Here is a 72089-nt window from a genome sequence, read left to right as displayed (position 1 = left end):
TTCCTAACTGCTTACAGGCTGTCTATTTAATGGGCTGCTCTGGAATCTTTCCTATTATTTATGTTAGGCTGACTGGGTGGTAACTAATTGGATCCTCTTTCTTTCTTTCTTTCTTTCTTTCTTTCTTTCTTTCTTTTTGCAAATGGGGACAATATTTGCCCTCCTACAGGCTACTGGGTCTTCTTCTGTTTCCCAGGAATTCTCAAAGATTATTGACAGTATTCTGAAATTACTTTTGCCGGTTGGTTCCATACCCTTGGATGTAGCCCTGGAGATGTGAAGTCTCCAGGGCCTTCTCCTGTATCCCGATTCTGGCCCCAGGAACTCCTAGAGAGCTATCCCATCATCCTGTGCCTTCTCCTGCATCCCAATCCTGGCCCCAGCAACCCCCAGCAACCTATCTCATCATCCCCTCACTGCTTCACCCTGATGAAGGATGACAGCTAAGGAGGAGGCAGGGAAGGAGGACAGCATTCAGAGCCCCACTGAATATTTGCAAGGGTGCCGATTCGAATCGTTGAACCCTCCAGTGTGGTAATACAATGTGCACTCACTCCGCTTTGCTTGAATCCACATCACGTGACTTGCTTGGAATAGAACTGACTTCGCTTCCCCCTCAATTTGGAAGGGCAACAGAAAGGCAACCAGGTGTGGTAAAACATCACGTTTTAACCTTAATTTGCATTGCTAGACAGGAGTGACTCTGGATCTGGTGTGAAAAAACATCACGCTTTGCATTGAACAGGAGTGACTGCGGATCTGAGCTGCAACCCCCCCCCCCCCCCCACATGTGTTAAGGTCCCAAGTCTACTTTAGTTAAGATTTAGGCTTCTGAAATTATTTATATGCTTGGCATCTTGTGATATTTTTATTTGTCTAGGAAAAGGGTGGGTGGGTTTTTCACATGCAGCTCAAACACCCTAGCACTTCCTCATAAGACTGTTTGGGAAATTTACAATGTTTGTAACACGCCTAGATAACTGAACTGTTTATACTACATGATGTTTAGTATATTGACATGGGCTCTTAGATTATTAGGCTGTTGTTTGAATATGGATATGCTTTCATAGTGATTAGCGTTTTGTTTGTGTTTAGTTTCATGTGAAAACCTGAACATTTCAATTTAATGCCTCTTAAAGAATTTTAAAAGTGACTTTTATTTTTATATTTTACAGTAATGCTTTCTCAAAATCAGGGTTTGCATACTAAGTGAAGTGGAGAGACAAGGTGTTAAGAAGACCACAATTTTTCATTCTCAAGTGCAAGTGTTCAGCGATGGCTGCATAGTGTTTTATTTGTAGTAAAATAGTGAGCAACACTGCTGTACTCATTCTCTCTCTTCCATGCCCTCCCACTAGGGAAAAGTTCCCATAAAACCTGATGGAAACAGAAATAAATTGCTCTTGATCTTCTGACTCTCTGAGTTTGATAATGAGCCAAGTATTTTAAACAGCAGGCCTTTCATAACAGGGAATACTAGAGCTAGGAGGTTTGGGTATGCTGTCTAACCACAGCGTTCAGCACATGTCAACATAACTGATAACCAAACTGTACCTCTCAACCTCCCATGCAGCGTAAGTGCTGGCTTGCTGCCAGTTTCTGAATGCTAATTAACACCCTACCATGCTATGACTGGCAGGTGAAAGCCACAGCTTTATTTACTGCACAATTAACTGGTAAACATGACTTAATCATAACTTAAACATTCAGTGTTTACAAGAAACTCTCCAAGTCCCTTGAGATACCCATTCTGACCTTGATGCCATAGGGGGAAGGGCAGATGAAGGGAAATCCATTCAAGCCCATTAGCCTGTTTTGGTTTTGTTTCTTTTTGCATTTATGGTTGGGGGGGGGGATACACATTTATGTCTAGTCCTATGCACATATGAAAGCTTGATCCCCTCCCTCCTCCACTGATGACAATTGGTAGCTTTGTTCTAACCCTGGAGACATATTCAATGACTGATTTAAATAATAAGGTGGGACTTTTTGCCTTTGTTAGCATCTCTATATCCCCTTGTCTCTTTCCAGCTGCTTCATTCCATTTTCTTCCACCTGTGGTCAGTTTTTTTTTTTTTCATTTCTTCAGTGCCCCGGGCCATTTACATATTATGGGGCTCTGTTAGGAAGGATCTAATTAGGGGAATTTCTGAATTTAGCTCAATTGCTGAGAGGTAGGGTCCTAAGATGTCTATGAGAGGTCCACAAGAATCCCTTGAGAGATGACACTGAGACAGACTGCTCCAATTAAGTCCAAATATTTATTAAAATAGGAAAAACAAACACACAGCCAAAGGGGGCACACACACTCATGCACACATGCAATTCTCAATGAAAGTAAAGGAGGGAAATTGGGAGAGAGAGTTGAGAGAGGCAAATCTACGGGATATACTCACTTCTAAAGGCTTCTCAAGGAACCAGGTGTGGATATAGATGATGAGATGGCACAGCCGCTGAAATGTGGGGGGAAATGGCTGAGGGAGCTAAAATCAGAGTTTGGTCTGACATGAAGCCAGGCTGTATTCTGAATGTAGCACACTGGTGTATGCTTAGACTGAGGCTTATATAGACAGTTAGTAATCTCTGGCTATGAACATGATGGCTTAACTTCAGCCAAGACAAAGGGTATGAAGACCTGGGCTTTTGTTAAACCAAGGTGAAGAATAGACTGAGCCAATGCACTTGGATCTGAACACAATCAAGGAAGGCAAACAGATGAATAGATGGCCAGTGACTTAATCACTGTGATTAAGTGTGAGGCTGAAAACAAACAGCCTGTATTGTACTGGTTTTTGGAGGAGATAATTTTTCTTGTCTAGCAACCCTCAAACTTCCTGTGGAGATTTTCCAATCCTATCTCTAGGGCTCCTACTTTGCAAGCTGCCTACATGACATCTCTGCTTTGGAGAAATGGTTCATATGTGATAACAGCTCTCTGGTGAGTTCCACCAATATGTTTGTATAAAGTTTTCTTGCATATCTGCAAATCTTAGTATAATAGAATCTGCTTGCAGCTTTCTGTTGTGCATATGAAGAAAGTTAGTCTGAAGGTGGGTTTTAGCGTATGCTTGAATGTTTGTGAGCTTAGCCAGTGGTCTTTGCTTTGTATTTTGTAAGCCATCTTGAGTCCCAGTATTGGGGATAAGACAGGACATAAATTAGTATGATCACATTTATCATCATTATCGTCTTTCTTGTCCTTGACTCTAGTGATCTTCAGTAAAGGTCTCCTGCATGTTATCCAAACTTGGTGAAGATGAAATCACTAATCAAATCTAAAGTCATATTGTATTGAGGAGATTACCACATGAGGTGCTAGTGATGGAATTGAAATGGAATTATGATCTATGATTCTCTCCTTTTCACATTACATCATCACTCATTTATTGCTGATTCACTGCTGACCTGTCATTAAACCATTATTATTGCACAATTTTACATTAACAAGAGATGTCTGTCAATGCAAAACTACATGATAATAACAGTATAACCGATGAGCAACAGATGAGTGACAACATTGTGCAAAAAGGAGAGGAAGCATAGTTGTAATTCCACTTCAATTCCACCATTAGCACCTCATGCAGTAATCTCCTAAGGCAAGGACCAAGCATTTTGAGGAAGATGAAATCTTTCATGGGATCAGTGTGCTCTCCAAACAAGTGTATGAGTTCACACATTTTCTAAGAAAGAGTTCATGACTTTGCATGCATGCTCAAGTGCTGCATTAATCCCATGACAATGACACCAGTTGGTTGCACTGTTTCCAGGCTTTCTCCTCATCTCCACAGGCATAAAATCAGGACAGGAGCATACCCCCTTTAGGCTAAAACAGTGTCTCGGGGCTATTTAGCTCACAGAGGTTTAGGAGGAAGATCCCATCATAGGTTGTCTCATCTGGTCATGTTTAACTTGCTTGAGGATGGTTCAGATAAGACTCCTTCAGCAATCAGGATGTATGGACCTGTAAAGCAGTTGGAGTGAAATGTACAGCTGCAAAAGTTTTCACAGGCTTGGTCTGTGAGCACAGAACACATCCTTGAGGTGCAGAAGAAACATCAAAGAGAAGAAATGAGTTGGAGTGGTTTTATCTCTGAACATAAGACATCAAAAGGACTCCAGAGGGCATTTAACCATTTAATCATGACCACAAGAGGTCTCTACAGGTATGATTATCCTCCCCCCTTTTTTGGCTAAACTTTGTTTGGCGGGCTACATTTGGCTCATGGGCCAGACAATTTCATCTCTGGCATAGAGCTACCCAGAAGGGTCAGGGTGGTGGTGGGAAGTATCATCTACATCTTTCTTCATTTACCTAAGAGCTTGCATGCTGTACTTCTTATAGGACTTAAATCTGGAACACAATCAGGTAATCATCAACGAGGTTTTCAACATAGTTCACAGAATGGCCAGCTGATGGTTCCATATTGGGACCATGCTCAGTTAAAGCAAGAATGAGTCCATTTCTTTCAAATAAAAGCATGGAACATGCTGATGGGAATATTTGGATTTTGTGGAGCCTTGTGACTGTAGTCAGTCTTAAGAACCATCTTTATTCTTATCACATTGTTTATTGTAGAACAGTGATTTCTACTGCTAGAGGGGCATTCTTCTGCCTGGCCCCATGTTGAGTATATCGGGATTTCAGGGAAATATATATAGCTTGATCAAAACTTATTCAATATTATAATAGAATTTATTGTAAAGATGGGCGGGGTTGGGGGGATGACACACATTATACCTATTGCTTTCCTAGGATGCAGCTTCTTATGACATGCTATTTAATGCAATAGGGAGCCAGCATGGTGTAGTGGTTTGAGGCTTGGACTATGACTGGAGAGGTGGGTTCAAATTTCCACTCAGCCATAGATACCCACTAGGAGACCCTGGGAAATTCACATTCTGTCAGCCTCAGAGGAAAGCAAAGGCAAACTCCCTGTGAACAAAACTTGCCAAGAAAATCCCATTATAGGTTCACCTTATGGTTTCCAGAAGTCAGAAACGACTTACAAGCACACTGAGAACTATTTCCCTCAAACTTTGCAAACACTTGTTTTGTTTCTAATAATAGAAACATATTAAATTTCAGACAGAATTATTGGGTGAGGCATGCTTGAGATTTTTGATGATGAAAATGGGACATGAATTTTTAAAAGCTGAGAAACATTGCTATAGAACATGCAAGTGCGTAACTGACTCACAGAGCCTCCTGAGCAAATTTGGCTTGTATTATCTAAATCCTTCTCAATAGGAACCAAAAAGGAACCAAAAAAGAACCAAAAAGGGGAGGAAATTAGAGTAACATTTCTGACTGTTACTGGTATTCTGCAAATGAAAAGTTGGCACCCACCTTATTCTTTAGAATAACCATTTGGAAAATCTCTGCTTTCCTACCCATTCCACACATTGCTTATGGCTTCCTTAATTCTGAGAGATTGTCCTCCTCTAAAAATATCCTTAAAAACTGATGTCTCCAGTACAGCTTTGTCTGTGGTCAGAGTGCATGAGGGGTTTCCCTGGTATACATAAATGTCTTCTGGCTTCCTGTCTATTTTTAGGAGCTTTAAATCACTAAAGCCAAGGGGGGGGGGGGGGAGATTAATTCCAATACTGTAACTTTCCAGATGACACCAGTTGCTTATATGATTCCAAGCCATACCATGAAAGAGAAAGACTGAGCACACATTCTTGTGGTTTTTGAGCTGAAAATCCTGTTAGAACACTATTTCTGGTGTTTCTTTTGCTGAAGCCAGGCAACACAGAGAGAGCAGACAAGCTGACCAGATAGTCTGTCCTACGGAAGTATTCCAAAACCTTCCCACTGAACATCTCTTCAGCAGCATAACAAGACCCACAGTGAAGATGGAAAAGTATCAAAGGAGATAAAGTATCTCTTGGTGAGGTAAAGTATCTCCTTTGTATCAAAAATATCAAATGAGATACAGGTCAGACCTGTATTGTATCGTATTATTTTTTCTGGATCAAACATACTTCAGACATTTTAAACTGCTGTTTCTAGCATGCTGTCATTTTATGAAATCTTTTTTTATTATTATTATTTAATTTTTAATTGAAGGTTTTAAATTTGACAGCTGCTATTGACAGCTGCAATAAGGATGTGAATTACCCAACTGGAATTGGGCTTTCAATTGATCAGTAAATCAATCTGAGACCTTGGCCAAAGGGAGAATGTGGATGGGGAATGAAAGGCCACATTAATGCCTCCATCTGTATAGGTGTTTCAGACAAGGAACAGCAATGGGAAGTCTGTATGTAGTACAGGTTGGTGCACATGGAAAGGGCTTGGATGCTTTAATCTGATTTGCCAGTCACTGTTCCCATTCTGCTTCTTCCTATATATTTTTAGTTGGAAGAAACCACAAGGGCCATCCAGTTCAACCCCCTGCCATGCAGGAAATCCAGATCAAAGCATCCCTGACAGATGACTATCTAGCCTCTGTTTAAAGACCTCCAAAGGAGGAGACTCCACCATTCTCTGAGGCAGTGTGCTCCACTGTGGAACAGCTCTTACTGTCAGGAAGTTCCTCCTAATGTTCAGGTGGAATCTCTTTTCCTGTAGCTTGCATCCATTGTTCCGGGTCCTGTTCTCTGGAGCAGCAGAAAACAAGCTCGCTCCATCCTCAATATGACATCTCTTCAAATATTTAAACAAGGCTATCATATCACTTCTTAACCTTCTCTTCTCCAGGCTAAACATACCCAGCTCCCTAGGTCTCTCATCATAAGGCATGGTTTCTAGACCTTTCACCATTTTGATCGCCCTCCTATGGACATGCTCCAGCTTCTCAACATCTTTTTTGAATTGTGGTACCCAGAACTGGACACAGTATTCTAGGTGAGACCTGACAAATTTTGGGGGGCTACAACCCCCTTTCCACTTGGGCAACAACTCTAGCAACACCAACACCCCTCCCCCATTTATTTCTTGACATTAGGTCTATTGTTTGCTTCAGATTCAATACAACCAATTTCAGTTGCTGCTCCTTTTGCTCTTGGTCACATTGGCAGCAACAACTGAGCAGCTGGCTGAGCAGTGACCAAGAAGCTTGTTGCTAGCCTTGTGGCAAATCTGGGGTAAGCAAGAGGCTTCTCAGTTGTTGCTCAGCTGGCTGCATGACTGGTGCTCCATTTGCACTCAGTCACCCTGGCAGCAACTGGCTGAGCAGTGATCAAGAAGCCTCTCACCTTTGCTAGCCTTGTGGCAAAGGCCAGTGTGGGCAAGAGGCCTCTCGGTCACTGGTCAGTCAGCTGCTTAGTTGCTGCTCCTAAGGTGACCACATTTAAAGGGAGAAGCTTCTACCTGGTGAGGAAAGATTCCCCATCTTTCTTTGTTGGGGTGCAGAGGGGCATGGGGGCAGTGTAGGAGATTTAAAGAGGCCACATGTTCTGGACAGGAGACTGGCATGAACAGGGAGAGAGATTTTAACTACAGGAGCTGCTCCAAGGCAAATCCTAGATATTCCTCCCCCTGAGACACATCTTCCCCACTTAGCTTTAAACATTGTTTCTTTTTCTACCTCTTCTTTCAGAAAAAAAGCAGAAGCAACAGCACAGCTCAAACCTGCTAACCAAATCCCGGCAAAGCTCACAAAGCTTAAGCTGGGTCCCAAATGTCCTGCCCCACTTTGGGAATAACTGATTTAATGGTTTGAATCCAATTTAGTCCCAACTAAAGAATGGCCATGAAAGCAACTGTTGAATGGTGAATCAGTATATTGAATATGTCAACTCTAATTCTAACCAGATGATATCAGACCAGTAAATTGTTGGTAGAAGACCAAAGAACTAATGTTCTCTGTTAGGCTCTATTACACACTGAATCCAATGTATAAATATCCTTTCAATCAGACTACAAATCGGTTAAGTGACAGCTGACCATCTACAGTTGCCGCAGATTGACATAGCTATAATTTGCATGGCTTCCTTGTAAAAAATCCTACAATTTGTAATTTGTAATTTGGCAAGGTTATCAGAATGCCCTGCAGGGAGGTTTATCACAATGTCTCTGCAGAGGTCAATAGAGTTCTTCAATAGAGAATTCTAAGTCCTTTACTAAATCTCAAACTCAAGATTCCAAAGGATGGAGCTGTGACTGTTATAATTGTGTGGTGGAGTTACACTTTTTCATATATGAATTATGCCACTTTTACTGCACAGAAAAGCTATCCAATAATCCTAAATCAACAGAGTTATGTAAGTCTGCCTACAACATGAATTAGCTAGATTTGAAGCCAACTCACAGTGCCTAGTACTCAAAAGCAAATCTTAATGAGCTCAGTAAGCATTACTCTTAGATAAGTGAAGCTTTGCAGACATAGATTCCAAAACTAGACACATCCTTAGCTTACATGTTCACCATATGATGGCTTCCACCATGACTAGATAAAAGTGTACATTATGAATCACTAATTGTCCAATTAGTCCTAATTAATTGTCCAATTAATCCTAGATCAGGTCAAGCCAGAAATCTCCTTGGAAGCTGAGATGACAAAACTGGGGCTATTGTACTTGAGACACATCATTGGACAAAACAATAATGCTAGGAAAGGTGGAGGGAAGTAGAAAGAGAGGAAGGCCATATTCTAGATGGACAGACTCTATTAGGGAGGTCATGGGTATGGGTTTTCAGGAATTAAGCAGGGCAGTGGAGGACAGGGGGACTTGCAGATGTCTCATCCACAGGGTTGCCACAGGTCGTGACAGGTTGCTGCAGTTAACAACAACAAGAGCAACAAAAATTGTCCAATTGGTAAAACAGCCCACATATGACTTAAAATTGGACTGTTCCATAAATGTTTATACTAGTGGAAAGTTTCACTTGTGAGAAGCCATGATTTATTATTATTATTATTATTATTTGTTTTTAATAAATACTGAGAGGATAAATCTGTCTTTTAGCATTTAGTGTGTTTTAATGATATATGACTGATTAGCTAATTGGAGAGCTAAAAGGATTCAGCCTGTACTGGATGGAGATACACTCTTTCTGAAGATGCAGATTTGCAGCTTAGGTGTGCTCCTGGATTCATCTCTATGCCTGGAAGCTCAGTTTCAATAGTGGCTGGGAGTCCATTTGCTCTGTTAAAGCTTTTGTGCCAGCCACACTCATTCCTTGAGATGTCACATCTGGCCAGGATGACACATGCCTAAATTACATCCCTCTGGATTACTGTAATGGAGGTGCCTTTGAAGAATGTTCAGAAACATCAGGTGGTCCTAAGAATCACAGCCAGATTGCTAACTGGGGCTGGCTACAGAGATCACACAGACTCCCTTGTTGCAATAGCTCCACTGGCAACCAGTCCATTTCTGGGCACCTTTAAAGCCCGACATGGTCCAGCCCCAGATTATTTTAAGAACTGTATCCTTCCTTACAAATTAGCCCATGCTTCGAGATCTTCTGGTGAGGCTCTTCTCTCTGTTCCACCACCCTGACAGGTACAGCTGGTGGGAACACAGAAGAAAGCCTTTTCAGTGGATGCTCCAAGGCTCTGGAGCTCTCTTCCAGGGTAGTTAGACTGGCACTCTCCCTACTTTCTTTTTTGGACTTTTCCATTGCAACAGGCAATTGATGGATGACTGTATAAGGCCCATCTTACACAATGTGCTGGGTATTGCGAATTGTGCTAGTGTGGATGTGTTTCAATGATACATGATTTAATCTGGTTGTAATTTTTTTGTTTAATCTTGTTTTAAGTTTTGTATCTTGTGTAATTTTGAACATTAATTGTTGTAAGCTGTTTTTGAGTCCTGATCTGACAAAAGGGAGGAATAGAAGTAATAGTAATAATAACAATTATGATTATGATGATGATGATGATGTTAGAAGAAAGCTATAGAAAGTAGAATCACTTCTATAAAGTGTCTTCCAAAAATCATTTCAGAAAATGATAGGCTGCCTATGCTGGGCAGGAACATTCCTCCTTAAAATGTATGTTTACATAGTAAATCTAGAAACCACTCTGAGGTTAGGTTACAGCTATTGGGATTAGCGGGTGTCTCGTGGCCAGCTATAGGTTTACAGAGTCGAGCTGCTCTGATGTCTGAATTATAAATTAGCTTCCTTCTGATTCCAATGGGGTAAACCTCAGAGCAGTTTATACACTTAGTGCTAAGTGTTCCTAAAGTACAGGTTACTTATTTAAAGTATGCATATAAAGTGTAATAGACCCAAAGAAAAAGTTGTCTGCCTAGCACTCAAACAGTAAGCAATATTAAATGGGAGATGCAGAGGTGAGAGGTGTGATGACAATGGTATCTATTAGGGTATTGACATGAAATCCTATGGAATCCATGTTGTCATCATAGGTTGAAAGGCAACTTGCAGGCACAACACATACTCATTGAAGAAATAAATGTCACAGAGTATCTCACAATCTTCCCTATCCAGAATGTGGGTGATTGGTGGTAGGAACTGATTAAGCCAATCAGAAATGAAGCTGTGATGCAATTGCCCAAAGCAGTGAGCAGATATCTCAAATTCATTTATTGTTCTGTAAATTCACATTTTGTTATTTCTGCTTTCCAAGTTGGCATGGAAAAATTTCTAAACACATTCGGGATGATAATGATGACCATAATGATGATCATGGTCCCATCCCACCTCCTCCAGAACTGTGAGATGAAGTGGTGCACAGTTTAAAAGAATATTAAAATACCCCAGAGGACAGGATGAAATTTAAAAATGACCTGAATAGATTAGAAAGCTAGGTCAAAGCTAGCAAAATGAATTTCAAGGTGGAGAAATGTAAGGTACTGCACTTTTAGAATAGAATAGAATCATAGAGTTGGAAGAGATCGCAAGGACCATCCAGTCCAACCCCTTGCCATGCAGGAAATCTCAGTCAAAGCATACCCAACAGATGACCATCCAGCCTCTGTTTAAAGACCTCTAAGGAAGGAGACTCAACTACACTCCAAGGGAGTGTGTTCCACTGTCGAACAGCCATTACTGTCAGGAAGTTCCTCCTAATGTTGAGGTGTAATCTCTTTTCCTGGAGCTTGTATCCATTGTTCCGGGTCCTAGTCTCTGGAGCAGCAGAAAACAAGATAGCTCCCTCCTCAATATGCCATCCCTTCAAGTATTTAAACAGGGCTATCATGTCACCTCTTAACCAAGCTAAACATCCCCAGCTCTATGAGTCGTTCCTCATAGGGCATGGTTTCCAGACCCTTCACCATTTTAGTCACCCTCCTTTGGACACGCTCCAGTTTCTGTGGGACTCCACTGGTCACTTCTCTCCAGGATGAAAAGGAGCCATTGTTGAGCACCCTTTGGGTTTGGCTAGTCAACCAATTCCAAATCCATGTAACAGTTACGTTGTCTATCCCACTTTTTACAAGCTTGTTTGCAAGAATGTCACGGGGAACCTTGTCAAAGGCCTTACTGAAATCAAGATATGCTATATCCACAGCATTCCCTTCATCTACCAAGCTGGTAATTTTATCAAAGAAAGAGATCAGATTTGTCTGGCATGACTTATTTCTCTGAAACCCATGTTGACTTTTTGTGATTATGGAATTGCCATCTAGATGTTCACAGACTCTGTGTTTAATGATCTGCTCTAGAATCTTTCCTGGTATAGATGTCAGACTAACTGGACGATAATTGTTGGGATCCTCTTTTTTCCCCTTTTTGAAGATGGGGACAGCGTTTGCCCTCCTCCAGACTGCTGGGACTTCTCCTGTTCTCCAGGAGTTCTCAAAGATTATTGCCAATGGCTCTGATATTACATTTGCCAGTTCTTTTAGTACCCTTGGATGTAGTTCATCTGGTCCTGGAGACTTAAATTCATTTAGATTAACAAGGTGTTCCTGTACTATCTCTTAATTTATTCTGTGCTGAAATTCCCCTATTCTGTCCTCTGCTCCATTATCCTCAGGTTGAGCACCCTTTTCCTTTTCTGAGAACACTGAGGCAAAGAAGGTGTTGAGTAATTCTGCCTTTTCTTTGTCCCCTGTTAACATTTTGCCATCATCTTGCAGCAGTGGCCCTACCATTTCCTTCTTCTTACTTTTGCTGCAGACATATCCAAAAAAAGCCCTGCTAACCCAAAGGTTCTGGAGAATGTACCAGTCCATCCACTGAATCTTTCACTGCTCCTTTGTAATGCCAGGTCAGTGAAGAACACAATCCACATTCTATACGATCTACTCACTGATGAAGCCACTGACCTGGCTTGTATCACGGAAATCTGGCTGGGGGACAATAGCAGTGTGACGTGGGCTCAAGCTCTCCCAGCTGAGAAAGTGGACATCCCTGGTGTGTTCTTTTAGTAATTGTACATTTGTTTGTTTTTTGTCCATTCACGATTATCTGGGTCTCTTGGAATTTATAAAAATTTTGTATTCCATTAAGAAATCTTCCTTTAATCTGCATTCTTCTAAAAGGATCAGCAGCATTTCCCAATTTATGTTGTCGAACGCTTTCTCTAAGTCTAGGAACTCTGCTCCCAGTTTGTATTCTTTGTCCACTTTCCCCACTACTTTTTATTATGGCCATGGAAATTCTCAACAACAACAAAAAAGAAAATCTGCAAAAGAGATTGAAGTCCCCAAAACACAAAACTTTCAATATCATCTGCGCGCATACACAGATGATGTGGTATTATTTCTTGATAACCCGACAAGAAGTATACAAAAACTAGAAGAAATCTTAGAAGAATTTGGTGAAATAGTTGGAATTAAATTAAATAAAAATAAAAGTGGAATTATAACAAAAAATTTAACATCAAAAGAAATTGAAACACTAAAGTGGAAAACTGAATTTCAAATAGTTAAAAAATTTAGATATCTAGGGATCACAATTACCAATCAAAATGCAGACTTATATTAAAATAATTATGAAGTCACCTGGAAAAAAAGATTAAAGAAGACTTAAATAATTGGAACAATAAGCATTTATCACTTCTGGGGAGAGTAGCAATAATTCAAATGAGCATGCTACCCAAAATATTATTTTTGTTTCAAACTCTGCCGATACTAATAAATAAATCATCATTTATAAGTTGGAATAAAGATATAATTAAATACATATGGAAGGGGAAAAAACCCAGAATAAAAATTAAAGTTATGCAAGATAAAAAAAGAAAATGGTGGATTAGGCCTTCCCAGTCTTGAACTTTATTACAATGCTTGTACACTCTTATGGGTTAGAGACTGGATCCTGTTAGAAAACCCAAAACTACTAGAACTAGAAGGGACAAATATGAAATTAGGATGGCACATATACCTCTGCCATGAACAAATAGATAATGACATTAATGCACATAGCATTAAAAAAGCATTATTTAGATTATGGAAAATATATAAAAAAAATTTACACAAAAATTCCAAGATGGACCTCTCCGCAAGAGGCCTTTCATAAGAATGAATTCCAGGGAAAACACAAGTGGATTAAATATGAAGATTGTTTGATAAATATAAAGGGCGAGATAAAAATAAAAACTAAAGAGGAACTAGAACAAGCAGGGATAAGAATCAACTCGTTACACTATAGTCAATTAAAACAAGAGTTTAATAAGGATTTGATAAACCAAGGAGTAGAAATGGAAAGAAAAGAATTTGATAAAATTATAATGGGAGGAGAAAAAGGTTTCATTAAAAAAGTATATAAGGTACTCCTGGACATTAAGTTGAAAGAAGAAACCATCAAAGAAAACATCATAAAATGGATGGAAAATATAGGAAGAACAATACCCTTAGCAATGTGAAAACAATCATGGAAAAACAACCAGAAATTCACAAAATGCAATACAATAAAAGAAAATTATCTCAAAACTTTACATAGATAGTACTTAACTCCATCAAGACTATCCAAAATGAAAAAAAAAAAAATCTGATGGTACCTGTTGGAAGTGCAAAGGAAAAATTGGTACTATGTATTATGTATGGTGGCAATGTGAAGAAATCCAAAAATATTGGAAAAAATCCACAAAGCCATACAAGAGGTAAAAATAAATATCCCCTTATCTCCCCAATTATTTTTTATTAAATATCACAGATGTGATTCAACACAAGTTGGCCAACAATCAGATTAGTTTAATTTTGTATTTGATCTCTGCAGCCCGAATGGTTTCTGCCAGATATTGGAAAACAAGGACAATACCCGACATAGTAGAATGGAAATTAAAAGTTCATGAGTTGAAAATAATGGATATATTGACAATGTATGCTGCAGGAAAAACAGAGCAAGAGGATGAGAAAAAATGGGGAATGGTGGTGAAAATGTGATATTAATTGAGAAATAAGAGTAACAGATATTTAGCAATATGAGATAATTATTGTAAGGGAAATAAGTCCAGATTCCCAAAAATCTGGAATGATCTGCTGGATGAGATCCACAATCTAACTTCCTTGGAGGCCTTTAAGAAGGCAATAAAAACGGATCTCTTCCAGCGGGCCTTCCCAAACTGACCCCCTAATATCACTCTCCACTTGCTTAAACTTGTTGCTTTCGAACTGATCTGTCTTTCCGATTGATTTTATCACCCATTGTTCGGGAACGGCTTTTAATGTTAATTTCAGGGGAGGGAGGTAGTGGGAATTGGGAGCTCATTGTATTTTTATCTCTTGTTCTATGTCAGTGATGGCAAACCTTTTTGGTTTGCTGTGCCGGGGGTGGAATTTCCACCCTCCGGGGGTGGGGCCATATGCCAGAGGTGGAACTTCCACCCTCCAGGGGCAGGGCTTCCACCTTCTGGGGATGGGGCTTTGACCTTCTGTAGGTGGGGCCTCTGGGGGCGGGCCCTTCCCCCACGCCCTTTCCCGGCCTCCAGCTGTCTCTGACAGACAGCAAGAAGTCGGGGGAAATGGGGGAGGGGTGACAGGCACACACCTGCTCCTCCTGCCCTTCCCGTGGCCTCCAGCTGTCTCTCAGAGACAGTTGGGGACCAGTAATGGCCCGTGGGGGGAGGAGGAGGAGGCCTGAAGCCCCTGCTCCTCTCTGAGGGGCTTCGTCAAACCTGAGGTGTCCTCTGAAGGACACCTCAGGTCTAGCGAACCCCTGCGGGATAGAGGAGGCCTGCAGCCCCTGCTCCTCCCTGAGGGGCTTCGTCAGACCTGAGGTGTCCTCCGAAAGACACCTCAGGTCTAGCGAAGCCCCGCGGGGGGGGGGGGAGGAGGCCTGCAGCCCCTGCTCCTCCCTGAGGGGCTTCGTCAGACCTGAGGTGTCCTCTGAAAGACACCTCAGGTCTAGCGAAGGCCCGCAGCCCCTGCTCCTCCCTGAGGGGCTTCGTCAAACCTGAGGTGTCCTCTGAAGGACACCTCAGGTCTAGCGAACCCCTGCGGGATAGAGGAGGCCTGCAGCCCCTGTTCCTCCCTGAGGGTCTTCGTCATACCTGAGGTGTCCTTCGAAGGACACCTCAGGTCTGGGGATGCCCCGCGGGCAGGAGGAGGAGGCCTGTTTCAGCGAAGAAAGGGAGAGCTGAAGGGAAGGGGCCTGGGCACGTGTCCCAGTCCTCTTCCCTTCAGTCCTTTCTTTCTCCTGAACAGGCTCCAAGGGGCCTGTTTGAGCAAAGGAAAGGGCAGCCGAAGGGAAGGGACCTGGGCACGTGTCCCAGTCCTCTTTCCTTCGGTCCTTTCCTTCCCCCGAATGGGCTCCAAGGGGCCCATTCGGGCGAAGGAAGGGAGAACTGAAGGGAAGGGGCCTGGGCACGTGTCCCAGTCCACTTCCCTTTGGTCCTTTCCTTTTCTCGAACAGGCTCCAAGGGGCCCATAAGTGAACGAAAGGGCAGCTGACGGGAAGGGGGCTGGGCACGCGTCCCAGTTCCCTTCCCTTCAGTCCTTTCCTCCTCCGAATGGTCTCCAAGGGGCCCGTTCGAGTGAAGGAAGGAAGAACCGAAGGGAAGGGGCCTGGGCACGCGTCCCAGTCCTTTTCCCTTCGGTCCTTTCCTCCACCGATCGGGCTCCAAGGGGCTCGTTCGAGCGAAGGAATGGAGAGTCGAAGGGAAGGGGCCTGAGCATGCATCCCAGTCCCCTTCCCCTCAGTCCTTTCTTCAGCCGAACGGGCTCCAAGGGGCCCGTTTATGCCGAGGAAAGGGAAGCCGGGAGGGAAGAAGGCTGGGAGGTGGAGCCAGACATGCGCGCCTCTGGCTCCTTCTTCCAAGTGCCATTTTCTGGCCCGAAAATGGCAGGGAGGAGGCGGAATGGGCATGCACGTGCCTCTTCTCCCTCGCTGTCCGTGCCTGGCGAAATGTCACGTGCTACCCATTCTCTGTTCTTGATTTTATTGTTCTTTCTTATGTATACTGTTACCCCCCCCCCTTGATCCAATTCAGGGCGTGGTGGGATAATAATAATAATAATAATAATAATAATAATAATAATTCATCTACCAACCTTGTGACCCTACCAAAAATGAGACAAGATTAGTTTGACATTATTTATTTTTGGGAAACCCATGCTGACATTTAGTGATCATGTCTAAGGCCCCATTCCCACTGGCTTATAATGCAGATCAGGACGCGAATTATGGGTGCATTGTTTCCATTTGAGCGCGAATCCGATCCGCATTGCTCCGATATTGTTTCCATTGAAATTCGAATCTGATTCGATTTGTCTTGAAAAATCTGAATTATAGGTCGATAAAGCGGTTTAAAAAATAGCAACTTTTTAGCAAGTCTGATTTGGGGCAAATAAATGGGAACGAAAGGGTGTCTGATTCGGGATCTTGAGGATGGGAGGAGCAGCACTCAAGGGGCTGGCCTGGGGGTGTCGCCCGCTTGTTCTCTTCCCTGCATTACCTGCGCCATTTTCTTCCGTTCGCATAGCATTTCACCCGGTGGATTGGGAAGCAGGGTACGGCGATCACACTACATTGAGCTCCAAATGCAATAATCACATTCCTCCCCCTGCAACCTCCTCTCTGCTCCACATTCATAGACCAACATGTGAGGAGACCCACTGAACACCATTTTAAACTATTATTTTTTTTCTTTTTTCGTCAGATGGGCTTTGCAGTACATGCCTGCTTGATCGCCCCCCCCCCCCAGACAGCCCAGGGAGCGCTGGGGGAGGCAAAGGGATTTGGGGGGATTAGAGGCTCCTTCTCTCTTCCAGAGGAATTATGGGAAGACACAGAATAGCCTTGCATGCAAAGGGGTTTAGGACGAATAGTGGCTTTTTCTCTCTTCCAGAGAGAGTCTGGGGAGACACAGAATAGCCTTGGATGCAGAGGGCTTTAGGAGGAATAGTGGCTCCTTCTCTCTTCCAGAGAGAATCTGGGGAGACACAGAATAGCCTTGGATGCAGAGGGCTTTAGGAGGAATAGTGGTTACTTCTCTCTTCCAGAGAATAGATTTGAGGGGAATAGAGGCTGCTTCTTCCTTTCCCAGAGGGGAAAAGCGCCTAAGCAGCTGATTGGCTGTGAAGTCAAGCGCTTAAGTGCTTGATTGACAGCTGCTTTAAAAAAAAAGAGGTTCCGGAAGGGCAATGGGAACGGGGAGCAAAATAACCCGCTTCAAATTACCACAGGGAAAATACCAATGGGAACAAAAACAGGGGTAAAAAAACCCGGGTCTGTTTGCACCTGTTTTTAATGGGAACGATGGGTCAGATTCGAGTCAGAATCCAAGTCAGAATCCAAGTCAGAATTGCAGCGAAATAAGCCGCTTTTTTGCCCAGTGGGAATGGGGCCTAAGTGCTTATGGACTGTCTGTTTAACTGTCTGCTCTATAATCTTTCCTGGTATTGATGTTACGCTGACTGGGTGCTAATTATTTGCATCCTCCTTTATCCCCTTCCTTCTGTGTCCCTGCTTCCTAGTGCTCTTCTTGTGGGCCTTCAAGTCATTTCTGACTTCCATTTCCTAATGCTATTCCTCCTTCCTAATCTTCTCTGTGTTAAATGTGATTGATTGTTTGCTTGTATGTTTCAGGCCTTTAGCAGTAGTGGCATGAGTGAACGTGTCCGACACAATGTGCACAATATTCATTTCCTGGGTTCTCTCAGCATAATTCTGTTGCAGCTTCAGAGGTCAGGCATGGCATAGTCCACATATTATCATTGTGGTGAAGTGTACCCCTTATAGAAGGTACTCTTGCCCTCTTGTGTACCAACTCATGTTTTGTAGCTACATATAGCTTTACTTTTAATAATGTTACATCCTAGCTGGCATATATTTTCTAAATTATAATTTAAATAATTTAGCTCAGTGATTCCCAAACTTTGGTTTTCCAGGTGTTTTGGACTTCTGCTCCCTAAAGCCCCAGCTAGCTTGGCCAAGAGTCAGGGATTCTGGGAGTTGAAGTTAAAGACACATGGAATACCAAACTAAAGTATAGTTTAGGTAACTGGTAGCAAGGAAGCTTTGGGTTTTAGTGCTCCCACCCTTGTCTCATCCTCCTTCATGCATGAGAAATAAAGTTAACTTTTCAGTTTAGAACACCCCATAGTTCTACTTTACATCTACACTGAACGAAGTATCTGCATTGAATACAATTAGAATTTTTGCTTGTGCTTGTGAAGGGTCCTCAGCTTTGGGAAAGTCCCTAAGTGTATTCAGCCAAACACACAGTCTTCCTTTCAGACTTTTCATCCCCTTGCATGTGATCTTCTGGCATGTGAGGGAATGATTTATGATTAAGAGGAATCAGGAATTCAGCTGCAAAATAGGGTAAGATGTCACTAGGGGAAAGCTATTCTGAATACAAAACATTGCTGTGCAGGTGGTAGGAAATGGCTTAGTTCCCAATGAATGCTGCTGTTCTATAGGTCAAATAAAACTAGGGCCAGGTATTTAATATACAATATTAATCTTCAAGTGGCATCTAATTAACCTTTGGAATTCAGTGCTTCAGGGAAGGAGACAGCTAAGTAGGATGAGTTCCTGGAGTTGGGATAGCATCTCTACTTAGGCCTTGGAAGTGTTTTCATCAAGATTTTGCCTTCAAGGCATAAAGTGATTACCAGCTAAGCTTGGTAAAGCACACAGTTCTCCCCCTTTAGCTTCACGTAATGAGACAGGAATGTGGTAAGGAGGGAGCGGCAATTTCTCTTTTTTCTGCTAATACAATCTCCATTTGTTCTAGAGTCAAGACAAGGATTTGGATTGCTTTTGAGTGTGTTAGGCTTATGGATGTAAATGACACTATAGGTGAATAAGTAACTTTGATTTAATCCCCATGACAGTCTAGAGTTGTCATTCTATGTCATTGTCATTCATACTATGATTTGAACATAGCATTATTTCCTTGCAATTTTATTTTAGTAGCTTTATGGTTTGTTTTTGTCAAATAGCAGAGGACTTTCCATTGTACAGAACTTGAGTTGCAAATCTATAGGTTACTGTCACTATGCTAGATATAAAAATAAGTATTAAAACACCACTGCAAACTTACCTTGACCTCATGTTGTCTGTACATGAAAAGAACCTACAAAGAAACACTGGGAGTCAAAATTCCAAAAATCAAAGCAGAAAATAATATTTATGTCCTCTTAGTGTGCAAATATGGTTTATGGTTGTTATTGGAATGAATGCCACACTTAAAATAGGTATACCACTGAATGCTCTAAAGATTGTGAAGCGTCTTACATTTAAGCAGTTCCCCAAAATTGTGATAGCTGAAACACACTTAACAAACAAAAATCTAACCAGGGACTGTATAGTAGAGTATAGTTATAATTCACATACACAGCATTCATGGCTACAACACACCTATACACATTCTTCCTATATGTCCACAGTCTTTGTTGATCAGCCATAATCCATAACATTTACAAGCCTACAAACGTTAAAGAAAATTCCCAGGGGAATTTTATGGCAGAAGAGTATTGTGTTAAACATCCATACAAGTGGCACCTTGAGCTTCAACAACACTTGATTCTGAATTCAAGTTAGTCTTTAACAATATTTTAAAACCTATCTAGAAACCAGAGTGAACACATACAAGTGCATAAACATGCACAGTATTGCCAAGCCTGAAACCTTTTCCTTGAGATTTCAGGGCCAAAATCTGATATAAAACATTGATGTCCTTGTGGAAGGGCTCTTCCGTAACAGTTGCAAAATGTATGTATAAGAGAAAGAAAATGAGAGTGAATCAATGTAGATCTCCTGCAGTATTGTCCTGACACCAAACCAAAAGCTGAAATAGCAAAAGAGTCTTTCTGGGAATGCTTCATCTAAAATACATATAGAGTAAGTATATTAAGTATATTATGGACAAACACAAGTAAATTCATATAGTAATTTTAAAAAAATCACGGTCATAATCAGTCTATGGGTTTAAACTAATTTCAGAAGCATTCAGAGCAGGATGCAGGGGGCCAAGGGGGGCATCATCGGAGTGGTTTTCCACACCAGACCAATTCGAAGTGAAATCGAAGTGAGCTTGAATGTGAATTCTGTGAATTCTCTTTTTTTTTTCTGAATTCATCTATAGAATTCCCAACATCCATAGTAAAATAATAATAATAATAATAATAATAATAATAATAATAATAATAAGTTTTATTTATGTTTTCCCGCCTCTCCTGGTGGATTGAAGCGGGATGCAATATTTCCAAAAAGTTTTGGAGGAAACTGAGTTATAAAACAAAATTGCTAGAAGTGAGTATGTTTACACAGAGAGATAGACTTTTTTTTTAATGTTTTGTGATATCAAGCTTGGTATTAGTTAGTTTGATGTATTAGATCAAGGTCTATTATACCAGCATGACATGATCATTGATCTGTCCCCTATATTTTGTCTCCTCAATTTGTTATTGAAGGATTGTCAGGAGCTGGGGATCTATAGAGTTGTCTACAGCTGCCTCCATGTGGTTAGCCTTAGATTGCAAGTTGAAACAGCAGCTTTAGCAGTTTTAAAGTATCCCAAGGCTTTAGAATGGTTTCCCAAGAGGACTACTGAATTATCTTTGGGAGGAAGAACTATAAAAGGGATTTTCTGTGTGGGTTAAAACTTGCCAAACAACAAGGCCTTTCTGAGCTCTACTGCATGTACTCTTGTTTCTCCTTCTGTCCTGCTGAGTTTGGTCTTTGTTTTTGACTCCTACTGGTCTTGGGGCTATGATTTTTGGTTCATTCCATGATTGTTTCTGCTTGACTTCATGATTTTTCCTTCTAGATTCACTTCCTGGCTGTTTGTTGCCCATCGCCTAGCCCCAATAAAGACATCCTGACTCATATGGAGGTTTTATTTTGTTGTTGTATCTAATAGCAGCTTACATTTGCCATACATTTAACCATCACACTGTTTCAAAATCCTAGTAAGTGTTACAGTAATGTGTGAAGGCTGTACACACTTCACTGTAACATACTTTAAGCAAACCCATGTGACTGGAGCACAAAACTTCTAATGTATTGTGTTTCCCCTCCTCAGTGTTAACTAGGTATCCATGAACAGAATGAAACAAACACTTGTTGTTCTGCACACACTCAAATCTCAGTTTTGAGGGTCTGCTCAGGCAGCATAGCATGAATGAGTGGGAGATGATGAGCTACAGAGTGATGAAAGTTTATATGGTAATGGGAAATTGGTTGGATCCCTTACTGAAATGCAAGTTTCCAAAGGTCCTGGGCCAGGTTTACTCCTCCGACTTGGCCCCAACTAGCTACTGGCTTTGTTCCCTTGGCAGAGAGGAGCTGTCAGTCTTCTTAGTATGAAACGCTTGGCTCCTCAGGCACGAAGCAGGCAGGAAACATAGTAGAAGATTGTGGCTGAAACACAGCTATGTTTTGGCACTGGATAGGTGCTTTATGGGGGTTCTTTGCCAGTTGGCACTGATGGTTTGGACTATGCCTGGAGCAGTATAAAGGAAAGAGATAAGGAGCATGAATCTCCTTCATCCATAGCAGAAGTGCTATGTGTTTATTGTTAGTCTGAACTATAGAGAATTGAAGTGTAGGTCTCAGTTTATGTCTTTTGCCTCAGTCTGTATACTGGATTTTTCCAACCAAACTGAAGATGGGTATGCATGTTCATAGGGTGATTACTGGCACTAGATCATACAAATCCATTTCATTTGCTTTCTTTGTTTAAACAGAAAATTTCAAAGTGTGTAGCCTAATGGTTCTGTGAGCTACATTTCACTGCAAATATTCTTTTCAGTCATGAACCTACACATTGGGGGAGGGCATACAGCTCAGCAGCAGATCTCTCAACCTCAGACTCTTCCTACCATCTACACTAGGTGTATAATAATATTGCTACTGGTCTCTCTGTCAGGGCTGCCATAGGATGTAACAATATGAGAAGGGTTTTTAACTATGCATTATATAAAAGTTCTCAGCCCAACTCACTTCCCAAACTCTGAGTGTAATTTTGTCACTGTAGTTTGAAAGAGTGTTATTATGCATTGCAAATCAATTTGCAGGACTGTAGCTGTGATTTTTGGATTTTTTCATATCATTGATAGAACAAAGTCAACAAAAAATGTGGAATTTTTAAGTGCTGAGATACAAGTTGTCATGAAGTTCCAGTTCTCCCAGAAAAATAAGGAAATCTGTGAGCATATGATGCAGACATTGCATGACAAGTGCCCATCTTATTCAACTGTGAAGACATGGTGTGCTAACTTTCAGCTTGGAGATTTTGAGACCGAAGATGCAGCAAAGTCTGGGAGGACTTTGATAGTGTCAAGTTCTGAAACTGTTGAGCATGTTCATGACCTGGTTTTGATAGCTTGACAAATCTCAGTTAGAACAATTGCTTGACACTCTACAAATATCCTGGGAATCATAGAATCATAGAGTTGGAAGAGACCGCACGGGCCATCCAGTCCAACCCCCTGCCATGCATACCCTGAGCTTATAATTCATGCAGAAGCTATCAGCCAAGTAGGTGCCAAAATGTTTGGATGCTGACCAGAAATGAAATTGAGTGGATACTTCCAGTGTGTAACTAGGTTGTGTGTGGGTGTGTGTGGACTGCACTGGGTGACACCTGAGAAGAGAAGTGAAACCCATCAGGCCTTCCTCCTGCTGTGGGATGTGCTGCTGATGCATTTCTACTACTCCACTCTTTCTTCTCCACTGCCCTGTATCTCTCTCTGTGAGGAGGAAGCTAAAGCAGCAGAAGAGGATCAGGGGAATGTGCTCTCCTTCCATCCCTTCCCACTACCTCACTTGCCTGAGTCATCAGGCGGCACTCTAGTGAGTGAGTAAGACAGCAAGAGAGGACGGGGGGGGGGGGGGGGGACAGAGTAGGTCTCCACTCCCCAGCAGTCCTTTCTGGGTCTGGCTGGGAGGTGGGTGGGTAGGTGGGACAAATAAGAAAAGAAGCAGGAGGAGGAGAGGTGACTATGCCACTCTTGGCTTCACCATAGCCAGGTTATCTCCTCAGAGAGTATGGAGCCATAGTGGCAGAAAAAGAGAAGTACGTCCCTCCTGGCTTTTCCACTACTAGGTTTTCTCCTTAGGATACCTCAAAGTTGATTTTACAGAATTTTGAGCAATCTAGTGATAATTTTTTTGGAACAACTTGTCACTATTCATGAAACATGGTCACATCACTATGATCCAGAAACCTAACAACAATCCCTGCAGTGGTGGTACTCAGGTTCTCCACAGACAAAAAAAATTCAAGACAGGTGTCACTCATCCTATATTTGTTCGTTTCATTTTCCTGCCTAGATGGAAGTACCTTACATATATTCATGTTGAAATTCATTTTATTAATTTTGGTTCAGCTCGCCAATCAATCAAAGTCATTCTGAATTCTGATTGTGTCCTCTGGGATATCTGCTCCCTCCCACACACATTTGGTGTTATCTGAAAATTTTATATATAATGTAAATTAAAAAAATTAAAAAATTAAATTAAAAAATCAAATTAAAAAAATTTTAAAAATGAAATTTTAAAGCATGCTTTTTACTCTATCGTCTAAGCCATGTATAAAGATAGAACACTACGCCCAGGGGACACTTGTCACTAGTTTCTTCTTTCTAGGATGAAGATCAATCATCAACGAGTTCTCTGGCGGTTTGGTCTGTCAACCAATTACAGATATTTCTTTTAAAGCTCAGCTCATTTGACAGTTCTTTCTGCACCCACCCTGGTTCCTTTAGATACTTTGCAGTTTTCTTCCTCATTTTTTTGCAACTGTGGCTTCAATATTTCATCTTTAAGCAATTCCCATGCACTATTAACTCCCCTCACCTCAAGCATTTCTGACCATGGGATGTCACTCAATATTTCCCTATGCTTTTTGAAATCAGCTTCCTTGAAAGTTTGGAATCCTCTTTCCTCTCTATAACAAATCCCAAGATGACAGTGTCACCCCACACATGGATCCCACTATTTCCATCCTATTGACCAGTTGATTTCTGTTGATTAAGATCAAATCCAAAATAGCTTATTCCTTTGTTGCCTCCTTCACCTTTTGTACAATAAAGATTTCTGTAAGGATAGTGAGAAATGTATTGGGCCTTACATTCTTGGCAGAGTGTGACTTCCAACAAATATTAGAAGGGCTGAAGTTTCCCATGCCTACTGTCTCTCCACTTTCTGAATATTTGGTCATTCAGTTTTGGAAGGCATCATTCAAATCTTCACTCTGGCTGGGGGATTATAGTAGACATCAATAATGAGGTTGTTGTTTCTCTTCCTTTGAATTTTTACCTTCAAATGATCTTAACCAATTTTCCATCTTCTAAGTCATTCTCTAAGTCTCCTGAAAACTGTACACATTGATGAAATATAATGCTGCTCCTGTTCCTTTCCTGTTTGGTCTATTCTTTTGGAATAGTTTATACTCTTCTATTACTACATTCCAGTCATGAGACTTATCCCACCAGGTTTCAGTGACACACATTAAATCTATTGCCTTTCTGTGTACAGTTCAAGTTCATCTTGTTTATTCTTATCCTCTTTGCATCTGAGTCCATAAGTCATTCTCTCCAGCTGATTCCTTGCTGGTTTTTTTCTGCCCACTGTTGAGCTCCTGTACTATTTATCCAATTTCTTCCATGCCAGTGAGGCTATTGTCCTCAGCACTTTATGTTTCTCTGCCATTTGGCATACTGGATCCCTTCTGAACCCTCCTAAACTCAGTTTAATGCCCCCCCCCCCCCCGATAAGATTTGAGATACTCCTAGCAAATACATTCTTTCCAACTGCTGTGAGGTACAGACCATCTCCTACGTGGCTCAATGCTAGGGAATCCTGGAAATTGTAGTTTATTGTGACACCATAGTTCTCTAACAGAGAAGGTTAAATGTTTCACAAAACTATAGTTCCCAGAATTCCCTAGCATTGAGCTAGGATCTCAAACTGGATTATTTCTGCAGTGTGTTTTGGACATTAGGTAACAGTTCAGAATATCTATTACTTCACCATGGACCTTATCACACGTGGGGGGGGGGGTTTGCAGCTCAGATCCTCAGTCACTCCTGTTCTAGCAATGCAAAGCGTGATGTTTTTCCACACCAGATCCAGAGTCACTCCTGTCTAGCAATGCAAATTAAGGTTAAAACGTGATGTTTTACCACACCTGGTTGTCTTGCTGTTGCCCTTCCGAAGTGAGGGGGAAGAGAAGTCAGTTCAATTCCAAGCAAGTCACGTGATGCGGATTCAAGCAAAGGGGAATGAGTACACATTGTATTACCACACCAGAGCATACTTTGAGGGGTCAACGATTCGAATCGGCACCTTTGCATATGCTCAGTGGGGCTCTGGACGCTGTCCTCCTTCCCTGTCATCCTTCATCAGGATGAGGAACCAGTCAGGGGAAGGTGGGATAGGTCACTGGGGCCAGGATTGGGAGGCAGTGGCAGTCAGAGGATGATGGGATAGGTCACTGGGGCCAGGATTGGAAGGCAGGGGATGATGGAATAGGTCGCTGGGGTCAGGATCGAAAGGCAGGGGCAGTCAGAGGATGATGGGATAGGTCGCTGGAGCCAGGATCGAGAGGCAGGGGCAGTCAGAGGATGATGGGATATGTCGCTGGGGCCAGGATCAGGAGGCAGGGGCAGTCAGAGGATGATGGGGTAGGTCGCTGGGGCCAGGATTGGGAGGCAGGGGCAGTCAGAGGATGATGGGATAGGTCACTGGGGCCAGGATTGGAAGGCAGGGGAAGGCAGGGAATGATGGAATAGGTCGCTGGGGTCAGGATTGGGAGGCAAGGGCAGTCAGTGAATGATGGGATAGGTCGCTGGGGCCATGATCGAGAGGCAGGGGCAGTCAGAGGATGATGGGATAGGTCGCTGGAGCCAGGATTGAGAGGCAGGGGCAGTCAGAGGATGATGGGATACGTCGCTGGGGCCAGGATCAGGAGGCAGGGGCAGTCAGAGGATGATGGGATAGGTCGCTGGGGCCAGGATTGGGAGGCAGGGGCAGTAAGAGGATGATGGGATGGGTCCCTGGGGCCAGGATTGGGAGGCAGGGGGAGGCAGGGGATGATGGGAATGATGGGATGGGTTGCAGGGTGGCAGAGGGGGAGAGATGGCATGAAGGAGGAGGAGGGGAATGATGGAGAAGAACGCAGGGCCAAAGGGGGTGGCATTGGAGTGCTTTTCCACACCAGACCAATTCGCAGAGCAATTGAAGTGAGCTTCAATGCGAGTTTTGTGAAGTCCCTTTTTTCCGGTTTTACCAAAATGAGGGTTACTTCGGAAACACTGCTGAAGCGCCTCACAAGGCGCTCCCATAGAAATCAATGGCGTCTGATAACACTTTCACTTTATGACATGAAACCGCATCGTTGGAAGTGCAGTCACGTCAGAAATGAGCCAGAACTGGGCCAGAAAACCACCCAAAGGCTCCGTGTGATATACTCCCAAGATTTGACGTGAAAGAAAAATGGTTGTAGATTTCATTGATATTTCGATGGCACTCAACAACAAATTGTTTTAAAAAGTTCCCTCACAGAGATTTCATGGAGAAATTGTAAGTGGAGGAGAAAGTTGAAACATCCCATGGTAAAAATGCCACTGCTTTTTAGAATGCATCAGTCAGGCCAGAAAGGAAATAAAATGATTTCCTTTCAGTCAAAAAGTATCCCCTGGTAGATGGCATCAAAAACTGTCGAGAGATCCAAGGGGATCATGTATATCTATTTCATTTGCCTAATGGAGGTCACAGAGTTGTTAAAAAGCCAGAGCTATTACTGAGAGTGCCAATGTGGTGTAGTGGTTTGAATGTTGGACTACAATTCTGGAGATCAGTGTTTGAATCTCCGCTTGGCCATGGAAACCCACTGGGTATCCTTGGGCAAGTCACACTCTCTCAGCCTCAGAGGAAGGCAAAGATAAGCCTCCTATGAACAAATCTTGTTCCCGCCCCCCACAAACAAAAACATGATAATGTCACCTAAGGCTTACCATACATCAGACATGACTTGAAGGTAAAAAACAATTAGTGAGTACATTTGGCATCTCACCCAGTTGGCTTGCTTTGTTTGAAATTGCTCTTGATTGTACTTGAAAGTTGACATTTGGTTGGTTTATTATGGTGGCAGGTATAGGATTCCAACATCTCAGGGCCTGTTCACTCTTTTTTGTTGCTCTGGACAAGAGGGAAGAATCTCAGAGCAAGATGTGTTTGTTAGATGTGGCATATTATGCGCAACAAACAAGAATGATGCCCCTCCAACATCATACTTGGAACATCACCAGGGACTCAAATCTCAGGGCAAATCTCAGGGCATGAAATGATCCTGACCTGGCAATGCAGGCAGGACCCATGGAGAATCCATTCCTTTCACAATTTATCTTTGGTCTTCACTTCTTGCTTTTAAAAACATCTTGAAAACCACTTCATTCCCTAAGTTTGCAGTCCTCTGTATAGTTATCTAGAACTAAGCACCACTGAACTCAGTAGGACTTGCTTCTGAATAAACACACATAAGATGGTACTATGAAAACTGCTGGCAGAAACTAAAATGTGTTGGTTTATTTTATTTACTGTGGCTTGGTTAATTTCAAACATTCTGAATGATGAACATTCTATTCAGAGCTGGCCTGAGGTGAAGAATAAGAGGCCCTCCTCACTGCTTGTGCACAAACTAATAAGAGTGCCAGTGGAACTTTTCTTCTGTGTGTACTAGAGAAAGTATAATGTCTTCCATGGTTCAGTACAAATGAGGACAACAAGCTAACTCAGGGAACACATGATGGGCTGCATGGTAGACACAGATCTGCTCTCCAGTAGAGGGAAATGGCTGGATGGCTGAGGAGGAATGGGTTTACTTCTGCCAGAGCAATCCTTTCTGGTGAGCAAGTTGGGCATCCATCCTGAGCAGTAAGGTATAGGAATTCCAGCTGAGCTTGAGGCCTTGGTGTTGGCATAGTTTCATTATTTGCATTGAAATAGGGGGCTGTGTGTGTGTGTGTGTGTGTGTGTGTGTGTGTGTGTGTGTGAGAGAGAGAGAGAGAGAGAGAGACTAAATGTCTTTCCCCCACTCCATAGATTCTATTGGATATTAGCTACAAACTAACTTTTATCAATTAGCTTCACAATATATTTCTTTTTTCCATTTCCAGTTTGATGTCATTCATGCTAGAGAACAATCCGTAGAACATGGCTTTATTTTAAGTGATATTACAAAGAACCATTACTACTATAAATGTAAATATACACTGTATGTTGTATGTGTGTACGCGTATCTGTGTGTTTGATCTATGAGCATGCTTGGCTTGTGTGCTGACAGCACTCTCTGCCCAGGACAATATTTATTCCCAGCCACCCACTCTCTGCAGCTGCCTCTCTCTGTCTAATGACAGGCCCAGTCCTGGTTGTCTTACCTCTCTCTCTTTTAATTGTTAATTGACTAGATTTTTATCACATTTTACTTTACAATGCACTAACTGTTGGAGCTTCTATAGAAAGAATATTAGCTGTGAGCTTGTGCACTGCACAGCAGAGTATCTAGGAGGTATGATCAGTGAACTGTCTCTTGTGTGTGTAAGGGTGGGAGGGAAGCAAGGAGAAAGAGAGCTCATAGACAGGTAGTAGTATGTACTGGTGTATTTTTATTTATCTTGGAATTAAACACATTCTGCAGGGAGTCATTTGAATTGCTTTTAAACTCTCACTCTCTGGTGGATCAGTTTCTATTTTTTGGAACCCCCTTCCCCCTGAGACCTGAGGTTTGGCTCTTCTCATTGGGGACTGTGAGTTCAGTTATGAGGATGGGATTGGAGGCAATTTCTCTGAAAACAAACCAAAAAAGGAGTCAAAGTCAGAAAAGAATTTTGCACCTTTTTCAAATGCCACTCTGCTGCAGGTAAAGAATTTAACAGCTTGTGCAAAGTATATCTAGAGCCAATAATAATTTGACTGACATGGTTTGGCACCAAATTATCTTTTTAAGTTTGCTTACAAGATGGACCTCTAAAAAAACTTTCTAGGCAGTGTCTGGTATTTTTGTATGTTTGCTCTTGCAAAGATTAATATGCATTTAGACAGAACTTGCCTAAACAGGTATGTCTACCAGAACTCGACTCTTTAGGAATTATCAGCAATAGTGTTAGGAAAAAACTAACTATAGTTGAAACTGATCAGGATTGTTTCTTTAACTGTTGCGTTCACACCCTCAGAATATTTGTTCCTTATTTCCCTCCCCCACTCTCCAAGGGTGTCCTGAATTACAGGGATGTGATTACAATCCTCATATTAAGGAAGAGTCAGGTGAGCCCCCTTTTGTCATAATATCATCAGCACCCCTTCCAGACTGGGAGCAAGAACAGGGTAGGTCTTTTGATTATAACTCAGCTCACAATTCAGCAGATCAGAGTGAAATTTGACAGTGTAGGGGAAATCAGGCTGAGAATGTTCATGGTGATTCATCAGTGGCAAGGACAAGAAACAGCTTATTTCACAAAGGGCTGTCATTCTATGGATGCTACTGGGATGCTAAATGAAATTGTTGTTTCAGATGCATCATAGCTTCAGTTCCATGGGCTAGTTCCAGTACACTGGAAAATCTGGTATTCATGTCTAACACATTGTAACACATTGTAAGCCCTCAGGCTTACAATATAAAAGACATGACACAAAAGGAGAAGGGAATGGTGGTGGGAAAGGGGATGTGGTCCAGTGGTTATTCTCTCCCTCTGAGGCCTGGACCAAGGCAGATGGACTGGAGGGAGGGCTTTCTATCTTGAGCTGGGCCTGCCTGTTCACTCCCTTGCAGGCCGAAGGATGACAGTTATCATGGAGGGAGTTATTATGCATGGCAGGGGGTGTCAGAATCCACCTTCAGTCAGGCATTCAGGGTGTATTCTGCCATGAGGTTTAGAAAGATAGATAGATAGATAGATAGATAGATAGATAGATAGGGAGATAGATAGATAGATAGATAGGGGGATAGATAGATAAATAGCAGAGTGGGGGTCAGGGAATAGGTTCTCACCCACAAATAGGGAAGATATAGATACGCATATAGAGATAGGAAGTAGAGATATAGATAGACAGTCACTTTGAGAATAGGGGGGATGCCACCATGAGGACTGGGCCAGATGGTCACGTAGTGCATGGCAGTTAGGCAGTTTTATGAGGGGTTGTTGGGAATCTGAAACCAAAGATGCATACAGCCTTAGATCTCTACTTGGTAGAAGAGCTAGGAACCAAATGGCCAAACCCCCCCACCTCCTTTCCCCCTTCAGAACAAAGGGAGAAATTCTACATCAAAGGCTGAAACGTAGGGAACCAACTCAAAGGGAGGGGTATGGGGAATTGTAAGGTTTTGTCCCTATTTGGAGTTCCTCAGATTCAACAAAGACGTGGCCAGAAATGCTTCTTACTAAGTCCTTACAATAAACTTTCAGATCTAACTGAAGTTTGCTGTGGATTTTTTGGTCAGAGCAATTCCGAGACTCACAGGGGGTTGGACTGGATGTCCTTGTGGTCTCTTCCAACTGTACGATTCTATGATTCTATGAACAACAAACAAACAAACAAACAATGTTTCAGGGACAGGTGTGTAGACCTTAAAATAAAATAAAAAACCCAAATCCAACTTGTGGTGACATCTAGTAGGCCAGCCGAAAGGCACATAATACAATATGCCAGACTGCAAAAATGAAGAGATTTCTTCACCAGGAAGCAATGGTAAAATAACAGGTAGGGGAAGAAAAGTGATGGTGTTGTGGTTACAGTGTCTACGTTTTTGCTTTGTGATGGGATAAGGTATAGGAAGTGCGTGTGACAGAAAATAATTCCCATAGCCTTGAAAGGGCAGTAAAACAAGAGACAGTATATTTTGGTGTCTCCATTTTAATTTACAAAGTGACCCCCTCTTGAGGGGGTCATTTTGTTTGACCCTCTTCAGTATGATGCCTCAGGCCAGAGGTTTAGAAGAGTGCAGTTAGTCTGTCAGGGAAATCGCTGTAATGGCAGTTTTGGAGACAAATTTTGGTCTTTATCACACCACAGGCACAGGTTATACTGTTCAAAAATGCTTCAAATGTACTTGTGACACTAGCTGATTGCTGATGCTGTGTATCACACCATTGCCACATTGTACTGATTTGCACTTTTTCCATCTGCACTAATATTATCATTACCTGATTTCCCCTGCCTTGTTCTTCTTCATTGGTTTGCTCAAAAAAATAAAAATAAAAAATTGTAAAAAAATATAGCTGTAAAAATGCTGTTACAGCACAACATCATTATGGCACACCCATTACTGCCCAAATCTCTCATTGTGATTGCTAGCACAGGAAGAGAAACAGACCACACCATCTCTTGCCATTTTTATATCTTTCTACTGTGAAAAACAAACCTGCTTATCACATTAGTCAGTTGTTTTAGGTTGTCCTGTTCAAAACTACTTCACCCATACTCATTAAGCCATTAGGACATGATTACAGCATGACCTAATTGCAATGTACCTATTGTTGCCCAAATATCTCATTGTGATGGCTAGCACAGGAAGAGAAACAGCCCACACCATCCTGACCATTTTTGATATTTTTTTCCTGTGAAACCAGAAGTCCTCATCATGGCAATCAGTTGTTTCAGGTTGCCTTATTCAAAACCAGTTTTTATTAGAATTGTATATACAGAGTAAAAACATAGTAGAAAAAAATCAAGCTAAATACAGCAAATGAAGGGAAAAAAAGAATCAGGAAAGCAAGAAAATAAAATAAAAAAAATAGAAGAGAATAAAAGGAGATGATAGAAGTGACTTCTAGACTTTTCTTCAGCTGCGATATCCTAATCTTAATTAAACCTCCACCCTCTAAAAAAATAATAATCAAGAATACATTTCTTTCCATAATCCATCAATCTTTCACTAATACAAGCATAAAGTAAGAATCGAATCGAATAATTTATTACGGCACATGGCCAGCACAAAATAATAAAATCTTTTGCAGAAATTACATTGTATTGCATGTATCGGAAACATCGTATTCTAGTGTTTCGTATGAATACATATATACATATAAATGTCTAGAATAAAATCCAGAGACATGCATCTAAATGGATTTAACAGTATACTAAAAATAAGGGTATAAGAGATAATTGACTATCCAGCTATCAAAATATCTCCGGAAGAAGTTATATAGTAATTTCCTGCATCTGTTTTAAAAAGTTTTTAATGGCAAATAATAGCAGCTGCAAAGAATTTAGCAACTCTGATAGTTACATATTCACTGCTGTCTGCAAGAAGATAGTCCACATAAAATTTCTCCCACCTGCCGGGAAACTGTTGAATAAACGGGGTTATAAGCAAGGCACGCTGTTCAGAATAAAGGGAGCAACAAAGGAGAATATGACTAATAGCTTTAATTTCTTCAGAGCCACAAGGGCAGAGCCGGCATTGGTATGGTATCCTTTTAAATCTGCCTTCCAATACGGCAGACGGAAGGGTATTTAATCTTGCAAGCATAAAGGACCTTCTTAACTTGGGAATGTTCAAGTAATCAAGGTATCTAGCATGCTTGTAGGTTATTCCAGTTTCCCTGAAAATAGGATATAAAACAGATTGACCTTTATGATACTGTAAATCAATTAATTCGCTGGATGATGGCAATTTTTGCCTTGTTATAACCCAGTGAGATTACATATGGCAATGACAACCCCTATAAGAAAGTGTCATAAATAAAGATTTCTTCCAAGCTGAAGTAAAAGAGGCTGTTAACGTTAATGGAGCCAAACCAACTGGTACAAATAGCATTTTTAGCCAAAGGTTCAATTTGCGAATCCAGATGCGAGCCTCAATTGATAATAGGCCAGCTTCTAAATGAAGAATAACATTTGGCACACAGCTTGAAACTCCGAAAATCATTCTTAAAAATTTAGTTTGAACAACCTCAAAGGAAGCAGTATTATTAGAGGGATAGATCTCCAAGCCATACAAGAATTGTGCTAGGATCTTAATAACAAAAACTTGAAGGGCTGCAGGTATATATTGGCCACCCTTGTTATAAAAAAATGAGCAAAGAGCCCTGATGCTTCTTTGGACATTTGTTATCGCATTCTTTTGATGGAGATTTGCAGAACCCCTTTCATGGAAAACTATGCCCAGATATTTATAGGATGACACTTGTTCAATATTATTGTTATCTATTGACCATTTCTAATGTAATTACCGTTTTGAGAAAACCATTATTTTAGTTTTGCTATAGTTAATTTTTAATAAATCTTCCTTACAATGGTTTGCAAGGGCTCTTAGAAGTCTATTTAGTCCTATTTTAGTGAGTGACATAAGCACAACATCATCAGCATACACAAGAATTGATATGGGTCTGTTTGACAGAGTTGGGTGATGCAATGGTATAGCTGATGTACTTGTAATCACAGAATTTATATAAAAATTAAAGAGAGTTGGTGCTAATACACATCCTTGCCTTACACCATTAAAAGTAGGGATGGATCTTGTGATATTTACCTGGTTGTTGCATCTTACTACTAGGTGGGAATCTTACTCAGCTTCCCTCCTCCCTGAACCCTATTTTGGAACCATCCAAGGCCTGCTGTGACCAATTTAACAACTTCTTCGCGGATAAAACCTCTCGGATAAGAGCTGATCTCGACACCATTCCTGGGTCAGAAACCAGAGTAGAGGTCTCCAGAGCTTCTGTGGACTCAATTGTACTGGATCATTTTGAGCCTGTAAATACTGAGGATGTGGACAAGATCCTTAGAAGTGTTAGGAAGACAACTTGCTCTCTCGATCCCTGTCCCTCATGGCTAGCAGCTCAGGGGGGAGCGGCTGTAACAACCATGTTACACCGAATAATTAATACATCACTCAGGGATGGGCAATTTCCATCCAGCTTAAAATTGGCCATTGTAAAACCGCTGATCAAAAAGCCTTCCCTTGACCCCCTGATGCATAATAATTACCAGCCTGTCTCGCTATTGCCTTTTCTGGGGAAGGTGATCGAGAGGGCAGTTGCAATCTAGCTTCAATTGATCTTGGATGATACTGATTATCTGGACCCATTTCAAACCGGGTTCCGGGCAGGCTATGGTCGCCTTGGTCGATGATCTTTGTCTGGGCATCGACAGGGGTAGTGTGTCCATGTTGGTGCTCTTGGACATCTCAGCGGCTTTGGATACTATTGACCATGGTATCCTTCTGGAATGCCTGAGGGAGTTAGGAATCGGGGGCACTGCACTCCAGTGGTTCCGTTCCTACCTCTCGGGTAGATTCCAGATGGTGCAGCTGGGAGACGTGCGCTCCGATAAGAGGGCCCTTACATCTGGTGTCCCTCAAGGAGCCATTCTGTCTCCCATGCTATTCAACATTTACATGAAACCGCTGGGAGAGATCATCCGGAGACACGGGGCGTGGTGTTATCAGTACGCTGATGACACTCAAATATGTTTCTCTGTGTCTCTGACTGATGCAGTGACCAGGGATGGCATCTCTCCTCTAGATGCCTGTCTGGACTCGGTAATGGGCTGGATGAGGGAAAACAGACTCAGTTTGAATCCAGAGAAAAAGGAAGTGCTTGTGATAGGCTCCCCCGGCCCGGGATTGGATGCTTGTCCACCTGTCCTGAATGGGGTCACGCTCCCCTTGAAGGACACTGTTCGCAGTTTGGGGGTGCTTCTGGACTCGTCACTCCACCTTACATCTCAGGTGGATGCGACGGTCAGGAGCACCTGTTATCAACTTCGGTTGATACGCCAGCTGCGACCCTTCCTGGGCCGGGGGGACCTTGAAACAGTGGTACATGCTCTGGTAACCTCTCGTTTGGATTTCTGTAATGCGCTCTACATGGAGCCACCCTTGTACCAAACTCGGAAGCTGCAACTGGTCCAGAATATGGCAGCTAGACTGGTCACTGGAGCTTCCAGGGCTAGCCATATAACACCGGTACTTAAAGATCTACACTGGCTGCCTATTCGCTTCCGGGCGCAATACAAGGTGTTGGTTATTACCTATAAAGCCCTAAATGGCTTGGGCCCAGGGTACTTGGAGGACCGTCTCTCTCCATATAATCCGCCCTGCGCTCTCAAATCAGCCGGGAAGCAACTCTTGAGAGTTCTAGACTCAAAATATGCCATGACAACGCAGAGGGCCTTCTCTATCTCGGCCCCAAAGCTCTGGAACTCGCTTCCCGGTGAGCTCTGCTCGGCCACCTCTCTTGACCAGTTCCAGAAGGAGTTAAAAACTTACCTGTTTCAACAGGCTTTTCCCTAGCTCTCCCCGATGTAGCCCTCCCCTCTCTTACTGTTTTTGTTGTAGTATTTTGAGTTAGCTAGATTTTGTAATTTGTAATTGCTACTGCAATTTTTAATGTAAAGTTTTTGCTGTTTTTATTGTGTCTTATATTGTATTGGTATGCTGTACTGGCATGTGTATGTAATCCGCCTTGATCATTGGAAAGGCGGGCTAGAAATAAATATTTTATTTATTATTATTTATCTTCGTGCAGTTTTCGAATCAAGGTTAACAGGAGTCTATTTATGTTGGTAGCTTCTAGCTTTTCCCATAGCTTGTTTCTTGGGATGAGGTCAAATGCTGATTTGAAGTCAAACAAAAGCAGTGAACAGATTGCCTCTAGCTGTAGATGTATATTTCTCGGTAAGATGTTGAAGAATCAGGGCATGGTCGATTGTGGAACGATTGTTTCTGAATTCAGCTTGTTCATCTTTAATAATATCCTCTTCTTCCAACCAATTTTGAAGCTTATCCAATAGGTGTAATGCATAAAGTTTGCTTATAATGTTCAGTAGACTAATGGGCTTATAGTTTCCAAGGTCTGTTTTTTCTCCTTTCTTATAAATGCGCACAACAATAGCAAGCCTCCAGTCATCTGGAATGCAGGTTGTTCGATCTGTGGTGGTAAATAAAGTAGCAATTACCAGGATCCACCAATCTGTGCTGTTTTTAAACACTTCACCAGGAATGTTGTCATTTCCAGGACCTTTGCTGGTTTTAAGTTTGGAGATCAGATTTTTAACTTCCAGAATTGAAACTGGTGGCCATTCCGGGAGCTTTTGATGTAAGAGGGCCCGAAATAACCCTGAACTTGGTAATATAGTTCGGTGAAATACTGTTCCCAGTTGTTTGCAGGAATATAATAATTTATGCAGCTTGCAGAATTTGGCCATGCACTAGATACCATTTTCCAAAATAGAATTGAATCATTGGCTTTAACTGCTTTAATTAAGTTTGCCCATGAATCTTTTGGGGCCTGAATTTTTAAGAATGACTATACTAAATATTTGTCTTATAAAAGGTTAATATAGGATTAAATTTCCATTATCTATTTATTAGCAATTCGTAATGCTAATAATTAATTCAATTTAAACAAAATGCTTCTCCACTCTCTAGAGTTAAAATATGTTTTTATCAATCAATAGCTATCCACTTCCCTAACATGTAATATTTGTTAAAATTAAACATTAGGCAAATCTATTATCCACATTGTATAGCTTCAATTTTCCCCATAATATAACTTCAACTTAAAATTTACTGTACTGTACTGTACTGTACTGTACTATAGCACAAAATTCTTTTCTCTTTTTGAATCAAACAGTAGTATCTATTTCTTAATCACTTAAGATTATTGCAACATAAGTCAATCCATTATCAGCACCTATTAAGCCATTTAAACCTGATTTTGCACATCATACCTTAATTTTAACCAAAAACTGTCAAAATACAAATTGAAGCAGTAAAGGAAAAGGTAATGGTTTCCCCTTTGATAAGGTTGTCAAGTCATGTCTGATTGTAGGGGAAGTGCTTAGGTCGACAGAGATGATCTGTGGTCACGTGGCCAACATGACTAAACACTGAGGTGCACAGAATGCTGTTACCTTCCCACCAAAGTGGTACCTACTTATCTGCTTGAACTTTTACATACTTTTGAGCTGTTAGGCTGGCAGAAGTTGGCACTAGTGATGGGAGCCCAATCTGTCACAGGGTACTTGGGTTCCAAACTGCCAACCTTGAGACCGTCAGAGTCAGCATCTTAACCGCTGAACCATCGCTTCCTTACACCCTCACAATTAAGAATTCATACCTTTGGTACAGTTTTCCACAATCCTCAGCCACATTATCTCACCTACCTCATGTAATCAATTGCCAGTCTTTTATCCCAGTCCCTTACTGGTTTTTTTGTCATCACAGTTCCAACAGTGTCCTCCATAATTTTCATATTCCCAAAATTTTCTATTATTGTGGCCTGCTCTTTACCAACCTGATTACAGGAATGTTTTGCCCATCTGATTCCCCCTCTGATACCAGCCTCACAAAATCTACTTCCTTTCACATTCCATAGTCTGGCAAGAAATCTTGTCCTTCATCATCTGAATCCTGGCATAATTGGGTCACCTCTTCCAAATTAGGTTCCTCAAATTGTTCAGATTCTTCACAGCTTTTGTCCTCAAGAACATTTGTTCAGGCTTGTACTATTTTTCTCATTTCTTTGGTTTCCCTGATTTTGTTGTGGGTGAATTCAAAGGCAGTCCAGTGTAATTTCCAAGGTAGTTTCCAAATGTCATTTGAAGGCACTCCGATGCACAGTATTGCAGTAATTGACATGTGAAGTAACTAAGACATGTGTCTACCTGGCCAAATCTGAATTATCCCAGAATGGAGATACCTTCACCTAAGTAAAGACTTTTCTGGCCACTGCTGATATATGAGCATGAGCATCAAGGCTGGTTCTAGAAGAATCCACAGATTGCCAGCCTATGTTTTCAAGGGGACTGCTGGACCATTCAATACAGATTGAAACCTAATTTCCAGCTCAGTTCCACTGACCAAGGACATGTCTGTTCTGCCTAGATTCAATTTCACTTTTTAGCCAACATCCAGTCAATTAACATCTTCAGGTAATGGTACATGTGTTTCCCTGAAATGAAATGGAAAGGGGAGAATGAGTGGAGTGTCATACTGGGGACATCTCCCCCTCAAATCCTGAATGATCTCCAGAAATGGTTTCATGCAGATGTTAAACTTTATGGATGCTAAAACAGAACCCTGAGGAACACAATAGGCCAACAGATGTCACCCCGCATCACTTTCTAGGACTGGTCTTCCAGAATGGACTGAAACCACCAACCATCCCTGTGTGCTGCAGCAGAAGAATGTCATGGCTGATGGTACTGGGAGTCACTGAGAGGTCCAGAAGAATTAAAAGTAATCCATTCCCCCATTGAATTCTTGGCATAGGCTATCCTCCAACTTTTCCATTAACCATGTAGCTAATCTATAAGGAATGGCTGGGTAAAGCACTGCAGATCACAGAAATTGGCATGTTGACAAATTGTAGGAAAATAATTTATTTCAATCACAGTATGTGAAAAATGAATACACTTTGTTCATTGGCTTTCTCACTGTCATCAAGGAAAGTTGAAAAATTACATTGGAATTTTTATATTTTTTTATAAAATTTATAAATTGGAATTTTAAAAAATAAATCCTGAAGTTACAACTCTGCACAAATTGACCTGGCAGTAAGCCCCACTGGACTTAGGTGGACACAGTAGGCATGTTCCAAAGTAGACACTGATTGCAACATAATTTATCCATTTTCTTTTGCTGATTTATACCATGCCTTAGAAACCCTAGCACATCTTTTTACTGTCTCTTCAGAGAAAAACTTCTTTGGTGAGGAGGTAAAAAAAAACAACAACACTGAACCTTCTGATTTCCACACCAAAAGGCCTTTGTCCCAAACCACACATGTAGATTTTTAAACAGAAAATAATATTAAAGCACAGTGCTTCCTTTATAGCAGACCGTATGTGCCTTATGCAGCTTTTTGAGTTCCTGTGTCCCTGGATTTATGATGTGCTCCACACTTTCCACATTCTCAGTGCTCTTTTCCCCATTTGAAGGAGGGAATGATCAAGAGGTTTGTGCTGAAGTAAAATTTATTCTGTCTTAGCTGTGTAGAGGTTCCAAATTCACCGCAGCATGGAAAATGTAAATTCTGTAAAACATCTTGGGCCCTTCCCAGACACTAGAGACACCATGGCTTGTGTGGAGAAGCTGAATGTTACATTCTCTCAGCTGCTGCTGTAGTTAGGGCCACTTCATCTTTTTCTTTTCAAATTATCAGGTAATTGCAGGGTGATGAGAATTTATGGCCCCAGCCACAAATTCATGATGCCACACATCCTCCATCCTCCATAAAATGTGTGGAAAGCAATACTAGGAAGTAAATCCTCAGACTTTAGTTTCTTATAAAAGAACAGTGTATTCAGTTTGACAAGTAGCTTGTGAACAGTGGTGGACATGTAGACTGGCTGCTTAACTGAGCAGTCAAAGCAATAACAGGGCCACCCCAGTCAATGAACTCTTCTCTTGAGGTTTACAGCTGCCACTGTATAGTGACTCACCTGCCCCACTGAATTCAAGATTTTTCATGCTTCACAGCTTTTCTTTAGGGTGAATTTAAGGAGACCCAAGAAAAGCTATCTTCTTTGTCCATTGATCTATATTCTGTGAGTACTTTCTTTAAAGCTTACAGCTTCCTTGTCTGTGTTCCTTTTTAAAATATGTTTGCTTACAGAAAACCTAATTCTGTGTTTAAATCAGTTTATGAACGAGAGACCAGCTACTTTCCTATTACTGAGATCTCCTGCAGGATGCTATCTGTCTGGTCTTTTCTATGGGCTGAGATTACACACTCCAGCCTTCCCCAGCCAGAACCATAAAATAAACGAGTTGTATATATGCTCTGAATCAGGTTCTCAATTCTCTACCCACTCCTTTTTGCCACTTTATTATAAGTATGTGGACTGGCATCTTATCTTTCAAATGACATTTTTTCTGCTTTTTATTCAACTTATAAATTTAAAGATATTGGTACCTAACATCAATATGACAAATAACATCCATAAAACACAATAAAAACAAGAAGAAAATAAGGGGGAGGGGGGAGGCAAAGAATGTAGATCTGTTTGGCAATTATTTTACAAGGCTGGACAAGCAGTTTTCTTCAGCAGTTAATGGATTAATCATACTGAGTTGTAAAGTGACTTTTCAGAAGTTAACGTGTGAATCCAGATGTCGGAGATGATGCAAATGTTCATGGTTATAGTCAATAAAGATTAATCAATCTTCCTGAAATGCATCAGTTTTCATTTGTCCATTGCAGAATTTCATCACGTAAGAAAGTTTCTCCATTAACCACATATTCCAAATTCTTTCCGAACAATTATCAATTGCGAGATTCCAACATTTGTCCATGTACAGTTTGGCATGTGATGCATGAGAAATGGTGTACAAGTACATCCCAGAATTCTTTTAGTTTGGTGTATTCAGTCCATGTGTGCAGATATGAGCCTCTATTTTTCCATCCCCTCCAGCATCATTTTAGATCATTTTAGACCATTAACCATTTTAGACAATAAAAAAGGTATAAGATACAATCTGTGAATAATTTTTAGAAAATTTTCCCTTGTAGATGCTGATTGGGAATTATATTGGGGTGAAGACCAAATGCATGTACATTCAGAATGTTAACTTCAGTTCTGATCGCCCAAATGTGTGAACATGTTGACCCTTCCCTTATATGCGATCAAGTGGGTACTTATATACATGCTGCAATCCCCTTAGTGTGAAATGTATTTTTCATACACTTTTATAGAAGATTTCTCTGAAGATGCCAGCCACAGATGCTGGCGAAACATCAGGAATAAACTCTTTTAGAGCATAGCCTGAAAAGTGTCTATAGATTTGGCTATCTTATTAGAGAATAGGTAATTAGAGAAATAGAGACTAAAGTAAATTCCACAATGTTACCACTGTTTGATTTGTGGAAATTGGTTTGCCATTGGGAAGTGGGGTTCTGGGAGAAAAGGTTTAAGAGGAGAGACGTCAGGGTCCAGAGTATGTCTCAATTTGTTCCAAATGGTTAAAGAATAAAATAAAAAGGGGTTAGTTATTGCTTTAAGTTTATGTCCTGTAGTTTTGATTATGAAGGCAAGATCAAGTGACATTTTTAAATCCTTTTGTTAAGGTCCCCAGGCTTGTCCTTTTGGTTTTGCATAATACATCAGATGAAGGCAAAGAAATTGAACCTTAATCCAGACAAGACAGAGGTGCTCCTGGTCAATTGAAAAGCAGATAAGGGAATAAGGATTTTATACTGCCCTTGAAATCTCAGGCGAGCAGCTTTGGTGTTCTTCTGGATTTAACTCTGAGCCTTGATGCTCAGGGTTCAGCACTGGCCAAGAGTGCAATTTGCACAGTTAAAACTAATGTGCCAGCTGTGATGTTCTTGCAACATCAGATCTGGCTATGGTACACATGCCATCATTACATCTCATTGGGACAACTGTAATGCACTCTATGTGGGGCTTTCTCTGGAATCTGTTCAGAAACCTGTTCAGCAGATAGTGGTTCTGAGATTACATCTGCAGAGTATTCTTTTATAGCACTCTTAGCACCAAAATGCTGAGACATGGAAGTTCTGTGAGTATGCATCTCTATGATACTGGTAGCTGGGGATGAAGATACTGGCAAATGGAATGAAGAAGGAACTTCAAGGGATGTCACACTGAGGAGGGAGCTAGCTTGTTTTCTGCTGCTCCAGAGACTAGGACCCGGAGCAATGGATGCAAGCTACAAGAAAAGAGATTCCACCTCAACATTAGGAGTAGGGCTGCCATAATTGTCCACTTTTACCAGGGACAAAATGTAGGACAAATTCAAGACCAAACTGTAGGGCAACTGCAGGACAAAACTCAGCTCAAAATGTAGGACATTTAAGGTCCACCATTTTTCTTCAATGTCCTACATTTTGGGCTGAGTTTTGTCCTGCAGTTGTCCTACAGTTTGGTCTTGAATTTGTTCCACATTTTGTCCCTGGTAAAAGTGGACAATTATGGCAACCCTAATTAGGAGGAACTTCCTGACAATAAGGGCTGCTCGACAGTGGAACACACTCCCTCAGAGTGTAATGGAGTCTTCATCCTTAGAGGTTTTTAAACAGAGGCTGAATGGCCATCTGTCAGGGATGCTTTGATTGAGATTTCCTGCATGGCAGGGGGTTGGACTGGATGGCCCTTGTGGTCTCTTCCAACTCTATGATTCTATGATTCTGACTTTAGTCAGGAACGTTTAATTAGGAGCATTAATACTTCCTCATATAATGGTCCTGAGCAATCCATTCACCTTAAAAGAACTGCAGAACATCCCGTTCATGGATTCCTCATGCCATGCCAGGTTTGGCCCTTGCATTTTGGTATTTCCCACTGAAGTTTGCCCAGTCTTCTACTCTTCCCTGAGCTTCAGTTTTTCCAGTCTTTCCCCCACCTCCTTTTCCCTTGGATGGGTAGAATTAGATCACTTTCTTGAGTTCTGGTTTGGAGCTGTTAGTTTAACAGATTGCAGTGTCTTTCTTTTTTTCTATCCGTTTTCCACACAGTTTGTTGCTATCACTGGAAAAACAAATTAATGGAGCTGGCACTGGTGAGGCATTCAGTAAACTAGCTGGGGAGTTTTAACAGAGGAATAAAAAGTCCAGTTGTACTGATGCATTTAACACAAATGCCTGGAAAGTATCATCCAGGTGAGACCTACCGCTCAGGAAAGACTGTACATCAACTTTGTTATTAAGGCTTATAGGCTTGTGTTTGGTTGTTAATATTCAAATGCAATTGTAGGGATGGAAATAATATTTTAAAATATTTAATAATGTTAGGAAAAATATTTCTCAAATGTGAGGAAACATTGATTAGGAGAATAATGGACTGACAAGAATCTTGACAATTGGAGACTTATTCTACACAAAATGACCACATGGAGTAAGTTTATTCAAGCGCATGAGTATCTGGGGCGCGTTACAGACCACCCAAAAGGGACGGTCTGCTGACGCCTTCATTTGCAGAGCGGAGGAGCCCCAGTGTCCAATCCGCGAGGCTCGTCCTCACTGCAAGTAAGAAGCACCAAAATGATGGATATGATGCCGCGAGGTGCCAATGGTGCACTCGCAGCATCATATGCGCTGCGTGACATGAGGATGCAGCACGTCCGCTACGTAAAGATGGCGGCCCCCATGTGGAATATATTAGGTCTGTATTAGGGTTAGGGGCATCTGGAAGTGACACCCCTTTCCAATCCTAATACGGACCCAGTCCGTACTTTATGCCCTTTTGTAACGGGCCATCGATTCTTCATTTTTCTTAAAAAAAAAAATCAAACATACAACCAAATAACTGATCAACACGACTCATTGACTTTTACAGAGGCAGAACATCTAAAGCAGAAGATCTTTTGGGTTAATGACTATCCTCATTTTGGTGAACCCGTCACACCAGAAGTATTGTCAGGAAGCAAAAAATATCCATATGGATATTTCCCCTAAATCTCCAGCACTCATCTGGAATTATCTTATTGATATAATTTAGCTTGATAGAAGATAACGCATTTGTCAGGCAATGACCTCCACAGCAGACTAGTAGCAATCTGGAACCTGTCTTGCTGTACTTGCTATATTGTCTTGCTGTACTGAAATCTGAAAGGATACTTTAAATACTGTTTTTAATTGTGTTTTTACCTTCTTTTATTCTGTATCCCCCTTTATATCTGTGCTGGTCTATGACCGTAATAAAGATTCTATTCTATTCTATTCACACACTCAGTTCATAAGTTTAAGACGGTATTCTCCCAATTGAGCAAACAATAAGTTCATAGGCAACATTTTACAGATTTTGGTATGGACATTTAGGTCCCAAACAGACTGGCAGTAAGCGCTAACTTGGGGCCAGTGTGGGGGTGTGGTGTTTAGATGACGCAAGTCCTGAAGCTGTCCCCAAGTTGGCATCAGGCCTCTTACCCAGCCAGACGGTTTATATAATGCACACCATAGGAGTGTCACAAACCTGCAGTGATGGCTGAAAAGGCGCCCTTTTACCAGCTCAAAAAGGAGCTGAATTTTGCTGCCTCTTTTTGAGCTAGCAAATAGTCCCTATTGGACATCTTGCCTCAATACATATGGTCGCTGCTGGGACACATTTAGGTACTGCAAACAATTTTCTAAGGAACACTAAAAGGATTTGTTCCACTATCAGTGAGAAACCCAAGATCTGCACTGGGATACCAAACAATAATTGTGGGAAAACCTTGACCTGGAATACTTTAAGTGCAGCTAGTATCAACTGCCCACCTTTAGTATAAATGAAGTGAACATTCACAGCCACAAGGTTGTGAGTTCAATCCCAGGCAGGGCTCCAGTGTTCACTCAGCCTTGCATCCTTCCATAGGTCGCTAAAATGAGTACCCAGTTTGTTGTTGGGGGCAATTAGGTTACACATTTCAAACTGTTTAGGGAGTTCTTAAGTGCATTGATAAGTGGTATGAAAATATTCTTGCTATTGCTATTACTGTTCGTTGCATTCTGAATGGCAGTTGTTTGGTGGGACACCCAATCACCGGATGCATGGAAGGTCTCACCTAATATTTAAAATTCCTGACTTTAATTTATTGACCCAGCTGAGCATAGAGTGTTTCTTGTAGAAGACCATGATTCTAGATTTGTTATAGTTTATATTTAAATAGTTATTTTCACAGTACTCTGTAAAGGATCTCAATACGTGCTTCAAGCCAACTTTGCTGAATGAAAGGAGAGCAGCAGCATCCATGTATAAAAGTAAAGGGGTACTATTTATTATTAAAATTAAAAAAAAAGTAAAGGGGTAGTAACTGACGCCAGATTGGGAAGATAAAAGGTCTCTGAAGAAATAAATCCAACAAGATCATTAAGATATAAATTAAATAATATGGGTGCAAGAATACAACCTTGGTGTACACCTCTTTTAACAGGGATGGTTTTAGGAAAACTACTATCCATGATCTCAAACTGTAATTCTGATGGCAAAGTTTGAAACATTTTCAGTAGCGACTCTTCCTCCTCAATAATCGTGGAATCTCCTTCCTTGAAGGTCTTTAAACAGAGGCTGGATGGCCACATAAATAATAATAATAATAATAATAATAATAATAATAATACCTTTATTTATTTCCCGCTTTTTGTTACCACAATCAAAGCGGCATACAACCTTTAAAAAATAGAACAATATATACAATTTCTGCCCCCCTTAAGAAATGATTAAACAATTCTATCCATTAAAATTACAGACAATAAAATCTAAAAACAATAGTACAACAATAGAATAATGGTGGGCAGAATCCTCACTTATATATGTCTGTGAGGGGATCTTTACGTGGCTGGGTTCTATTCCGAGAAGGCCTGCTGGAAGAGATCCATCTTGACAGCTTTCTTGAAGCTCTTTAGGTTGGTAATTTGACAGATTACATCTGGCAGGCCATTCCATAGGGTGGGAGCGAACACAGAAAAAGTCCTCTGGGAGGTTGCTGGCAATCTGGTCTTTGTGGACTGCAACAAATTCCTCCCAGAGGATCTGAGTGCACGGGATGGATTATACAGAAGGAGGCAATCCCTTAAATAGGTTGGGCCCAAGCCATGGAGGGCTTTAAAGGTATATGTTGGGCATGCTTTGAGTGACAGTTCCTGCATGGCAGGGGGTTGGACTGGATGGCCCTTGTGGTCTCTTCCAACTCTATGATTCTATGATTCATTAAATGCATTGCTAGAGGTATTTTTATTTTATTTTTATGGGGCACAATCAGTGTTTACTTATCTTGGGGCCCGCTCATTGGACATAATCTAAAGTCTAACAAATTGATGAGGTTAGCTGTCATGCCACGATTGCTCTTGTTACTAAAGATTGTGCTGGGGAGCGTTTAATCAATGAAATGGGAGGAGCTCTATTTTCAAAGAAATGGGAGATTAAAAAGCCCTTATTTAAAAGCTTACACTTGAGAGAGTAGACATTTTGGGCAATATACTCATTTGTGAAAGCTATAACAGCTCGAGTAGAATTTGTACAGATTGAGATAACATGCCCATGGGTTTAGGATAGTTACTGGTGGCCAATTTATTTTTTTCACTTCATTTTTTCATATCAAAATATATAAAAAACACTTCTACATATTTATTTTAAAAAAGAATTATTATATCACAATAATCCAAAACAAGAAAATACAAAATATAACTTCCCAATGTACTCTCTAGAACAGGGGTAGGCAACCTTTTTGAGCCGGGGGCCGGGTTGCTGTCCCTCAGACAACTGGGGGGCCGAACTCAAAATGGCACCCGGAGCAGCGCGGAAGGTGTGGCGGGGGCGGCAATCGGAGGCAAGACTGGGCTGGGGCCAGTCCCAAGGCCTTGCCGGGCCGGATCCAGCCCGCGGGCCGTAGGTTGCCGACCCCTGCTCTAGAACAGGTCCTATTACATCGAGTTATCTAAAAGTCTTGTTGTTTTTTTCTTTTACCAAATATCATATATAGTTATATTCTACATTATATATGTATATATATCACTATAAAAATAAAATAAGCTACATTAATAACATTTCTACCCTACCAAAAGCTTACCTGGAGCTTATTGGTTCACTTAAGCTCCACATCCTCTGCACCACTATTTTTTATTTCCACCTCAATGAACAAAATTTAACTATCAGAGACCATTCTTCCTCAACTTGTTTTTTGTCTTTAATGTTAAGAAGAGCTGTAAGTTTGTCCATCTCTAACATCTCTGATAGTTTCAGCAACCACTCGTCTATGCTTGGTATGTTTTTATTTTTCCAGTTCTGGACTATTGTCAACCTCGTGGCAGTTATTACATATAGTAAAATGTGCCAATATTTTCTTTCAATCTGATTTGGAATTTTATTTGGCATGTTCAACAAATAAATTTCAGGTTTTAGTTCAAATTTAATCTGGAAAATCTTTTCAGTTGTCATATGGATTTGTTTCCAGAATTTAATAAGCTTAGGACAGCTCCACCAGTTATGGAACCAGGTAACTGGTGGCCAATTCATTTTCAACTAAAATTAAATCCTAGGTTTTACTTTTCGCATTATCCTTGAGAATTGAAGACTGGCAATACACACCTTGAGAGGGTGACTTCTCCTTATGGAGTGGGCCATTTCTAAATATTATTTCCCAGAAATGCTGGGTATCTAATTTTCCATTACCAGCACAAAAGCAATTGCTTAGGGGGTGAATAAGGATCATTGTGGTTTCCAGATATTGATATTTCCAGATATGATTTTTCTTTATCTTCCCTGGTTTGCCCATTTTCTTTCAGTTCTTTAATGTTTTTGGCTTCTTATCCAGCAAACTGAAAAGTTTTTGAAAATTATTTTTTTCTGGTTTTGGTGGTAATCTGTGGCCTTTCCCTAACCTCTTGATGTTCTTATTTTTCTTTGGCATATTAAGACTATTTTGTGAGGACTTTTGTTTACTATTGGATTTCCTCTTTTTAGCTTCCTTCCAATGCTGAGCTGAGCTGTAGTGTAGCAGCCTCACAAACAGGCAATTTGGTTTCAGATTGTGCTTCCAACCTTACCAAGAATTCAGTAATAACTGTTAGTAAACCATTGCATTCAAAGAGGTAGGACTTGATTGGCTGTAAATCTTTATTCATATTTATGGCGTGACTAATTCATTCTGTTAATTGTTCTGGATTCTTCATCTCGTGTGGCATTATACTTTGATTTGAAATGCCCTCTGTTACATTAACAGTATCGTTATCTTTCAGGGATTCCAAAATAGTTCCATTACTCCAGTCCCATAAGGGGATGTCATTTTTGTTACTCTCATCTAAAACAATCTCTTCTGCCAGGTTAATCTCATCCTTGTCATATGGATCAAATAAAATCTGTCTATGTTGAAAGGTCCAATGTCAGAGAGCAGTTCAGGGCCTAGGTAATTTATTTTAACCACAGGAGAGAAGTGCTTAGAAATTTTAGGCCTGTTACAGACTGCCAAAATAAAGCTGCTTCGGGTCTCTTTGGAGATATGCTGTTTAAATGATGCATGCATCCTAAGAATCCGGAAGCTGCACCAAAGCTGCACTCCAGTGCTTAGGAATGGAGTGTGGCTTTGGCGCGACCTCCGGACTCTTAGGACCCATGCATCATTTAAATAGCATACCTCCAAAGAGACCTGAAGCAGCTTTATTTTGGCAGTCAGTTTGTTTTGTTTGCTTTATTTGTGTCTTCTTATTACGTGTAAAATATTTCATACTGATTGGTGAAGTGCCTAGATTTGTATATCCTTGTCTACCATCTTTCATAGTAGCACCACCACAATTATTCTTAAATCACAAGTGAATATAGCTAGTTTTCAACTCTCTTGCTAATTAGGCTTAAGCTAAAACGTTCTAGAAGGGAAAGTTGCCAGCAAAGCAACTCTTTAAATACTCACAGCTCCTCCCTATTTCTTTCACGTTGATAATAAACCTTTGTTTAGTTTAGTTGTTTTAATCTTCTTAATGATTTCTTAATTTTCCTCCTCTTGTGCTATCTTCTTTTCACTTTCACTAGTTGGATGGCTTTGGATAGGAGACGCCTCAGGACCAGATTATAAAAATAAAACTGTAGGGGGGGGGGGGATGGTGGTTGCTGCTACTCTTGCTGCTGCTTCCACCTGGAAATAAATCTTATTAATTTCCTGTAGCTGGACATGAGGCAACAGGCAACCACCAAATGGTTACAGAATAATTAAACAAGTATAGAAAATAAGCTAAATTACTGAGCAGAGACAAGTTAACAACAACTCTTTTATGAGCAAGATAATTTCAGTGTTTCCCAGACAGAACAAACAAACAAGTTTATTGAATAGCCCAAGGGCTGTTTCAAAAAACTCAAAACATAGTAATACATAGTATACATAGTAATACAAGCAATGCCACACACATATATGTAATATGTTAATATAGTGCACTAAGTGCAATAAACCACAATATAACATACTATATATATATACATATGAATAGCCTAAACCTGCACAGCTTATATACAGATTATACAAATCTAAAAATATACAATATGTACTGAAAGATATACAAATAAATAGATAAGAATAAAAGTGTTTACATAATCGAACAGTAATGTGCAAAATAGTTACCATGGGAAGTAAAATAGAATTAAAATGGGAGGTAGAAATAACATTAAACATCTGTCATCATATGTCAAATCTCTTCATCACCCTTACAGTTAACACCAATCATCCCCACATATCTAGATCTCGACAGTGATGCTTTATGAAGGAACCGAGCTGTGGCAAAAGATATTTTTGAATCTTGTCCACTCATAAAGTATGATATTCTGATGTGAGTATCCCAGAATATTGTTTGTTTAATATAGGGATCAAGGTATTGGTCCCTTTCCTGTTGGTACAGGTTACATCTAAACAAAATGTGTGCTAGATCCTCAATTTCGTTGTCACCACAAATACAAGTGTGTTCATTATAAGGGATACCCTGGAATCTACCATGTCTTACCATGGTATCAAATTGGTCAAACCTAGCTCAGGTGAATGCCTCTCTGAGATGTTTTGGGAAATGGAATTGCTGCCAGAAAGGATTTGGGTTTTAAAATGGTGGAAATGGTGTAAATATCCTTGACATGTAATGCTATTCCTCCTCCTTTCCTGTTTGACTTATTTCTCTTGAAAAGGTTATCCCCCTCTATTACTACATTTCAATCATGAGACTCATCCCACCAGGTTTCAGTAATGTCAATTATATCATATTTGCTTTGTTGTGCTAGGAGTTCAAGTTCATCCTGCTCATTTCCCAGGCTCTGTGCATTAATGTAGAGACATCTAAGACCATGTGTCCTAGCACTGTTTGCCTTGCTCCTTCTATGACAGTTTGACTATTTATTCCAGCACTTTTGTCTTCCAGAGTACTCCCTTCCCCACATAATTTAGTTTAAAGCTCTATTGATCAAATTCTTGAGGCTGTTGGCCAAAATACTTCTGCCAACTGGCATGAGATGCAACCTATCCCTTGCCAGAAATCCCCTCTCATGATTCAAGAATCCAAATTGTTCTCAGCGGTACCATCTGCGGAGCCAGTTGTTTACATCTGCTATTTTCCTCTCCCTTCCCTGACCATGCCCTTCAATTGGCAGAAGAGATGAGATGACAACCTATTGCATCCATCTCTTTCAGCTTCTTCCCAAGAGCCTCATAATCCCTTCTGAAATTCTGAAGGCTGTGCCTTGCAGTATCATTGGTTCCCAACTGGACCAAAAAGAAGGGATATTGGTCAGTAGGCTTGGCCAGTCTTGTCAACCTCTCTGTCACATCATGGATCTTTCCCCAGGGAGAAACACACTTCCTGAGACTTCTTGTCAGGCCCACAAATCACTGCTTCTGTAGCCTTCAGCAAGGAGTCCCCCACTACGACCACATGCCTGCTCCGAGGCTTATCAGTGGCTGTTCCCTCTGGTAGAACTCTTAGGCTCCCCTGCTCTGTTCCTGAGGTCTGTCCATGCTGCTGTTCCTTGTCCTCCTTGATAAGGGAAAGAGCTTCAAATTGATTCTCTAGCTGTAAGCTCCCAGAATGATCCCTGGTTTCCCTACTTCTCTGTGTGACATTCCTCCAGCTGTCTGCCTCCTATGTATGTGAAGTGACATTCTCCTCCACAGCAACTTCCCCTGTGTGGTCCCCATCCAAGACCGTTTGTTCTTTTCTGTCCAGGAAAACCTCTTGCTCCCTAATATGCTGAAGTGTAGCTACCTGGTCTCCAGCTGCTGGACTTTCTCCTCCAAGAGGGCTACCAACTTGCACTTGGTGCATGTGAAGATTCCCCCATCCCTAGGCAAGAAGACAAACATCCCACAAGTGTTGCAGGTGACTGCAGCAGGTCCTTCAGTGTCCATACTGAGAAGTCTTAAGTAATCACTGAAACAGGACTGTGGGCTTCCTCCTCAAAACAATCCCCCAGTAAACACCAATGTAAAAGGCTGCTGATGGCCTGGCTTTTTCACCAATCTCTGTCAGTGAACTCAATCTACTGGGGATATAACTGTATAGAGATCTCCTGGCTGCTAGCTTTTTCTGAAGGGAAGTTTCTGACTCACTTCCTTTGAGCAACCCCACCCCCATGTCCTTTTTTTAAAAAAGGAAATTTTTTAAAAGGAGAACCTCTAAAACAAAGTCTGCAGCTCCCTTGCTGCCTGTGCTGTACTTTCTCTTGACTGTGAAAATACTCACCTACTCAAAATAGCTGACCATAAACTGCTCTCCTTCTCCTCCCTGGCAGGAACTGGCCAGGAAAGCCTCTAGTTGCTTTATCACACTAGGAGGCAAACAGGATTTAAATGAGATTTAAACTAGAGAAAACCAGAAAATGTCGTGTGATAAACATCAGGCATTTCCTGGTTTTCTTTAGTTTAATTCTCATTTAAATCTCATTTGCCTCCAAGTGTGATAAAGTGGTAAGAGGTGTTATATAGACCTAGGCTCCTATCTCCACCCCTAGTGACTCACAGATGTGACTCACAGAAGTTCCACCCCCTCAGCAACAAACACACTCTCCCAAGAGTTGTTTTTTTTAATTCAAACATTCACCCAATCAAAATGGCTGCCCAGAAACTGCTCTCCTTCTCCTTCTCCTCCCTGGGAGAGACTGGCCTGGAAACCCTCTGTGAGGAGTTGTATAGAGCTGGGCTCCTAGCTCCACCCCTAGTGACTCACAGATGTGACTCACAGAAACCCCACCCCCTCAGCAACAAACACACTCTCTCAAGAGTTTTAAAAGAAATGCAAACACTCACCCACTCAAAATGGTTGCCCAGAAACTGCTCTCCTTCTCCTCCCTGGCAGATCTGATTGGTATTACTGTTGGGGGAGAGATAGAGAGTAGGAATGACTGAGAATGAGAGGTTAGTGTACAGAGCATCAAAAGTCTGCAAATGTTATGTTAGTGTAACCACTCTAAGTTTGAAGTAACCTACTTAAGACACTTGCTTTCTTAATGTTATTTAATAAAGTAACTGTTTATTTTTTACAACAGATGTTTCTGTCAGAGTGATTTCCATGAGTTATAAACAAAGGCAAGCACACTACCTAAACAATGAACTGGTTTATGGGACACTTTGGACCCTGACCCTTATACATTTAAAAATAGTGTTAAAAAGTTAAATGTAGGGCAAATGTCAGGGATTGGGGCCTTCCATGGTTAAGAGGTAAAGATAACCACAGGTGTATAAAGAAGGTCCCATCACACAGACTTGTGTGAAGGGTACGTGATTCTGCTGCAAAAAGGAGAGACAAATATTTACAAAGAGTATTACAGCTCAAAAGTACTGAATGTTTCCACTTTATTGGAAGAACATGGCCTGAAATAGATGGGCCAAAACACATGGTTTCCAGCTGCATTTGGGTCATAGCGTTTGGGGCTCAGCATGTCCCAAATGCTGAGTGAAACTGCACTGGATCTGTGCCTTCCTCAAAGAACCGGGCTTTGGCGGCCCAGTTGAAAACTGCCATGGCGGCTTGGATTGGGGTCAGGCATGTGCAGTTGCCACAGCCCCAGCACGAATCACAATGGTGTGGTTGCAGACCATGTTTTTCAGCTTATCTATTTCAGGACCCTATGTTTGATATTTTGCCTGAAACAGATAGGCCAAAACTGCCGCTGATCCAGAGGCATTGATGATGCATGCCCCCAGATCAGGCCGAAGCTGTACCGTGGCTGCCTAAGACAAGCCAAACCCCAGGTGCAAAGGGAGCTAAAAATACTCCTTGCTGGTGGTCTGTTGCGGCCTGTAGTGGCGGCCGGCCTTGGGACATCAGTGTCTGTTCACCATGGTCCTGCACTGCTCAGGGCACATTCACAGCTAGAGCAGCCAGAGGCCTCTCCAAGCCACCCATCTGCTTGAAGCTAAGGTCAACTTTTCAAGTGGCATGTGCTTGTTGTGAGGGATCAGAAGATAGACCTGGTGTTGTCACGCAGCCTGCCATGCACCATTCAGCTAGTCTGCTGCTCTCAGGCATAGTGGATGATGCTATCCTAGCACCAACCTATGGAAACAGATTGAATTGCCAGACCAGTTAGCTTTTGTACTTGGAAGGATGTGTGTGCACACATATGTGCATGCCATCTCATTCTTCACATGGGCTAGAAATGAGCCCCGATTCTTAGACATGTTCAATGAGATTCTATGAAATGAAAACTGCTTGGGATCTGATCTGATCTTCCAGTGTGGTCAGGATCTCAGCCATACTTTAGTTTTGCATGTCAGTACTGAAGTCTGAATGGAAACATAGTGTCCTTTTTGTTCCATCTGCAGACAGTGATTAACTGCACACTCCATCCCGCAATGGTTACAGTGAGTATGATCTCCAGTGGCTCATATACCATTGTGTGAGCTGCATCCTGGGGAAATAAGAATGTGCATAGGCACTTGTCAGTGGGCCCATTCAGCAGCCATTATAGAATATGTGTTCATCTTAGGCTGTTTGATGAAGCAACTGATAATTATATACACAAATATCAACTGATTTTAGGGCACATGAGCAATAAAGTACATTCCTAAAAGCTCTGCACATTCACTGGATAGTATGTAAAAATCCTTCATTTATGCTGTATATTGTGAAAGATGTGTACACACATGACAAAGTTTTGCAATGGCAGGTTTTTTTGTACTTCTCCATTCATTAAGCTGAACATAGTTATATGGGCATGTGCTTGTACACACGCATGCACACACACAAACGGCAAAATAATGAGCTTAATGCTTTTCATGGTGAGGATGGGGGGGGGGGGGGAACCACTGAAGGGAAGAAATGGAATGCCAATCTTAACTTTTGCTTTGCTTTGCTTTTCCATTCCACTCCACTCCTCCTAAATGAATATGCTGAAAGGACAGGCATCTCTCTGCACTGGTGAAATAATTAAATGTAGCAATGAAACTTTTATTTGCAGCTATTAAATGAATGAGTAAATCTACCCTGAGAATTGCCAAAAGGATCCCATTGAAAATATGTTCACTTGGGAGGAAGATTGGGAGGCAGCAGGGAGGAGCGACTCTTGGCAATAAAAATGCTGAGTTCTGTTCAATATTGGGGAGCATAGGAGGAATGTCTCTGTGCAGAATTAACTGTTGGGCAGTCTTGTTTTGTAAAATTGCAAGGCATCTTCCATGTAATGAGCCCCCCCCCCCCCCATTTTAACACATTCCTATCTAGATGATTGGGGAGGTGTGAGAAGGAGGGTGGGTCTCTTTCTCTTGAAGAAACTGCAGTGAGTGGGTGGTAATGGTACACTTGCTTCATACTTGGCACTGGATGATGTGAGACTCTAAGACTGGTTGCCTGACATAAAATAGAGACTTAAAGGCTGCTGAAGGGAAAGGATGGATAGGGGGAAGGGCTAGTTCAGGCATTACATTGCATCTCCTTCTTGTATTCATGCATCTTCTATACTTCTGGATTTTGCAAACATTCTGCAACACACGAGACTGAAGCTCACTGATCTTAGCTGTGGCATCTTACATGAATTCTAGGGCGCATTTTGTTGCATGAGATCATGGAAACTGCCGTGGATGAGATTTGTGAACTCCCATCCCATGGTGTTGTATTGCTCACATGGATGCACATGCCAAGATTCCTGTGAGCAATGGCTAAGTCGATGAAGAGATGATGATGAGGAATCTGTGGGATGTGAAGCCTTTAATTACTCCTTTGTGCTAGCCAGATAATTACCTGGTAAGGGAGGATCTCATTGGCCCTGATTATCCCTGCAAGAATAGGGTCCTGTTTTAGTGGTTAAGATGCCAAATCTGACAATCAGAGGATCGGAAGGTTGGCAGTTCAAAGCCCAAGTACTGCATGATAGGGTGAGCTCCTGTCACTAGTCCCAGCTTCTGCCAACCTAACAGTTCGAAATCATGCAAATGCAAGTAGATAAATAGGTACCACTTTGGTGGGAAGGTAACAGTAATCAATGTAGTCATGCTGGCCACATGACCACCAGAGGAATCCTCAGACAACGCTGGCTATTAGGCTTAGTAACAGAGATGAGCACCACCCTCTAAAGTTGGTTACAACTAGACATGCATGTCAAAGGACCATCTTTACCTTTATCATTAGTATACCCCTGTAAACACTGGATTAAACACTGGATTAAACCCATTTTTGGGGGGTAAACTATTGGGGCATAATAGAACAATGCCTCCTCCTCCTCCTCCTCCTCCTCTGCTTTACTGAGCAGCATCCATGCCATGGATGATTTTGTTTAAAGATAATAATTTTCATTCAAAGTTTAATACATAAATGTAAAGAAATGGCCTATCCTCTTTCCCCTCCCTCTCCCCTCCCCCTGTTAAAAAAGAGATCCTGCTTGCTCTCCATTTGATTTCGTAAATAATATTTCCTACTCCTTTATTGTTCCTTTTCTAATCTAATTAATTATCATAATTATCATAATATTAATATTAACATTATTCCACATTCCTTCCATTTACTCTTTAACAACAACAGAAGAGAAACATATACTTACTCACACACACACACACACATACACACGAAGACCAACATAAAGTAAACACATAACAGAGAGAGAAATTAATTGCCTAACTATCAGACCTCATAACACTAATATCCCCATTTAATTGTTTAATATTATATTTAAATGGTTTCCAGTGTTCCATAAATGCTTCCAATTGTTTTCCTTTCATGAGGGTAGTCCATTTGAACCATTCCCATTACTTTTCAAAGCCAGTCCATAAATGGGTTGGGATTGGTCTGGATTCTTTTCTTGTCTTTGGGTGGCATTTTGAAGATATATGGAGGTGATAAAAACAGATAATGCTGGGAGGTTAATTCAGCAGTTGTTAGTCCATTGGCATCTCATCCCGCCTCCTATTGGTTTTCTTAACTGTCCAGATCTCACATCTGTGATGGGGAACATGATGGCTTGAACAATTCTAACTTTAGTGCTCAGTTTACTCTTTAAGATCTTGTCTAGTTCTTTCATAGCCGCCCTTCCCATTCTTAGTCTTCTTATGATTTCCTGCCATTTAAAAATATTTGAAAGGATGTCGTATTGATAATGGAACAAATTTGTTTTCAGTGGCTCCAAAAAATGGACAGATACAAATTTCAGGAAAAGACACTCCACCTCAACATTAGAAAGAACCACCTGACAGTAAGAGCTATTTGACAGTGAAATATGCTGCCTTGGAGTGTGGTGGACTTTCCTTCTTTGGAGATTTTTAAATGGAGATAGCCATCTGTTGGGGGTGCTTTGATTGTGTATTCCTGCATGGCAGTGGGTTAGGCTTGATAGCCCTTGAGGTCTCTTCCAACTCTATGATTCTACTATCTTCTACCTTTCTTAGCATTATTATCTTTTCTAATGAACCATGCCTTCTCATGACATGGCCAAAGTACAAGAGCACCAATTTTATCATCTTGGCTTCCATGAAGAGTTTAGGCTTGATCTGTTCCAAAACCAATTTGTTTGTCTACTGTATCCTCAGGACTCTTGTCCAGCACCACATCACAAATGAGTTAATTCTTTTCTTATCCATCTTCTTCACTGTCCCCCTCTCATGTCCATACATGGTGATGGGGAACACAATGGTTGGAACAATTCTAAATTTAGTGCTCAGTTGTGTATCTTTATTCTTTATGATCTTGTCTAGTTCTTTCATAGCTACCCTTCCTGTTCCTTATCTTTTTCTGATTTCCTGATTGCAGCCTCAATTCTGATCAATGTTTGGTCCAAGGTATGGGAAATATTTAAGTATTTCCATTTCCTCATTGTTTAGGTTGAATAGGTTGAATAATATGGTGGAGATCCACCATATTACCAGCTTGGACAGCTTTAAAAAGGCTGTCAAGATGGATCTGTTCCAGCAGGCCTTTCCTGAATAGTAAACCTGGACACCAATTGGATCAGCCATCTCACTGAGTACTCTTTAGCCCCGTTCACCCATCTCCGATTATTTTAATGGAATATTTTAATGTTTAAATGCGTTTAACTGATGTTTTAGGGGAGAGAGGGAGTAACTGGGATATTGTTGTTGTATTGTATGGGCTTTTTATTGTAAGTGCCTTGATCATCTTCTGACAGAGAGGTTGCATGAAAATAAAGTTTTATTATTTATTTATTTATTTGTGTAGATCCTCTGTGGTCATTATTTTCTTTGTTCAACAGTAACCAATAGCAATAGCACTTTACATTTCTAAACCACTTCACAGTGAACTAAATACTCTCTAAGCAGTTTACAATGTGTTAGCCAATTGCTTCCAAAAAGCTGGGTACTCATTTTACCAACCTATGAAAGGATAGAAGGCTGAGTCAACTTGGAGCCCTGCGGGTTCAAACATTGTGGCTGCAGTACTGGCATTTAACCACTGTGTCACCAGGGATTGTTAAGAAGTAATCCTGCTTTTGCATTTCCTTCCTTCCTTTTTCTTCTAAGTTTAAACCTGCTCTTCATATGATATGATATTCTCCAGAGAACAGGACATGGAACCATGGATGCAAACTGCAGGAAAAGAGATTCTACCTCAACATTAGGAGGAACTTTCTGACAGTAAGGGCTGTTCTACAGTGGGACACACTTCCTCGGAGAATGGTGGAGTCTCCCTCCTTGGAGGTCTTTAAACAGAGATTGGATGGCCATCTGTCAGGGATGCTTTGACTGAGAGTTCCTGCATGGCAAGGGGTTGGACTGGATGGCCCTTGTGGTCTCTTCCAACTCTATGAATATTGTGTCCAGTTCTGGGCGCCACAATTCAAAAAGGATATTGAGAAACTGGAGCATGTCCAAAGGAGGGTGACTAAAACGGTGAAGGGTCTGGAAATCAAGCCCTATGAGGAACGCCTTAGGGAGCTGGGTATGTTTAGCCTGGAGAAAAGAAGGTTAAGAGGTGATATGATAGCCCTGTTTAAATATTTGAAGGGATGTCATATTGAGGAGGGAGCAAGCTTGTTTTCTGCTGCTCCAGAGACTAGGACCTGGAGCAATGGATGCAAGCTGCAGGAAAAGAGATTTCACCTGAACATTAGGAGGAACTTCCTGACAGTAAGGGCTGTTCGACAGTGGAACACACTTCCTTGGAGTGTAGTGGAGTCTCCCTCCTTGGAGGTCTTCAAACGGAGGCTGGATGGCCATCTGTCGGGGATGCTTTGATCTGGATTTCCTGCATGGCAGGGGGTTGGACTGGATGGCCCTTGCGGTCTCTTCCAACTCTATGATTCTATGATTCCATATTTTCTGTGTATAAGTTGCAAAAGTAGAGTGATAGAATGCAGCCTTGCCTGACCTGTTTATCGATTGGGAACCATTATATTTTCTCCACATTCTGTTCTAACTATACCTTCTTGTCCTAAGTATAGATTTCTCATCAGGTCTGTGAAGTGTTGTGGCACTCCCATGTCTTTAAGAGCTATCCATTGCTTTTTGTGATCTATGCTGTCAAAATAAAACAAGGTATTTTAAAAATTCATTGGTGTGCTCCATTAGCCATTGCATGTTTGTAGTGTGGTTCCTAGTGCTTCTTCCTTTTCTGGACGCCACTTGCATCTCTGGGATTTCTCTCTTCATGTATGATTAGAATTTATGTTGCAGGATTTTGAGCATAAAATGTTGCTTGCATGGGAAATTAGTGTTATGATTGCTGCAGTCTTTTGTGTCTCTTATATTGTTGGATCAGAATGTATAGTGATCATTTCCAGTCTGTTGGCAGCCATTCTCTTTTCCATGTTTATTGGCATATATTAGTTAACATGAGAGTTGATTCTGTCTGTGTGGCTTATAGCAGTTCAACTGGAATATCATATGTTCCTGGTGGTTAGTTCTTCCTAATTTCTTTTATTGCAGCTTCACTTTGCTTTTTATAATTTGGGTTTATCTTTGGTAGGTTCTTGATTCCATGTGTCATTCACATAGAATGAGGAGCCATGCACAATGATAAGATCATCTTGTGAGATTTCTGGAGGACTTCACCCTAGAGGTCTCAGAAGATGCAACACTCAGCCCCTCCATAATGCCCCTTTTATGGGCTAAAGAGAGGAGAAATGTCAATTAATCTCCTGAAATCCTGCACTGTTTAACAATTAAAAATACCATTTTACAAAACAAGACGTTAACTTCCTTCCACTTCCAATTTTGTTTTGTTTTGAGCTGTTTCCTGTTCTGTTTGGGACATTTTGGAAGCCTGTGTGGCTCACAGAGTGTCTTATGGGCACAAAATTCATCCCTTGATCTGTCACAGCTGCCAAACCCTGCCTACAAGTAGCCCTTAAACTCTAAGATTTTGAAAATATGGGCGGTTTAGTCATTTTTCATGTGGTTTAGTTCTGAATCTTCAATCAGTATGCATTCCTCTAACTCACACCAATGTCTTCCCATGAACCTTATCATAGGTTAATTTTTTGCTTGCTGCAAGTTCACTTGCTAAGATGTCCCTAATGGCTTAATGTGCACAAAAACAAATAGAAGTTCTTACAGTAAGAATCTATGACCCTATTTGACATGAGTGGAGCACAAAGTACTTTACTGGTCCTTCAGGAAAGCTACGGTTGCAAGTCAGGCTATGGCATGAAGGTGCTGGTGCAATCAATCATGGCCCATTGGGGTTTCAGGGGGTAGTGCTGCATCTGGGTGTTGGCTGGTTGGCATTGTACCAACCTGGGAAAGACCACACCAGCAAGCATTGGATATCTCCTTGTACAAACAAACAAACAAACAAACAAACAAAAAACTACTCATGCCCTTGTTTCCAAGAGGATTCTGGTCTAAGAGTTCAACTTGTGGTGGTAGCCTACTGTTGCTAAAAAGAATCAAGTTAACCAACAACATTTTTTTTATCCCACAGTCACTCATGACATAAAAAAATTCAAGAGCCCTGTAACTAGGCAAAACATAAACATTTCTAATGCCAAACTTGTAGGAGTATAGAAACAAATGGGTCATTGTGATGCTGGTAGTTTTCATTGATGTAAACTGTGTTGCTTTGTCATATGTGAACTACTCCATAAATTGTGTGATGAGTCAGTGTCTGTCTGTGATACTGATAACATACAGTGCGAGTTTCAAACAAAATTAGCCAAATTAATTGAGAACACCACTGTTTCTGTAAGATATATAATCTGCATTGTTCTGTTTTTGTGATTGCCTTCCTTTTGTTGTGCTGGATCTATTTCAAAACACTAAAAAGGGTTGTACCTTCTTTCACGTATCAATTTTTTCTTATCTTCAGTGATTGCACAGTAATGCCTAGAAAGCTATGATTATACCAAGAATGGAAAATTACAGCATAGATAATTGAAATGATCTGTTTCAGACTTTGGGAATCCCCTGCCTGCAGACTATTCCTCAACTCCTCCACAGAAGTGTGACTTCTCACTGAAATTTTCTAAACATTCCTTAACTAATACAATCTTCACATTATTGTTTTCTTCCAGTAAATTCCAGGTTTTGCTATTAGAATGGCTTAGGTTTCAGTAGCAATAAGCATAGCTTGCAGAGAGAGAGGGATGGGATGGTGAATGCCATTCTAAATAAGTAGCTTCCTTCTCCCCCACACTGCTTGACCACTGTAACTACCCAGAAAATGCATTGTACTCCTTCTATACCATTCCCTGCCTTCTGAACACTAGTTACAGGCAATGGAAATAACCTCTGTTTGGGCTAGCTCATTCTTTATTAACCTCCAAGTTTTCTTATTTTATTGCCTTGACATACAAGCACATTTTAAAAGTTTATTAATTATATTAAGCCTCTGTGATCATAACCCAACAAGGCTATAGTTGTGCATAAGGGAAAGATGCCCACAAGCTGAAGGTTATTCAAGCTTTCACATATTTTCTCTTGTTTTCATTTTCTAATGCAAATAAGTCTTCTTTCCTTTGTAGCCTGTGGAAGCTGTCAGCTGAGGACATGTGGGGCAGGTTCTCCACTGCCTGACATGCATTTGTGCACTTACCCAAATCATTTTGCAAACATATAAGCCTGGCATTTGAAGGCCTGGTGCCTTGAGAGGCACCTGTCTATCAGAGGCCAGGAATTCAACTGTTTTACCATCCATTTATCACAAAATGTTCCCAATTATCTTGAGTAAGTATCTGTTGTTTTTGGAGGAGAAGGGAAGGGCACAGAGAACATTAGTATATGAATACTTTCCACAATAAATTAGCTAACAATGACTGAGGAAAAGATTAGTTGAACTGTGAGAAAGAGGAGTCCAGGAAACAGATCAAAAGCAGCTCTGAGGGGTGTGTGTAGTTTCCAGAGTATTGTGTGGGATGTTTGATGCATCACTTCCATAAAACTGTACTGAAAGACAGTATTTTGTCTTGTTCATCTTTTCCAGGCTGGAAATTGAGGGGCGGGATGTATAGCCTCCAGAGAAAGAGATTCAGATTTCCTGTTCAAATCATGATTTGCATAAAACTTGATGCTATTTAAAAGAACTGTATTACATATGGTAGCATCTAGTTGAACAGACAGAATAAATGGCAGACCCTATCTCTTAATTTTTCAGCTACATGCTAATTTCTAGCTAGGTCTGACCTAGCCTAACCATTCAATAGGGGGGGGGGAACCCTCAAAACAAAACCATATTGATTCAGTAGGATGGCTACAATTTGTTTGCCTGTTTTGCTTAGTATGTAAGATATTTTGCGATTTAGGCCTGAAACAGATGGGATTATAAAGCTGGCTTCCATACGGCTTGGAGGTATGGCAATTACATGACGCATGGCTGCAACCTGCATGGAAGTTGTACCAAGGAGTAGATTTTCTGCTTCTTGCCACAGTCCATTTGGGACTGTGGCAGTGGGAGCCTTCAAGGGCATGGCGTGTGGTCACTATGGCCCTGGGGCAATTGGGCTGGGAGCGGCTTCTGGCTGCTTCTTCCTTTCTGTCTGTTTCACCCCTTAAGTTTCCATTCTAATGGGCATTATAAATGCCTAGCCTGAAAAATACATGAGAAGGCTGCTAGCCAAAAGAAGCCATACTTGGACCCAATGTGCTGATTCTGTCAGTCTGTTCAAGAGATAGATTTCAACTTAGAATCATACTGCTGGAAGGTACTGCAAGGATAATCAAGTCCAGCCCTTGCCATGCAGTAACACACAACTAAAGCACTCCTGAGTAATGGTCATCGAACCTCTGTTTAAAGACATCCAAGGAAAGATAACACACCTACCCAGGAGACACTCTATTTCACTGTTGAAGAAGTGTTACACTCAGGCTGCTCTTTCTAATGTTTAGGTGAAATCTTTTGGTCCCAGTCTGCATCTGCTATTATTGTCTGCTTTGTTCCTAGGATATTATCTGAGGAGTTTATCACACGGGAGGAATTTCTCTTAATTTCGAATGAAAAGAAAGTGGGGCCAGAATGCATTCACGTGAATTCGCTAGTTCAGCTAATTTACATTAATTCGAATTGCATTCGAACTGATTTACCATTGCCCGAAAATTGCTTGCCATTGCCCGAAATTGCGTGTGGTAGTCTATCATGCAATAACATGAAACCCCATGATTGCGTTCGGACTGAATTCCCATTTCCCGAAATTGCATGTGGTAGTCTATCTATCTATGATTGCGTTCAGATAGCCATTAGATTATACTTCCAATTTCCCTTGTCTGATAAACTCCTGAGGACAAAGGATATCTGAAGGGTCATTTCCTGCCCAGTAACTCCTCTCATACAAACCTTCCCAGGTTTGGAGATCGTCAGTGGAGGCTCTCTTGTGTGTCCATTTACTCTGAGAGGATATGTTGGTGTGCAGACCAGAGAAGGTATTCTCAAATAGCACCTTGAGAGGGAGTTTCACAAATATGGGTCAAGAAAAGCCAAGTCCTTTTGCTCCCCTTTGTAATGGGAACGATGGACATGATTCGAATACGACTCGAGACCTCGATCTGAGCCAGTCTCGCAGCAAGGTTCATCACTTTATAGGCCAGTAGATTACTGTATGTACTGGGAGTGGGGGCAAAATTTAGGGGACTACATCTGGGCAGACAGTGGAGATAGTGGCCTTCTTTGTCTGCAGCCACTGCTCTAACTCATCTGTTTTCTTTTTTCAAGCATCATGTCTGGCCTGAGGGTGTTTGATTTTTGCTAGGCCAGCTAGGTGCTGGGTGGCATTCTGAGCCTTTGCATAGTCTTCCTCCAAGTTGGTAGGGTTCCTATATTCAAGTCCTTCATATCTGGGAATCTAATTTACATTTTGATTTTGCAAATTCAGCACATTAATCAATGCGCCTTTTCTACCATCATGTTTCAATCTCTGTACCAGTACCGAGCTAACAGTTCCTTTTTATCTTCTTTCCCGCTCTAGCTAGTCTAAAGAGAGGGAGGCTTCCAAGCAGCCCTAGAGAGTAAAGTGACTCCATTTAAATCTCTCAAGGCTGTTTTAAAGTGAAGCACCACCATGCTGCCTAGTCCTAGGCTCAACACAAGGTCATTTCTGCTTGCTTTCCCACCTTCTGAGCCTGCCAGCAGAAGTGGGGAGGGAATGGAAGAATAAGGTAGCAATGCTACATCTGTACTGTAGCAAGTGGAGCATGCAGGGTGGGATCAGAGAGTCATAGAATCATAGAATTGGAAGAGACCTCAAGGACCATCTAGTCCAATACCCTGCCATGCAAGATGATACAATCAAAGCACTCCTGACAGATGGCCATCCATCATCTGTTTAAAAAACCCCAAAGAAGGAGACTTCAACATACTCTGGGGCAGCATATCCCACTGTTGAACAGCTATTAATGTGAAGAAGTTCTTCCTAATATTGAGTTGGAATATCTTTTCTTGTAGTTTGAATCCACTGAAAGTGTTTCTTTCTTTCTTTTTTATTATTTATACAGTATAAGAAAACATACAAAGAATATAACATGTAACAATATATAACAATACATCAAATGACACAAAAGATTACTTATCAATTTACATCCGAATTATTACCTGACTTCCAAAATCACAAGCATTTATCTTTAATTACTTATTATTTTAATTATCCCATTCTATTTCTATTTATTTATCCCAACAAAAGAAAGCATTTAGTTGCCCAACCAAATCTAAATTATAAAACTTGACTATACCATTTATCTCTACAAAAATTTAAACATTCCCATTCTTTTTCTGTTTCTCCCATTGCTATCCATTTCCATCGCTTCCTCCAATTTAATCAACCATTCCTCTATTAATGGTTTTTGTTCCTGCTTCCAATATTTAGCATATACTATTCTCACAATTGTGATCATATATAATATTATGTGCTTGAAATTTCTTTCCGACTCTTAAAACATGTCATATTGAGCAAAAAGAAGTAAAGGATTCAAAGGAATTGTTATTTGGAGTATCTTAGACATCATATCTTGTATTCTTCCCCTAAACCTTATTGCCTGTTTACAACTCCACCATTGGTGAAAAAAAAGTCCCTACCATTGCATGACATTTCCAGCACTCACTTCTCCCAGTTTTATACATTTATTAAATTTGTTGGGTGACAAATACCATCGATATAGCATCTTTATATAATTTTCCTTCTAATTTTGGCAAAGAGTAAATTTGGTGGTGTCTCCAGATGTTTCCCTATATCTGATGCTATCTAGACCATATACACAGACTCATTGGTTTAGGGGGATGCAGGGTGCTGCCTGCGTTCTCCACTACTCTATTGCCCAAAGAAAGGTAGGAGGACAGGGTCGTCCTCACCAAGTATATCACCGTTACTTTAATTGTTGGGAAAATTAGCTTTGCAAGAAGATGGGTAACGTTTAGAACCATTTGAACTTGTATATACCAGTACAGTCGTCCCTTCCAATTCACTGGGGATCCATTCCAGACTCCCCCCCCCCCCCCCGCATATGAATCTGAAAACCACCAATATTGGGGTCCCATGTATTTCAATGGCTGAGTGCTCCCACCATTTTGTTCCCTCCCTGCTCACCGTCTGCAAAGAGTGAGGTCGCAGATCCCAAGGCTACAAAAAGGGAGGGACAACTGTATATACTGAGGAGTATATATCAGTATTTACTGAGGAAAACTCCAGGTTTGGGTGATTGAAGAGGATTTTATTTAGAAATTTGCAGAGTGTGATCACACACACACACACACACAATAGCAATTCACACAGACACAGCATTCAGAGCTAACCAAAATGGGGTTTAGAAGATGATATTTACCTGTCCGAAGAGTAGACCATAGAAAGCAGGAGTGGCTCAGGTTGAGGTCTGAGTGCAATACAGAACACACACAGAGTGTAGCTTGGGACAACTACATATATGTGTACTGTTTGTGTAGAGGTGTGTTCTGGCTGTGTGCAAAAAAGCTAGGTTTTGAGGGCCAGTATTTATGCCTGATAAGTAACCTCTGGGGATATGCCTGATGATCTCTAGCACTGTAACAAAGACCCAATGGTTTTCCCAGGAATCGACAATGGGATTCTGGGCTGGTGGGTGGCTTTCTCTTTAGAGTTACAAAAGCCGTGATTGGATTGGGATGACCCCAGGGTGACTGGACAGCATGAGGTGGGTGGGAACACAGCTGGGGACAGGCAGAGAGGTTGGCTTGCTGCTTTGGGTGCAAGGAGACTCCTTTGACTCAAGGTGCAAGAGGAAATGCAGATGACTTGGGGAAAAGAATGAGCAATTAGTACACCCATTTTACTTTGATTTTATTATTGCCCAGATAGCCCTCATGCCTTGGGCCTCACTCCTTTTCTCCTGAGAACCTGACATAGTGCTCCTTAAGATTATTGTGACCTCCCAAGAACATGCTGTCTACAGATATGAAATAAGAAATATGAGGATCTCAACTCCAGTACAAGGTATGCAGAGTGTGTTAACATGCACAACAAATAATGTAGGTAAAACATTATTTAAAAACAGAAGAATTTTTTTTTAAAAAAAAAAGGTTTCAAATATACACACATTTTAAAGCAATTCCAAGAACCAATTTTTGTTTTAGGGACCAGGAGCCATGCAAACGCAGTATAATCTTGGCTGCCTTCCAACAGGTCAAAGGGGATGAAGCCAGCCTGAATTCCCTTTCCCATTGATATTTCTCCGTTGTATTTTGATGTGGACTTTTTTGTTCCCTGTTCCCATTGCCTGTCTTGAACCTTTTTCTTTTCTTTTTTAAGCTGTCAATCAAGCACTTAGGCAATTAGATGTCACAGTAACGTCAGTTGCTTCAATGCATTTTGACACGGACTATTTTTGTTTCTCATTCCCATTTGCATCTTTCAAAACTGTTTTTCTGTGTTGTTGTTTTTTAGCAGTCAATGGAACGCTGAAGCGCCTGAGCGCTTGGGCAGCTAGGCATCATTGTGATTGGAAGAGGGGAAGAAGAAGAAGAGGAGGAGGAAGAAGAAGAAGAAAGGGGAAGAAGAGGGGGCTGGCTTAGTGGCTAGAGAATTGGAGGTGGCAGACTGGCCATGCAAACCCATTGGGAGACCTTGGACAAGACACACTCTCTCAGCCTCTCAGGAGAAAGTAACAACAGAAGAGGAAGAAGAGGAGGAGGAAGAGGAGGAAGAAGAGGAGGAAAAAGAAGAAGAAGGGGGAAGAAGAGGGGGCTGGCTTGGTGGCTAGAGAATTTGGGGAGACAGACTGGCCATGCAAACCCACTGGGAGACCTTGGGCATGTCACACTCTCTCAAACTCTCAGGGGAAGGTAAAGGCAACCTCCCCCTGAAGAAACTTGCCAGGGAAACTCTGCAGGGTCGTCATAAGTCTGAAAGGAGTTGAAGGCACAACAACCACTACAACAACAACAGAAGAGGAAGAGGAGGAAGGGGGGAAAGAAATAAGAAGGACCCAGCTGGCCAGCAACAAAACCCAACTCCCAGAACTCGAGGCAGGGGAGCGTGCACCCACCAGAGAGAGAGAGGCTGCATCCACACTCTTGGCACCTTTTTCACTCTTTTCTGGCTCTAGGCTATGGAATTCTGGGAGTTGGAGTATGTTGTTGGGCCCAGAGTGGAAGAGGAGGAGGAGGAAGAGAAGAGGAGGAAGAAGAGGGGAGGAAGAAGAGGAGGAGGAGGAAGAATAAGAGGGGGTCTAATTCAGATCCAAAGGTCTTCTAGTGTGTGTGTGTGCGTGCATGCACCAGTCCCACAACAAACTTCCAGGAGGGGCAGGCAGGGAAGCACGCAGACGTGCGGTGCCAGAGAGAGAGAAAGACTGAGGCTGCATCTACACTGGAGAAATCACCCGGTTTGGCACTGCTTTTAAGAATCCTGGCTCAAGGCTACGGCATTCTGGGAGTTGGAGTTTGTTGTGGGCCCAACTCCCAGAATGCCATAGCCTAGACCCAGGAAAGAGTGAAAGCGGTGCCAAACTGGGTGATTTCTCTAGTGTAGACACAGCCTAAGTCTCTCTGTCTCCCTTTCTTTGGGGGCCCCTTTCCCCAGCCTAGCTACAGGCCTGCTACACACACAATCGCTTTCCGCACCACCAAGGAAAGGCTACGTGAAAGGGAAAATGGCAGAGGGAATGCCAGGAAAGAGAACAAAGTGGGTGACACCCACACACCAGCCCCTTTAACATTGGCTCTCCCATCCCAAAATACCCCAACTGGACACCCGACGTTCCCATCAATTTACCCCGGATCGGACACAGTCCCTGGCAAAAGAACCGCTAGAAAAGTAGTGTCATGATAACCCGGGGTTATCCACCGCTGATTCGGGTTTTTGCTAGAGAAATCGATCAAAATAGGATCAAACGCAAATTCAAATGGGAACAATTTGTTTTAAACTAGGATCAAACGTGATTTCAAATGGGAACAATGTTCCTATAATCCGATTCTTGATTTGCTTTATAGCCCAGTGGGAATGGGGCCTGTGGATGCAATCCTGGATGCTCCTTACAACCCCAGTTGGGAGGAAGAGCCCACATCACTCTACCCTCTTTGGAGTAAGATTGTTGCTTGAACTCTGGCTAGTGGCAGGACCAGATGCAAAACGCGGAGGAAAGGATTGCTTGGAGAGTGACAGAGGCCAATGTTATTGTTGAGTAGTTAGGTTCCTCAGTCAAATGACACGATTTTATGCAGCTTGCTTGGTTGTGTGCTTCATACACCCCAGCCTTAAAACTGGCCCTAGCAGCCCAAAATGTCGTGACGATTGATATCTGTGGACGAGAGAGCTCATCCTAACCATGTGGCCAGGTCCTGTAATGTGATGGAAGCTTTCATAGCCTGGAAAAATGTTATTGGGCATCCTGGCCATCAAGGTACAGTACATGCAAGGAAGTGGCACATACAATTTTGATGATAACTTTAAGATGGTTATTTATGGAGGTCTTAATTCTCAAACAAAGATGGCATTACACCCAATCAATCTTGTTACGGCATTGTGGAGAGGCTTGTCAGAAAAACTAAGCAGAGTATCAAATCTTCTCAGAGAGTCAAGAGTCCTTAGATGTGTAAGCAAGGCATCCCAGAAGAATGTGAACTCCAAGTTTTGGGAGCATATTCAACAGGTCACCTATTGTAAGCACACTTCCTATACACAGTACTGGTACTCAAACAGGCACTCCACAGTAACTGGGGAGAAGGGCAATGGACAATTCAATAAAGCCCCAGCAGTGACAGCTCCATCAGGAGGGTATGATGCCTAAATGTCAGTTTCCAGTAAGGGGAGGAGACATATTTTGGAGCTGCTGCAACAAGCTGGTGACGACATGTCCCAGTTCAACCTGTGCCCCATTGAGGAACTGATAGATGCCTTGTTAAAGTACCAAAGGGATCAGGACAGGGATACCCTGCCAGTGGATTCCATCCTACCCAAACAGACCTCAGACCCAGAACATTTGTATTAGGGAAGCCCTTGGTCCATTGCTTTTCCCCATAGAATTGTAGCATGGTTGCAAGCTTATGTCTGGGGAAGGCCAATGGTAAAATCAGGCATTGGGACAAAAGTCCTGTGATGCTCTTAGTGGTCAAACATTTTGCAAAGCTAATTTCCTCAATAATTATAGCAATGCTGACATTCTTGGTGTGCACTTCCCAGTTCCCCCCACCTTTCTTTGGGTAACATTCATCATCTTGAGGGCACTGGCAGGCTGAGAGACAATAAAAACATTTTAAATAAAGCACACAAGCAGAATCCACATTGATGTGAAACAAGCCTAGATTGCACAATGTCTCAATAGGAAACTATCAGGAATAATCACAGGGGATTAGTCTAAAGTGCAATGAATATTGCTTATGTTCTGTTCAGTCAATGGCTAGCAGAAATATTAATGATACTGGGGTTCTTCTTGCCAAATCTATGCCAAGGAGGATAAGAACATAAGTGGGTTACTGAGAGAAAGGATTAATCTACATGAGTGAAATACTGCAGTTTTGCCTCAATCTCAGCCCTGTTGGAACACATTCCTGTCATTCAGACACTAACTTTTTTGCAAGGATATTGTGGGGAAACTTGTCAAAGGACTTACTGAAATCAAGATATGCTACATCTACAGTATCTCCTTCATCTACCAAGCTTATGACTCTCTCTCTCTATCTATCTATCTATTTGGGGGGGGGGGGGGGAAGAGAAATCAGATTAGTCTGGCATGACTTGTTTTTGAGAAGCACATGCTGACTTTTAGTAATCACAGTATTCCTTTCTAAATGCTTACAGACTGTTTCATGGTGTGCTCTACAATCATTCCTGGTACTGATGTCAGGCTGACTGGATGGTAATTTTTTGGGTTCTCCCTCTCCCTCTCCCTCTCCCTCTCCCTCTCCCTCTCCCTCTCCCTCTCTCTCTCTCTTTTTGCTTTTTGTAGATGGGGACAAAGCCCTCCTCCAGTCTAGTGGGACCTCTCTTGTATTCCAGGAATTCTCAAAGATTATTGACAGTGGTTCCGATATTAATTCTAGCAGATCTTTTAACACCCTTGGATGTAGTTCATCTGACCCTGGAAACTTGAATTCATTTATAATAGCAGCATTCATCATTCAGCGCCAGTTTTTCTTGCATTCTGGACATATGTGAAGCTTTGATTCTTTGATCTTTGAATATTTCCTTGTCTTTAGAGTTCCTTTTGAATAGGGTGACCTGAGGGGGAGGGAAGGTCTCATGGGGAAGCATTACAAAACACTTACCTGGGAGTAGGCATCATTGGATTCAGTAGGACATATGCCAAAGTAGACCTGTGTAAGATTGTACAAGATGCCATTAGTCTATATTCACTTTCTGGAGAATTGTTTTTAAAAAATGAGGCATCAAAATAGAGGAGGTAGATGCAACTCATGTGAGGGTTAAGGTCCAAGTATGCACCCAATCCAATGGGAATGCAGGTGGTTGGTCACAACTACAGAAAACAGAGAAAGGGTATTAGATTATACAAATATGCACATGCATGGCAAGAACACCAAAAACAAATTCCCACAGCCACTGCAGTTGCATAACCAGGAACACATGAGCACAATAGAAATATACCCTTGTACTAATGTGACAATGTGATAGGGGTCCTGTGTGGCTTTCCAAACTGATTTAAGTTTGGATTAAAGTAGGTGCACATGGCAGGAAAGAGGTCAAAATAGGGCAGGATGCTGCACAGTGGAGCTGGGATACAGACCTTATATCCTACATTCAGCCTGAGACAGCTGGCTTTCAGAATAATTAGTGCAAAAAACCCTGATGGCTAGGCATCATGAAGAATGTTTACCCTGGATCTGGATGGTCAGGGAAGATTGCTTTACCAGCAATCCATAGCAGACGTTAGAGAGAAATCAACCCACAGGACAGAAACCACAGCAATAAAACACAGGAAAGCTTGTCTGCTTTGTATAAAGTGATGGTCCATTGGTTCAGAAGCTGCCACATTTGAGAATAATGACATTACCTTTGCTCTGGGTGCCTTATCTTTGTGAGATTCAAATGGTGACAAATCAGAGAAGAACTTCCTTTATGATCTTGCTATCTTTCTCAATTTTTTAAAAAAATTAGGCCCACATAGGTTGCATGCAGAAGGTGTTGAGATAAGCCCAAGATTACAGTTCCTATGCTTAAAGCTCAGATACTTTTTAAATGTTTTTTTAAAAAAAGAATTAAGATTTCAAATTTAATGTTTCTGCAATTATTATTTAACGTGACTCAGTGCAATGCGTTGGGTATTGGTAATGATGGGATGTTGTAATATGTAAAATTTAAAAATAGATAAATTCATATTATGCTCTGTAGAATGTCTCCTATTACATTAGAACTTCCTTCTTCCCACTTCTTGCTTAGGGGTGGTCCTTTTTTTTTTCTTCATTAAAGTTTATATTTGAGCCATTTGGGTATAGCACGATGGTACAGGAAGATTACTCTCCTTCTGCCAGTGTAGCATCCACATAGTAGGTTTAACAAGCCTATGGTATCCTGAAATATGTTTCCAGCACCTTTCAACAGCACTGAGTTCTATGTTTGAACAAGATATTTAAAACTTTCAAATACCATAACTACAGTATTTCTCCTGCTTATTGGATAGTAGCAATGCAGCCAAGCCCCTCCTGTACTTGGCTGGGATATCAAAAGTACTGACTGAGACTGTAATACATGACTGCTGCCCAGATGTCTTTCAGTGACTGGATAAGGTTGTTGGACATATAAAACAAAGTTAAATGGTACCAGGTTTTGAAATGCCAGTAAAGCACTGTTCCAAATCATAAAATAGATCATACAAGCATGCTAGTTTATCATTGACTACTGTCCTATGCTGTGTACTGTGTGACTGAAATCTGATGGATTAGGACTGTGGGAGGATCAGTCTGACACAACTCTGCCCTCTAGTGTAGTCACAGGCAAGTTATGATGGGTCTGTTGGGCAGTCTCCAATATTGGAGTGTGATGCATCAAGAGAGGACTCAGATTTGGTTGGTATGCTGCCATGGCCCAACAGCTTCTTTGTCTGAATGGAAAGAGGCAATCTCTGGGAAGGTGT

The sequence above is a fragment of the Sceloporus occidentalis genome, unplaced genomic scaffold, assembly GCF_023333645.1.
Source record: "Sceloporus occidentalis isolate IW3139 unplaced genomic scaffold, rSceOcc1.0.p SCAF_5, whole genome shotgun sequence".
NCBI lineage: Eukaryota > Metazoa > Chordata > Lepidosauria > Squamata > Phrynosomatidae > Sceloporus > Sceloporus occidentalis.
Note: the sequence above shows the minus strand (reverse complement) of the source record.